At 43.1% G+C, this 72,089-nt stretch overlaps 1 protein-coding gene across 1 annotated transcript; it reads right to left on the bottom strand.

Moving 5' to 3' along the window:
* Positions 1-26,438: 26,438 nt before the first annotated feature.
* LOC123137574 (ACT domain-containing protein ACR3) lies at positions 26,439-29,451 on the bottom strand. The gene is made up of 8 exons (XM_044557392.1): positions 28,994-29,451; positions 28,791-28,891; positions 28,546-28,640; positions 28,383-28,428; positions 28,134-28,248; positions 27,952-28,019; positions 27,053-27,793; positions 26,439-26,965 (listed from the first exon to the last, which is right to left on the bottom strand). The coding sequence occupies exons 3-8, from the start codon at positions 28,602-28,604 to the stop codon at positions 26,639-26,641; spliced, it is 1,356 nt and encodes a 451-aa protein (XP_044413327.1). The 5' UTR covers positions 28,605-28,640; positions 28,791-28,891; positions 28,994-29,451; the 3' UTR covers positions 26,439-26,638.
* Between the last annotated feature and the right edge of the window lie 42,638 nt (positions 29,452-72,089).

Raw genomic sequence — 72,089 nt, 5'->3', positions numbered from 1 at the left:
TCAGGTGGAGCATATTGATCGCAGGAAGAATGAGGCAGTTGATGCTTTAAGCCAGCTAGGGTCTCAGCGTAAGCCGGTACCCCCTAACTTTTTCCTTGACGTGTTGCATAATCCTTCAGTCAGATTGCCGTCAGAACAGGATCTTGCTATTCCTAACCCCGAGGCAAAATTGGTGGAGGCTCTCTATGCAAGCCCTGATTGGACAGTTCCATATTTGGCTTATATGATCCAAGGTGAGTTGCCCGAGGACGAAACTCTGGCCAGGCAGATAACTCGACGGTCTTGTTGGGAAACATAGCATGCAATTTCAAAAAAAAAATCCTACGCTCATGCAAGATCTATCTAGGAGATGCATAGCAATGAGAGGGGGAGAGTGTGTCCACGTACCCTCGTAGACCGAAAGCAGAAGCGTTTGTTAACGCAGTTGATGTAGTCGAACTTCTTCACCGAACGTATGGCACCTACGAGTTCTACACACGTTCAGCTCGATGACATCCCTCGAACTCTTGATCCAGAAAAGTTTCGAGGGAGAGTTGCATCAACATGACGGCGTGGTGACGGTGATGGTGAAGTGGTCTACGCAGGGCTTCGCCTAAGCACTATGTGTATATGACAGGAGGCATAAACTATGGAGGGGGGCGCCGCACACGGCTAGGAATCAATGATGTATATTCTAGCGGTGCCCCCCCATATATATAGGTGGGAGAGGGAGAGGGGCAGCAAGGGGCGCCCCAAGTAGGAGTAATCCTACTTGGGCGCCTCCCACAAGTCGGTCTCCCCCCTTCCATATGTGTCGGAGGGGGAAGGAAAGAGAGAGGGGGGAGGGGGGAGAAGGGAAGGGGGAGGCCAAATCCTCCCCTTTCCTTCTCCCTTCCCTCCTTTCCTTTCCCCCCAATTCGGCCTACATGAGGGTTCACCAGCCCCTTAGGGGCTGGTCTGTCACCCTCTTGGCTCATTAGGCACATGTAGTTTGCCGGGGATTGCCCGGAACCCCTTCAGGTGACCCGATACGTACCCGGTACCACCGGAACACTTTCGGTGCCCGAATACTATCATCCTATATATGAATCTTTACCTCTCGACCATTTCGAGACTCCTCGTCATGTCCATGATCTCATCCGGGACTACGAACAACATTCGGTCACCAAATCACATAACTCATATAATACAAATCGTCATCGAACGTTAAGCGTGCGGACCCTACGGGTTCGAGAACTATGTAGACATGACGGATACACCTCTCCGGTCAATAACCAACAGTGGAACCTGAATGCTCATATTGGCTCCCATATATTCTACGAAGATCTTTATTGGTCGAACCATTATGACAACACACGTTATTCCCTTTATCATCAGTATGTTACTTGCCCGAGATTCGATCGTCGGTATCTTCATACCTAGTTCAATCTCGTTATTGGCAAGTCTCTTTACTCATTCCATAATGCATCATCCTGCAACTAACTCATTAGTCACATTGCTTGCAAGGCTTCTTATGATGTGCATTATCGAGAGGGCCCAGAGATACCTCTCTGATACTTAGAGTGACAAATCCTAATCTCGATCTATGCCAACCCAACAAACACCTTCGAAGATACCTGTAGAGCATCTTTATAATCACCCATTTACGTTGTGATGTTTGATAGCATGCAATGCATTCCTCCGGTATCCGGGAGTTTCATAATCTCATAGTCAGAGGAATATGTATTTGACATGAAGAAAACAATAACAATAAAAGTGAACAATCATTATGCTTAGCTAACGGATGGGTCTTGTCCATCACATCATTCTCCTAATGATGTGATCCCGTTCATCAAATGACAACACATGTCTATGGCTAGGAAACTTCACCATCTTTGATTGATAAGCTAGTCAAGTAGAGGCATACTAGGGACACGGTGTTTTGTCTATGTATGCACACATGTATCAAGTTTTCGGTTAATACAATTCTAGCATGAACAATAAACATTTATCATGAATAAGGAAATATAAAATAACAACTTTATTATTGCCTCTAGGGCATATTTCCTTCAAGTCTAAGTCCATGTCCATAGTCAATGGCGAGTTACACCGACGCAGAGTCACAGGTGTGTTCCAGCATTGCCCCTCTCCTGAAGAAGGCCGTGAGATTCTAAGGGAAATCCATGAAGGTGATTGTGGTCATCACGCCGGTTCTAAATCTCTAGTAGCTAAAGCTTTCCGTCATGATTTTATTTGTTGATGGCTCATGCTGATGCAGAGGACCTTGTTAGTAAGTGTGATGGCTGTCAGAAATTTTCTCAACTGGCTCATGTGCCGGCTCAAGAATTATGGATGATTCCAGTCACTTGGATGTTTGCAGTATGGGGACTTGATATGGTTGGACCTTTCAAAAGTTCTAAAGACAAGAAAACCCACCTCTTGGTGGCAGGTGACAAATTGACCAAGTGGGTTGAGGCAGAGCCGGTCAGCAAGTGTGATGCGGCAGCGATGGTTCAATTCATCAAGAAATTAATCTTCTGTTTGGCTTTTCTCATAGTATCATAACTGACAATGGTACCAATCTATCCAAAGGTGCTATGAGATAATTCTGTCAAAAGGAGCATATTCGTCTTGATGTCTCATCAGTAGCTCACCCACAGTCCAATGGTCAAGCTGAGAGGGCCAATCAGGAAATCTTGAGAGGTATAAAGCCCCAACTTATGGTTCCATTGCAAAGAACGTCGGGTTGTTGGGTTGAGGAGTTACCCTCAGTAATTTGGAGCATCAGTACTACTCCCAACAGGTCAATAGGCTATACGCCCTTCTTCATGGTCTATGGGGCAGAGGCGGTTCTTCCAAGCGATATCCATCATGACTCACCCCGTGTGTCGGCTTATGTTGAAGCTGTTAATGAAAAAGCACGTCAGGATGCACTTGATGTGTTGGATGAGGAGCATGACCTTGCGGTGGCTCGTTCAGCGATATACCAGCAAGATCTGAGACGCTATCATAGCCTCCGGGTTAAGACCCGGACCTTTCAAGAAGGCGATTTGGCACTCCGGTTGATCCAAGACCAAGCAGATATGCACAAGCTATCCCCACCTTGGGAAGGACCTTTTGTGGTCAGCAAAAAACCTGAACAACAGGTCATACTACATCATTGATATTTGAGAACACAAGGATTCACGCACCTCAGAGGAAGAGACCCGACGGCCTTGGAACATTGCTCATCTTCGGCCTTATTACACTTGATCCACTAGCTCTTGTGTTGTATATACTTCTATCACTGTATATATTGTGATCAATATAATAAAGCTAGCATCCTTGATAATTCAGGGCCTCTGTCGTTTAATTTATAAGCATCTAAGTCTTTATTATTTGTTCATAATGTTACTTGGGGGCTTCTAACCCTTCGGAACAACTAAGTTGCTACATTATGAATCATACTTGCTTGTCTGTGACTTGTTTCTTCGCCAATTGACATGCCAACCTCTTAACAAGTCAATCTTTTGAAGACCCTGAACTTTTTAAGGGTTTAAACGGCGGTTTTGTGTCACGTGAGAAGCTGACTTACAGTTAGCCATGGTGAATTATGAGGCTGACGCGGCCCGTGAAAGCGCATGGCTTTTTTAAGCCGTGGCTCATGCGGCCCATGAAAGCACATTATGAGGCTGACGCGGCCCGTGAAAGCGTACGTCTTTTTTAAGCCATGGCTCGTGCGGCCCATGAATCACATTATGAGGCTGACACGACCTGTGAAAGCGTACGACTTCTTTAAGCTGGAGGCTCATGCGGCCCATGAAAGCACTTGAATTTTAAAGGTTGTGCGGCCTATGAAAGCACTCGAATTTTTTATGAATTTCTTTTTTTTGGACATTTTGGATTTTGCAATCCTCGCAGAATTTTTTGCGTACTTTGTACAATTTCGGCCACATCACCTTGATTATATGACTCCTATTTGAGCACATTTGGGTCTGATAATCCGCCCTGATAAGTAGACTTTAAGTCGCCAGGATAATTTCCTTTGAGCAATCAAAGTCATGAGACTTCATACCTACGGGTCAATATTCATTCTGGATCATCTCGACATCAACATGATATCAATTGCCAGGTATGTATGAATATTTGGGACATATTAACCTGCCCTGGTTTTAGATTTAAATTGCTAGAGTATTCTGTCTTATATGGCCTAATAGTCCTTATGTCAAAAAATCTTTTAAGATCATCATATCAGGTTTTTTAAAGATATTTGTGACCCGCCCTAGCTTAAACCACCAAGGAACATGCTATTTGCTTGTGTGCAGGACATATGAAAAATCTTGAACTGTCCCACATAAAGGAGAATTTTATAAGCATCAGATCGACGGCTTAAACATTCAAAAGATGAACATGCATGATGGCATGACAGATCATTGTTTCCAAATCTAGCATATTACGAGGCCATAGCGGACCTACAAAATGGGTCTTGACTGTTTTTCAGCACATTGTGCTCATGCTATAATCTGAGAGCTGCCTGGTATCAATGGTCTTCGCCACGGCGGGTTGATGCCTCCGGGTTATCCTGCTTCGGCTCTTCTTCTTTGCCGGTCTGTGGGTTAGGAGATGTCCAGTCGATGCCGGTTAAGGCTTCGAACACAACTTCATTGTTCATAATTGGGGACAGATCAACATCAGGAGCAAAATAATGCTTACGTGTTGGAGGGGTGAGGTCCACGATCTCATAAGCCAACGCTCTCACCTTTGCATTCTCCATAGTGTAAGCCGCCTGGTACCTAGATAAGTCGGTTTCCTCGGCCAATTTGCACACCAAGGGACGTATCTCCTTCACGCACTTAGCAAAGTCTGTCTGGTCGAAAGGAGACCCATCTTCTTTACGGCTCAGACAACCAGTGACAATCTTTGCCGGGTCTAATTATGCTTGCCATGCCTTGGCCCAGGTCAGAGCTGTGATAGCACCAGCACGGGCGGTTGACTGCTTTATTTCTTCTAGTTTTTTGGGCATAACAGACAGTTTATCTAGCACCTCTCTAAGGATAGTAGGCGGCTGTTTGCCTTGGAGATAGCCACCAGAGTACATTGTGTGCTGGTGTATAACTGCTCCACCATAGTATAAACCACCTTAAACTTTAGTAGCATGTCTTGGCCAAGATTGGAGCTCCTGGGGCCTATTGAGTAATACATACAGGTGAGTCGCCGGGCAAGTTACAATTCAAAAGATTGAGAAAGGTCAAAATGTTAAGAATTATTTACCAAAGATAGCATATGTCATCTATGAGATATGGCGTTGTAAGCGGGTCAGCTCTATAGTGGTCTCTTTCAAGGAAGCTTCATAAGTTTCTGCCCTTTGCAATAAGGAGGCCTTTTCTTCCTCCGGACGGTTCTCTCCGTGAAAAATCTGGCTTTGAGCTTTTCATTCTCATCCTGGCTAAACTTAAACTTGGATTCAACTTTACATGTTTCAGCTCCTTGGTGCTCAAGCCTGTTCTTCAAATCCACCAATTGGGATTCAATCAAATTTAAGGCATCCTGCTGTTGGGGAACGTAGTAATTTCAAAAAATTTCCTACGCAGACACAAGATCATGGTGATGCATAGCAACAAGAGGGGGAGTGTGTCTTCATACCCTTGAAGATCGCTAAGCGGAAGCGTTTATCAACGCGGTTGATGTAGTCGTACATCTTCACGATCCGACCGATCCAAGTACCGAATGCACGGCACCTCCGAGTTCTGCACACGTTCAGCTTGATGACGTCCTTGCCTTCTTAATAAAGCAAGACGAGCGAAGTAGTAGATGAGTTCTGGCAGCACGACAGCGTGGTGACGGTGTTGGTGAAGAACAATCTCCGTAGGGCTTCACCTAAGCACTACGGAAACTATGACGGAGGATAAACTAGAGGGGACGGGGTTGTCGACACATGGCTTGGTGTTTCTTGATGTGTCTTTGGTGCTAGCCCTGCCCCTCTATTTATATGTTGAGCCCTGGGCTCGAAACTTGGAGTAAAAGCCTCCTCAAAGTCGGTTTTACCCGAAAGGCAAGAGTCCTACACGGACTCCAGGGCTAGACGCCAGGGTCCCAACGTCTACCCCCTAGACGCCAGGGTTCCTGGCGTCTAGCCTCTGGTCTCTGCAAAACTTCCTTTTGCACTTTCCAAAAGCCTCGTGGGCTTTCCCCTTTGGCCCAAATAATGTGTTCTCATACCCAAACATTTTGGGAAACATCCGGAACCCCTTCTGGTGAATTCTGGAACCCTTTCGGAGATCAAACACTATTATCCCATATATCAAACTTTATCTCCGGACCATTCCGGAGTTCTTCGTCATGTCCGTGATCTCATCCGGGACTCCGAACAACATTCGGTTACCAACATACATAACTCATATAATACTATATCGTCAACGAACGTTTAAGCGTGCGGACCCTACGGGTTCGAGAACTATGTAGACATGACCGAGACATCTCTCTGGTCAATAACCAATAGCGGAACCTGGATGCCCATATTGGCTCCTACATATTCTACGAAGATCTTTATCGGTCAAACCGCATAACAACATACGTTGTTCCCTTTGTCATCGGTATGTTACTTGCCCGAGATTCGATCATCGGTATCCCAATACCTAGTTCAATCTCATTACCGGCAAGTCTCTTTACTCGTTATGTAATGCATCATTCCGTAACTAACTCATTAGCTACATTGCTTGCAAGGCTTATAGTGATGTGCATTACCGAGAGGGCCCAGAGATACCTCTTCGACAATCGGAGTGACAAAACCTAATCTCAAAATACGCCAACTCAGCATGTACCTTTGGAGACACCTATAGAGCTCCTTTATAATCACCTAGTTATGTTGTGATGTTTGGTAGCGCACAAAGTGTTCCCCCAGTAAACGGGAGTTGCATAATCTCATAGTTGTAGGAACATGTATAAGTCATGAAGAAAGCAATAGCAACATACTAAACGATCAAGTGCTAAGCTAACGGAATGGGTCATGTCAATCACATCATTCTTCTAATGATGTGATCTCGTTAATCAAATGACAACTCATGTCTATGGCTAGGAAACACAACCATCTTTGATCAACAAGCTAATCTAGTAGAGGCATACTAGTGACACTATGTTTGTCTATGTATTCACACATGTATTATGTTTCCGGTTAATACAATTCTAGCATGAATAATAAACATTTATCATGAAATAAGGAAATAAATAATAACTTTATTATTGCCTCTAGGGCATATTTCCTTCAGTCTCCGACTTGCACTAGAGTCAATAATCTAGTTCACATCGCCATGTGATTTAACACCAATATTCATATCTGTATATGATTAACACCCATAGTTTACATCGTCATGTGACCAACACCCAAAGGGTTTACTAGAGTCAATAATCTAGTTCACATCGCTATGTGATTAACACCCAAAGAGTACTAAGGTGTGATCATGTTTTTCTCATGAGAGAAGCTTAGTCAATGGGTCTGTCACATTCAGAGACGTATGTATTTTGCAAATATTCTATGTCTACAATGCTCTGCACGGAGCTATTCTAGCTAATTGCTCCCACTTTCAATATGTATCCAGATTGAGACTTAGAGCCATCTGGATCGGTGTAAAAGCTTGCACCGATGTAACTCTTTACGGCGGGCTCTTTTATCACCTCCATAATTGAGAAATATTTCCTTAGTCCTCACTAAGGATATTCTTGACCAGTGTCCAGTGATCTACTCCTAGATCACTATTGTACTCCCTTGCCAAATTCAGAGCAAGGTATACAATAGGTCTGGTACATAGCATAGCATACTTTATAGAACCTATGACTGAGGCATAGGGAATGACTTTCATTCTCTTTTCTATTTTCTGCCGTGGTCTGGATTTGAGTATTACTCAATTTCACACCTTTGCAACACAGACAAGAATTCTTTCTTTGACTGTTCCATTTTGAATTACTTCAAAAACTTGACAAGGTATGTACTTATTGAAAAACTTATCAAGCGTCTTGATCTATCTCAATAGATCTTGATGCTCAATATGTAAGTAGCTTTACTGAGGTCTTTCTTTTAAAGAACTCCTTTCAAATACCCCTTTATGCTTTCCAGAAAAATTCTACATCATTTCTGATCAACAATATGTTACTCACATATATTTATCAGAAAGGTGGTAGTGCTCCCACTCACTTTATTGTAAATACAGGCTTCACCGCAAGTCTGTATAAAACTATATGCTTTGATCAACTTATCAAATCATATATTCCAACTCTGAGATGCTTGCACCAGTCCATAGATGGATCGCTGGAGCTTGCACATTTTGTTAGCACCTTTAGGATTGACAAAACCTTCTGGTTGCATCATATACAACTCTTCTTTAAGAAAACCATTAAGGAATGCAGTTTTGACATCCATTTGCCAGATTTCATAAAATGTGGCAATTGCTAACATGATTCGGACAGACTTAAGCATCGCTACAGTTGAGAAAATCTCATTGTAGTCAACACCTTGAACTTATCGAAAACCTTTTTGCGACAAGTCGAGCTTTGTAGATAGTAACACTACTATCAGCGTTTGTCTTCCTCTTGAAGATCCATTTATACAATATGGCTTGCCGATCATCGGGCAACTCCACCAAAGTCCACACTTTGTTCTCATACATGGATCCCATCTCAGATTTCATGGCCTCAAGCCATTTCGTGGAATCTGGGTTCATCATCACTTCCTCATAGTTCGTAGGTTCATCATGGTCTAGTAACATGACTTCCAGAACAGGATTACTGTACCACTCTGGTGCGGACTGTACTTTGGAAGACCTACGAGGTTTTTGTAGTAACTTAATCTGAAGTTTCATGATCATCATCATTATCTTCCTCACTAATTGGTGTAGGAATCACTGGAACTGATTTCTGTGATGAACTACTTTCCAATTTGGGAGAAGGTACAAATTACCTTATCAAGCTCTACTTTCCTCCCACTCACTTCTTTCGAGAGAAACTCCTTCTCTAGAAAGGATCAATTCTTAGCAACGTATATTTTGCCTTCGGATTTGTGATAGAAGGTGTACCCAACGGTTTCCTTTGGGTATTCTATGAATACGCACTTCTCCGATTTGGGTTCGAGCTTATCAAGTTGAAACTATTTCACATAAGCATCGTAGCCCCAAATTTTAAGAAACGACAACTTAGGTTTATTGCTAAACCGTAGTTCATACGGTGTCATCTCAACGGATTTAGATGGTGCCCTATTTTAGCGTGAATGCAGCTATCTCTAATGCATAACCTCAAAACGATATTGGTAAATCGCTAAGAGACATCATTGATCGCACCATATCAAATAAAGTGCGGTTATGATGTTCAGACACACCGTTACGCTATGGTGTTCCAGGTGGCATGAGTTTGTGAAACTATTCCATATTATTTTAACTGAAGGCCAAACTCGTAACTCAAATATTCATCTCCACGATCAGATCATAGAAACTTTATTTTCTTCTTACGATAATTTTCCACTTCACTCTGAAATTCTTTGAACCTTTCAACTGTTTCAGATTTATGCTTCATCAAGTAGATATACCCATATCCGCTCAAATCATCTGTGAAGGTCAGAAAATAATGATACCCGCCACGAGCCTTAATACTCATTGGTCTGCATACATCAGAATGTATTATTTCCAACAAGTCAGTAGATTGTTCCATTGATTCGGAGAATGGAGTTTTAGTCATCTTGCCCAAAAGGCATGGTTCGCAAGCATCAAATGATTCATAACCAAGTGATTCCGAAAATCCATCTTTATGGAGTTTCTTCATGCGCTTTACACCGATATGACCCAAATGGCAGTGCCACAAATAAGTTGCACTATCATTATTAACTTTGCATCTTTTGACATTAATATTATGAATATGTGTATCACTACGATCGAGATCCAACAAACTATTTTCATTCGGTGTATGACCATTGAAGGTTTTATTCATGTAAACAGAACAACAATATTCTCTTACTTTAAATGAATAACCGTATTGCAATAAACATGATCAAATCATATTCATGCTCAACGCAAACGCCCAATAACATTTATTTAGGTTTAACACTAATCCCGAAAGTATAGGGAGTGTGTGATGATGATCATATCAATCTTGGAACTACTTCCAACACTCATCGTCACTTCCCCTTCAACTAGTCTCTGTTTATTCTATAACTCCTGTTTCGAGTTACTAATCTTAGCAACCAAACAAGTATCAAATACTCAGGGGCTACTATAAACACGAGTAAGGCACACATCAATAACCTGTATATCAAATATACCCTTGTTCACTTTGCCATCCTTCTTATCCACCAAATGTACAGTGCATTTCCGCTTCTAGTGACCATTTCCTTTGCAATGTATGCACTCAGTTTCAGGCTTTGGTACAGCTTTGGGCCTCTTCGCGGGAGTGACAACTTGCTTGTCATTCTACTTGAAGATCCGTTTCTTTCCCTTTGCCCTTCTTTCGAAACTAGTGGTCTTGTCAATCATCAACACTTGATGCTCTTTCTTGATTTCTACCTTCATCGATTTCAACATCACGAAGAGCTCGGGAATCGTTTTTGTCATCCCTTGCATACTATAGTTCATCATGAAGTTCTAGTAACTTGGTGATGGTGACTAGAGAACTCTGTCAATCACTATCTTATCTGGAAGATTAACTCCCACTTGATTCAAGTGATTGTAGTACCCAGACAATCTGAGCACATGCTCACTAGTTGAGCGATTCTCCTCCATCTTTTAGCCAAAGAACTTATTGGAGACTTCATATCTCTCAACTCGGGTATTTGCTTGAAATATTACCTTCAATTCCTGGAATATCTCATATGGTCCATGACGTTCAAAACGTCTTTGAAGTCCCAATTCTAAGTCGTTAAGCATGGTGCACTAAACTATCAAGTAGTCATCATATTGAGCTAGCCAAGCGTTCATAACGTCTGCATCTGCTCCTGCAATAGGTCTGTCACCTAGCGGTGCATTAAGGAAATAATTCTTCTGTGCAGCAATGAGGATAAACCTCAGATCACGGATCCAATCCGCATAATTTATACTAACATCTTTCAACACAATTTTTCTCTAGGAACATATCAAAATAAACTTATGAAATCAACAACGCGAGCTATTGATCTACAACATAATATGAAAAATACTACCAGGACTAAGTTCATTATAAATTTAAGTTCAATTAATCATATTACATAAGAACTCCCACTTAGACAGACATCTCTCTAGTCATCTAAGTGATCACGTGATCCAAATCAACTAAACCATGTCCGATCATCACGTGAGATGGAGTAGTTTTCAATGGTGAACATCACTATGTTGATCATATCTACTATATGATTCACGCTCGACCTTTCGGTCTCCGTGTTCCGAGGCCATATCTGTATATGGTAGGCTCATCAAGTTTAACCTGGGTATTCCGCGTGTGCAATTGTTTCACACCCGTTGTATTTGAATGTATATCCTATCACACCCGATCATCACGTGGTGTCTCAGCACGAAGAACTTTCACAACGGTGCATACTCAGGGAGAACACTTCTTGATAATTAGTGAGAGATCATCTTATAATGCTACCGTCAATCAAAGCAAGATAAGATGCATAAAGGATAAACATCACATGCAATCAATAGAAGTGATATGATATGGCCATCATCATCTTGTGCTTGTGACCTCCATCTCCGAAGCACCGTCGTGATCACCATCGTCACCAGCGTGACACCTTGATCTCCATCGTAGCATCGTTGTCGTTTCGCCATCTATTGCTTCTATGACTATCGCTACCACTTAGTGATAAAGTAAAGCAATTACATGGCGCTTGCATTTCACACAATAAAGCGACAACCATATGGCTCCTGCCAGTTGCCGATAACTCAGTTACAAAACATGATCATCTCATACAATAAAATATAGCATCACGTCTTGACCATATCACATCACAACAAGCCCTGCAAAAACAAGTTAGACGTCCTCTACTTTGTTGTTGCAAATTTTACGTGGCTGCTACGGGCTGAGCAAGAACCGTTCTTATCTACGCATCAAAACCAGAACGATAGTTCATCAAGTTAGTGTTGTTTTAACCTTCGCAAGAACCGGGCGTAGCCACACTCGGTTCAACTAAAGTTGGAGAAACTGACACCCGCCAGCCACCTGTGTGCAAAAGCACATCGGTAGAACCAGTCTTGCCTAAGTGTACACGTAATGTCGGTCTGGGACGCTACATCCAACAATACCACCGAACCAAAGTATGACATGCTGGTAAGCAGTATCACTTGTATCGCCCACAACTCACTTGTGTTCTACTCGTGCATATAACATCTACGCATAAAACCTGGCTCGGATGCCACTGTTGGGGAATGTAGTAATTTCAAAAAAAATCCTACGCACACACAAGATCATGGTGATGCATAGCAACAAGAGGGGGAGTGTGTCTTCATACCCTTGAAGATCACTAAGCGAAAGCGTTTATCAATGCGGTTGATGTAGTCACACGTCTTCATGATCCGACCGATCCAAGTACCGAACACACAGCACATCCGAGTTCTGCACACGTTCAGCTCGATGACGTCCTTGCCTTCTTGATCCAGCAAGACGGGTGAAGTAGTAGATGAGTTCCGACAGCACGACAACGTGGTGACGTTGTTGGTGAAGAACAATCTCCGCAGGACCTCACCTAAGCACTACGAAAACTATGACGGAGGATAAACTAGAGGGGACGGGGTTGCCGGCACATGGCTTGGTGTTTCTTGATGTGTCTTTGGTTCTAGCCCTACCCCTCTATTTATATGTTGAGCCCTGGGATCAAAACTTGGAGTTAAAGCCTCCTCAAAGTCGGTTTTGCCCGAAAGGCAAGAGTCCTACACGGATTCCAGGGCTAAACGCCAGGGTTCCTGGCGTCTACCCCCTAGATGCCAGGGTTCCTGGCGTCTAGCCTCTGGTCTCCGCAAAACTTCCTTTTGCACTTTCCAAAAGCCTCGTGGGTTTTCCCCTTTGGCCCAAATAACGTGTTCTCGTACCCAAACATTTCGAGAAACATCCGGAACCCCTTCCGGTGAATTCTGGAACCCTTCCGGAGATCGAACACTATTATCCCATATATCAAACTTTATCTCCGGACCATTCCGGAGTTCTTCATCATGTCCGTGATCTCATTCGGGACTCCGAACAACATTCGGTTACCAACATACATAACTCATATAATACTATATCGTCAACGAATGTTTAAGCGTGCGGACCCTACGGGTTGGAGAACTATGTAGACATGACCGAGACATCTCTCTAGTCAATAACCAATAGCGGAACCTGGATGCCCATATTGGCTCCTACATATTCTACAAAGATCTTTATCGGTCAAACCGCATAACAACATACGTTGTTCCCTTTGTCATCGGTATGTTACTTGCCCGAGATTCGATCGTCGGTATCCCAATACCTAGTTCAATCTCGTTACCGGCAAGTCTCATTACTCGTTATGTAATGCATCATTCCGTAACTAACTTATTAGCTACATTGCTTGCAAGGCTTATAGTGATGTGCATTACTGAGAGGGCCCAGAGATACCTCTCTGACAATCGGAGTGACAAAACCTAATCTCGAAATACGCCAACTCAACATGTACCTTTGGAGACACCTATAGAGCTCCTTTATAATCACCTAGTTACGTTGTGACGTTTGGTATCACACAAAGTGTTCCTCCGGTAAACAGGAGTTGCATAATCTCATAGTTGTAGGAACATGTATAAGTCATGAAGAAAGCAATAGCAACATACTAAACGATCAAGTGCTAAGATAATGGAATGGGTCATGTCAATCACATCATACTTCTAATGATGTGATCTCGTTATTCAAATGACAACTCATGTCTATGGCTAGGAAACACAACCATCTTTGATCAACAAGCTAGTCAAGTAGAGGCATACTAGTGACACTATGGTTGTCTATGTATTCACACATGTATTATGTTTCCGGTTAATATAATTGTAGCATGAATAATAAACATTTATCATGAAATAAGAAAATAAATAATAACTTTATTATTGCCTCTAGGGCATATTTCCTTCACCTGCAAGTAAGAAGAAAAGGTTATAAGCATATTTGTCAAGCTATAATTTATATACAAGTCCCAAGCACATTGCAAGCAAAGAACTTGGCACTTGGGGGGTAATGTATGAGAAAGTTCTTTTTATATTGAGTTGCAGGAGATCCGATTCATCTTTCTCAAATAAGCCGGCCTCTGAGGGCTATGAGGTGAAGTTCTATTTTGAAGATAATAAAAATGATCCGACTTATCTTTATCAAGACAAGCCGGTTCATGAGGGCTATGACTCGAAATTTGCAATGACATATTGATTAAAGTCTTCACCATACTCAACAAATCTTTTCCTATGGCTAAGACTTGGGGGTTGGATGATTGTATAGACAGAGGAAGAAGATGTTCATACCTCATATTTCTGTCGCATTCTTTTGACTATGTCTGCTTCCAGATCACGACCGGTATCCAGGCAGCTTAGATAGCTGGAATATAGCTCACTAACATCCAAGTTTGAGTAGCTTGCAATTTCAAATTCGGATTCGCTCTTTTCAATTAATTCCTCCTTGGCAGAATGCTTAGCCAAAATAGTGGGATTCCCCGGCTCTACATAGCCAATGCCAGTAATCAAGACATCTTCAGTATCTGCCTCAGCAGGCTTAATGGGGCTTGGCGGCTTAGCACCTGATGGGTCAATGCTCATGGGGTCCACGGGGGTGTCATGAATTTCTAGTGGCAGGTCATTAGCAGTGTCTTCAGAGTTCTGAGTGGAAGCTTCAGATGCTAGCATTTGTTTCTCGGGTTCATGGACCTTAGGATCTTCGGCCGGCTTGCCCATTTTCAGTTTCTTGCTCGGATTGGCTATACCACTGAGAATAAGACATATGAGGATGTGGATATATTAGTTTTAAAATAGTTAAACCAAAGAAGTCAAAGTGTTCTTACCCAGGGGCAATCTTGAAGGGAGGCATCTGAGTCCCACTACAGTCGCCAGAGGATGAATGGGAAGTTTCCTGATAATTTGAGTCAGAAGGATTAAGTGGTTGACGAATAAGACCAGCCTTTGGGGAAAATGGGATTGAACTCTGAGGCACCTCTTTTCGACGTTTGCGAGGGACTAGCGTGTTGGGTAAGCCGGCAGAATGGTCTCCGCCTCCGCTGTTCTGGGTTGTATGACGGGCTTCATGCTGTTGTTTCTTCAAAATAAAGTTTGGATCCAAGTAAGCTAACGGGTGAGAAAACCTTACTTTTCGGGCCACTTGTCGAACTTTCTGTCTTGGCAAAGGCTCTGAGTCAGAGGAAATATTAGTTACCTCTTCAATGTCTGCTTGGCTGGTCTCCGCATCATCCTGAGAGGAGTCAGATAAAAAAGGAACCAAGAGAATAAAGTTCCACCTCCAACTCATTATCCAGGGCAAATATATCTGAGGTTTCTGGTTTCTTCTTGTTCTTCTTTGAGGCCTTGGTCTTTGCTCTGACCTTTTTGGCAGGTTTTTCCTGAATTTTTTTGCTCCAAAAAAAAGAGTCGGCCTGGAAAAAGTAAATGATGATAAGAAGTGTGCAGTTTACACGAATAATGAATAAAGTAAATGGGTTTGAGTACTTACATCTAGAGCCGGGTTAAGAGTGCAGACGGGATTCAACTCCGCCTTGCTGCAGCTTTCTAAGCTTTCCCCAAGCAGTGTTTTAGTCATCTCATTGATTGCTTTATCATCTAGACACACTTGACAGTGACACTGTGGATCTTTGATGTCACCAGTATATGTACACATCAAGCCGGGCCGACGGCTCAAAGGTACGATCCTCCAAGCGACCCAGCATCAGACCAGGTCGGCACCGGTTAATCCATTAGCCAGCAAGGCTCTTACCTTCGAAAAGTCAGGCATATACTTAGCCCGTTCGGTGGTGCTAATCCGGTCCGAAAGTGGATGTTTTGGGTTAAGCCGGCAGTCGCGGAAACCCGCAGAGGATTTTTGTCGGATGGAGATGTGTCTTGGCAGTAAAACCAGGCCTGATTCTAGTCTTTAGGGTAACTGGGAAGTACGGCTGAAGGGAAGATAGCATCTCTTCGTCTTTGGATTGAGATTCCACCAAGCTCTAAGCTGGGTCCGTCCGTGAATTCAGTCTGGCAGTTCAAATAATAATACTCTCTAAAAAGATCAACACTAGGCTCTTCTTGAAGGTATACTTCACAAAAGACTTGGAAGTTGCAGATGTCGGAACAGAGTTGGGTCCGATATCTTGAGGGTGAAATTGAAAGAAGTTCAGTATGTCGCGAAAGAATTTTGACCCGGGCGGTGAAAAGCCCCAATTTCTATGATCAACAAAGGCTATAACTTCGCCCTCCTTTGGTTGAGGTCTAACTTCTGGCCCTGGAACCCGCCAGTGGATGACATTTTTGGCTGCTAAGTCGCCCGTCTGAACATACCCATTAAGAGTTTGCTCCGTGACAGTTGAAGCAACCCAATTGCACGAGGTGAGAGTCTTAGTCATGTTTAGCCTAAGAAGGAAATATTGGGGGGTTAAATATGTGATGTTAAGCCGCCCAATGGTTAAAGAAAGCAAGTTCATTATACAGAATTGGTTATGGACAAAGATTGATTGCTAGGAATTAAAGGTATGGTTAAACCCACAAGGCATAGCCGGGTAATATCGACATTGGATAAACACTAGCAATTTAAAAGTTCATAAATGAGCCGGTTGGTATTTGGCGGGTTACAAAATATCATTTAAGCCGCCCATACAGTAGTGATAAAGCAGCTAGCTACAGATCTAGAGTTGAGTGAAATTTCACCAAGTGCTGGATAATAGGTTTTACACGTTCTGCTTATAATTTTGGATCTACAACAGTTCAGAAAATGGGAATAATTATTAAACCTAAAATACCGCAATGGAAGAACATGCGAGTTGAGATTGAATCTTGGACAGAGGGGGTGCATTTACGATTGGAAGAAGATGCTAAACTACTACCACACAACTTCACTACCGTTTTCAGATCGAACTAAGTGCTTAAGGAGGAGACTATGATGAACGGAGATGAACACCGACGAACGACAGAAACCCTAATGCAGATTTGACGCAAAGGGAGATGGGACCTACTGATGCTGATGAACAGCGGAGGGGCACCGCCAAGTTCTGGTCGAGGTTAGGTTGATGCAGCGGCCAGGTTGGTGCAGTCGACTAGGGCGGCGGAGCTCTGTTGGCATTGGTCGTCATGAGGAGGAAGAAGAAGAGGCAGAGGCAGGGGTAAAAGTGAAAAGGAGTGCCCCTATCCCTATTTATAAGGGGGTGAGAAGATGGAATGTGCGGAGATCAAAGATGTAAAATGATTATATTAACAATACGGCTGCCTTGATTCTTGGGAAGTCTATTAAAGATAAACATCCATTGAGATATCATCGGCTTTGTGCGGAATTAATGTGCATGACATAATGGAGGGTTACAATGACTTATTGGTATGACGTCATGGTGGGTTATAGCAGTTTGAATAAAGTTCGACACTAGAGCACAGTTCTGTTAAAGTTAAAACAGTGAAGATTGACGTGAACAAGTTCAAGTCAACCTGGGGCCTAATGCTGGGGATATAACTCCGAGGTATGACCCGCCCGGGAGGGGCCGGGTTACACCGTTGGCGGTTGAATATGAAAAGGTCCAAGGAGGCCCAGGGCGTGAACACGACGACTCATGGAGGTAGGCCTGGTGAAGGCCCAAGACCCGGGCTTGTGAACTGTCGTATGATAGCTTGCCTTGTAAGGCAATGACTAGTTAGAAACCGAGCCGGCCGGGACTCTGTAAGCCGCCGGGTGCCAACCTATGTATATAAAGGTGAGACCCGCCGGCGGGTTAACTCAAGAAACAAGCAATCGAGAACTAGGTCAAGCGTATCCGCTCCCTTGTAATCAAAACTCAAGTAATACAACTAGAAGCAGGACGTAGGCTTTTACCTCCATTGTGAGGGGCCAAACCTGGGTAAACTCTTTGTGTCCTTTGTCCCGTTCAACCCCTTCAAGCTAACCTAGTCGTGATGGCTCCACACCTAAGTCCTTTCACTAGGGCATCTGCCATGATAAAACAACCACAGTCAGTATAAACATTGAACTCTTTAGGTGGCAAATAGAATTCCAAAGTTTTTAAAGCCCCAAAAAGGGCATACATGCGGGTAGGTACTCCACTTCTGCCTAGCTTCACTTAACTTCTCATTCAGGAAAGTAATGGGCTTCCTTTTTATATATAGAATAGCATCAATGCCTACTCCACTTGGATCAGACTCCGACTCAGTAATCTTGTTGAAATCGGGTAGCACCAACATACGTGATTGTGATAATTTTTCTTGATCTCATTGAACAAGTTTCAACCGCTTCTGTCCATTGGGACCTTTCTTTCTTCAAACACTTGGGAATTGGTGTCATGATAGCGCTGAAATTCTTCACAAATCTCATGCAGAAAGTTGAAGGCCATGGAAACTTTTTACCTCAGAAATGGTCTTTGGAGTTGGCCATTCTTTGGTTGCTTCAACCTTAGGATCACCAACATGGACGCCCTCATTTGTTATGGCAAGTCCTAGAAAAAGAAGCTGCGTTTGCATGAAAACTCATTTCTTCGAGTTGATGTAGAGCTCATTGTCTGTAGAACTCCTAGCACCTTCGAATATGATCAAAGGGCTCGCCCTCATCTTTGCTATAGATCAAGATGTCATCAAAATAAACCACAATAAAGTGGCTAAGAAGGGCCGAAGAACTTGATTTATCAAGTGCATAAATGCGTTCAAGAGTCCAAATGGCTAACAACCCGTCGGTGATATTTGCTTTTTAAATCTAGCTTGGCGAACGCTCTTGGCCCACTAAACTGATTCAACATAACATCGAGATGGGGAATAGGAAATCTGTACCTTATGGTAATCTTGTTGATGGCTCTACTGTGCAAACAGAAGCACCAAAATCCATCTTTCTTTGGCATGCGCAGGGCTGGTACAACACATGGGCTAATATTTTTCTCAAATGTACCTTTTACAAAAAATCCTTCAGTTTCTCTTTCAATACATCATGCTCTTTTGTATTCATTCGTAGTGAGGAAGATTAGAAAACACTTGCTCATTAAGTTAAGTCAATTCTATGTTGAATTTCTTTCATCGGTGGCACACCTTGTGGCTCTCGAAGTATGTTCTGAAATTCTGCTAATAAGACACATGCATTTGCTGGAATTTTGACATTTGGGTGTGCTTCTCCTTTTACAATAAGCCCAATACACAAATTTACCTCCTCAAATCTTCCACAAACTCAAACAGATGTGGGAGATAGTTAACATATTTTTCCCTTCCTCCTTGGAGGTGCCATCAGTTTTGTTTGGTTGAATAATGATTTTTCTCTTGCACTTCTCTTGTTCCAAATGGAAGAGTAGAAATTTTTCTTGGCCTTGTGTGGTATCCCCATCAAATTGTCAAGGTCTTTTTTTAGGGTAAACGTTGCCGCATTTATTTAAACGAATGCGTTCATAATGTCATCCGAGATTACATCAAGCACACAATCTGGAGTGACCCCCAACCAAATCTTGCAAAGTTCATCACCTACACCTAATTTTGCTAACCTATGAGCGGAAACATTTGCAGTACGACGAATCCAAGAGACTTTAGAGCTAGCAAACGAAGAAAGCATCGTCTTCACCTCCTGAATCAACAGGCCAGCACTTGACATCTCCTTCTGCTTATTATTGAGCATCTTAACCACCCTCCGCGAGTCCAGTTCAACATGTAGTTTCTCTGCGTTTAATTCTTGTGCCAGTTCAAGTCCTCGCTTGCTGGCAAGAATCTCAAGCATCTCTGGGTCGCTAATGCCTCGGAAAATATGGCACAAGCCACCTCTAAAGGCACCATGCTCATCCCTAAGCACCGCACCAGTTCCCCCCTGCCACCTGATTTGGCAACCGCCCCATCTGAGTTAATTTTTAGCCACCCCTCCGTAGGAGGTTGCCATTTTTGCTTTAGCTGCTGCTCCCGCGGGGGCTTGTTGTCAGCATGAACTGCTCTCCACTCAGTCATATGGGACACCACCGCTTCTATGATTTCATGTGGCTGGGCTATTCTCTTTCCTTCTCTAGCTTCGTTCCTTGCTAACCAAAGCTCGTATGTCGCTTGAATCATTGCTCCCTTCTCCTCATCAGACGCCTCGGCAAACCACCCTAGGAGCCAGCGAGCTAACGTGCTCTGGGAGTCGATCGGACTTGGTGGTTTGGCCACCATAACTCCCTTCTCCGAGCACAAAAGCTGCCAGAACAAGTTGGAATGCTGGCACGACCAGAACCGGTGCAACACCGTTTCTTCCCGTCTGCACGCCACACAAAAAAAATCCCTGGTTTGATTCTCCGCCGGTGCAGCTCAGCCCCCACCGCTAGTCCATTTCGAATCAGCCTCCACACGTGAATTTTGGCCTTTGGTGGCCCATAATGCCATGTATCCTCTATGCTTAGCAACTGAACTCGAGGCTTCCGGCTGTCCGTTCCTCGCATTATCCAGTGCTTTCCACAAATGATATCCAAATTTTACAGAGAAAACGCCATCATGCGTGAAGTTCCAAGCAAGATAGTCCTCGCAGCTCGGGCCTCCAATCGCTATTTGCTGGATATCCTTTGCGTCATCCTCAGAGAACATCATATTTACTTTATCCATATCCCAGCTGCTCCCATCAATTGTTATCAGGTGAGCTACCTTGGTTATACCTGTAACAAAAATTTGTCCAAGAGGTTTCATACTACCTGCTTGTGGAATCCACATATTCACATCGTGTAAGACAATAGGCTTTGGGGGCAACCGGCACAACCCTCTAGGGGTGGCCTATCACATATATATATAATGAGGTGGTATACAACGTTACAATATACACATGTAAATACAGTCTAACACCCTCCCTCAATCTTAGCCACTTTCTAATGAATCTAGAAGGGTAAGATTGCGCCTGCAAGTCTCAAACTGTGGCAAAGGCAATGGCTTGGTGAAGATGTCAGCAAGTTGATCCTTGGAAGAAATAAACTTGATCTGTAGTTGCTTCTGAGAGACACGTTCATGCACAAAGTGATAGTCAACTTCAATGTGTTTCGTTCGGGCATGGAATACCGGATTTGCAGAAAGGTATGTAGCACCGATGTTATCACACCAAATAACAGGAGGCTGTGATTGGGGTATACTTAACTCCTGAAGCAAGGACTGTACCCAGATAATCTCTGATGTGGCATTGGCCACAGCCTTATACTCAGCCTCAGTACTGCTATGCGAGACAGTAGCCTGTTTCCGAGCACTCCAGGCAATCAGGTTAGAGCCAAAGAAGACAGCATAACCCCCCGTGGATCGCTTGTCATCCGGATTGCCAGCCCAGTCTGCATCAGAATATGCTGAAAGAAAACCAGAGTCAGACGGCCGAATATGCAAACCATGAGCCACCGTGAAACGAATATAGCGCAAAATCCGCTTAACAGCAGACCAATGAGTGTCACGGGGTGACTGCAGATACTGGCAGACTCGGGTAACAGCATAGGAAATGTCTGGTCGCGTGATCGTCAAGTACTGGAGCCCACCAACAATACTCCGGTACTCGGTCGCATCAGAAGAAGAAAGAAGCACACCATCAACAGCATTGAGCTTATCAGTGGTAGACATGGGTGTAGTCGTCGGTTTGCACTTAAGCATCCCAGCTCGCTGTAACAAATCCAGAGAGTACTTCTTCTGCGTCATAACAAGGCCAGCAGCACGAGAAGTAACCTCCACACCAAGAAAGTAATGAAGCTTCCCAAGGTCCTTGACCGCAAAATCAGCACCAAGTGAGCGAACAAGCGCAGTAGCAGTTGACTGAGAGGAGCTAACCAAAATGATATCATCTACATAGACCAACAAGTACATAGTAACCTCAGGCCTTTGAAGAAGAAACAATGAGGAGTCAGCAGTTGATGATGCAAAACCATGAGCACGAAGAGCCATTGCAAGACGAGCATGCCAAGCACGAGGAGCCTACTTCAGACCATAAATTGCCTTGGACAGACGACAGAGATGATCAGGGCGATCCGGATCAGAGAAACCCGGAGGCTGGCGCATGTAAACCTCCTCCGCCAAGACACCATGAAGAAAAGCATTTTGAACATCAAGCTGACGAAGAAACCAACCTCGAGTAACAGCCAAAGAGAGAAGAAGTCTGATGGTAGTAGGCTTGACCACTGGACTGAAGGTGTCTTCATAGTCAAGTCCAAAACGCTCTCGAAAACCACGAGCAACCAGACGAGCCTTATAGCGCTCAATGGACCCATCAGAATGCCTCTTCACTTTGAAAACCCATTTGGAATCAATGACATTTACCCGTGATTGTGGAGGAACAAGAGTCCATGTCTGATTGCGAAGAAGCGCTTGATACTCCTGCTCCATGGCCTCTCTCCAATGAGGAATGCGCATAGCAGCTTGATACGTGCGTGGCTCAGAGGATGGATCTGCAAGAGCAGCAGACATGCATGCCGCTAACCAAGCAACTGTGCCATCGTGACGTTGCTTAGGCTGAAAAATGCCACTCCGACTGCGCGTATGTGGACGTAGAGCAGCAGCAGGAGCCGGCGGAGGCGAAGGTGACGGAGACGTGACGGTCGCCGGAGATGCAGGAATCACCTCAGGCGAGCTCGGGACAGACGACTCCGGGCTGCATGGCGAAGACTGGCCCGACGACAGGGGCTCAGAGGCCATGGGCGAACCGAGGGTGGGCGAGGCCAGCTCCGGTGACACCGGCCCAGACGGCCTTGGCGAGGCGAGAGCAGGCGAGGCCGACCCTGGTGAGAAGGGCCCAGACACCCTGGGCGAGGCAGGGGCGGGCGAGGCCAGACCTGGTGATGACTGCCCCGACGCCCTGGGCGAGACGGGGACCGAGGAGGCCGGCCCAGTCGGCGGGGTTGCAGGGCGCGACGATGGCGAAGGCAACCCAGAAGCCAGAGGCGATCGGGCCAGGACGTCGATCGGCCGTGCATGAGCACGGAAACCGAGGCCGTGCAGGGGCGCCATGTGCTCCTCATGCACAACAGAAGGTGCCGAGGATGAAGGCGATGGCGACGAAGAGGAAGATGGCACTTCCAGAATCTCCAAACGAGCCCCACGACCAGTGCCTGCACCATGGTTAGGCAACAATAGAGGAGAATATGCAACATCATCAAATTGGTCAGAAGCAACAGAGGATGAATGCATGACAGGTGGCTCGGTAGTGGACACAGGGAGTTTGGCAAAGGGAAAAACATGCTCATCAAACACAACATCCCGAGAGATGTAGACACGATTAGTGGGAACATGAAGACATTTGTATCCTTTATGAAGAGAGCTATAACCAAGAAAAACACACTTCTTGGAACGAAACTCGAGCTTACGCTTGTTATATGGACGGAGATGGGGCCAGCAAGCACACCCAAACACCTTGAGAAAGGTGTAGTCCGGTTGTTCATTAAGGAGAACTTCAATGGGAGTCTTCATATTCAAAACACGAGTGGGAGTACGATTGATGAGAAAACATGCAGTGGTGAAAGCATCACTCCAAAAACGAAACGGAACAGATGCATGGGCCAAAAGAGTCAGACCAGCTTCAACAATGTGACGATGCTTACGTTCTACTGAACCATTCTGCTAATGTGTATGTGGACATGCTAAACGGTGAGTGATCCCAAGCGACTGAAAGAAGGAGTTGAGGTTGCGATACTCGCCACCCCAGTCCGACTGAACATGAACAATTTTGTGCTTGAGAAGGCGTTCAACATGTTTTTGGAACTGAACAAAAATGTCAAACACATCAGATTTACGTTTGATAAGATAAAGCCAGGTAAAGCGGCTGTAAGCATCAACAAAACTGATATAATAATTATGACCACTAACAGAAGTCTGAGCAGGACCCCATACATCTGAAAACACAAGTTCTAAAGGATGTTTCACCTCACGACTGGACTCCGAAAAAGGAAGTTGATGACTCTTCCCCTGCTGACAAGCATCACACACTGCTACATCTTTATTACTAGACACACTAGGAAGCTCATGACGACGCAAAACATGCCGGACAATAGGTGTGGCCGGGTGACCAAGACGAGCATGCCACTATGACGGAGATACCCGAACTCCACTGAAGACGCGAGCGACGCCAGGATGCTCCAGACGATAGAGACCTTGGCAGAGCCGCCCACTAAGAAGAATGTCCCTCGTGCCCCGATCCTTAATAAAAAGATCAAAAGGATGAAATTCACAAAGCACATTATTATCACGAGTGAGTTTAGGAACTGAAAGAAGATTACGTGTCACAGATGGAACTCGAAGAACATTGCGAAGTTGAAGACTCCTATTGGCATGTCTAGTGAGAAGTGATGCTTGACCAATATGAGAGATGTGCATACCTGCTCCATTGGCGGTGTGGATCTTGTCGGAGCCATGGTAGGGTTCACGAGTGTGAAGCTTCCCCATCTCACTGGTCAGGTGCTCTGTCGCCCCAGAGTCCATGTACCAGTGGGGATCAATGGAGTAGGACTGAGTGTGTCCCTGTGGCTTCTGCGGCGGCGGACGATCAGCCATGGCGACCTGACGAGAAAAGTTGCATGTATCCTTCCCGTCATTGCCAAGACCAAGAAAACCCCGCTGGAAGCGCTTGTGACACTTCGAGGCCCAGTGCCCATCGCGACCACAAAGCTGGCACACACGTGGACCGCCAGCCCCTGGTAGCGTCGCAGTAGGAGGAGGGGCCGAGGCGGGTGGTGGTGACTGCCCCGAAGGAGCCCTGGATGAAGCAGAGGAGCGACCACCCTTGGTGGCGGCGTTTGCCGAGAGGGCGCCGTTGCCCCTGGATCGGCGCGTCTCGACTCGTTGCTCAGTAAGCAGGAGGCGTGAAAAGACCTCGTGTGCTGGCATGGGCGTGGAGTTGCCCCTCTCATTGATGATCTCGACTAGGGCGTCATACTCCTCATCAAGACCATTGACGATAAACGAGTTGAACTCGGAGTCGGTGAGGGGCTGTCCAATGGAGGCCAGCGTGTCGGCGAGACTCTTGACTTTGTTGTAGAACTCAGTGGCGGTGGAGTCAAGCTTCTGACACTCCCCAAGTTGGCGACGGAGCCCAGATACACGAGCCTGCGACTGTGCCGCAAACGAGCACTCAAGAATAGTCCATGCCTCGTGGGACGTCTTGGCGAAGACAACAAGCCCAGCAACGGCCGGAGAGAGCGACCCCTGGATGGAGGAGAGGTTCGCCTGATCCTGCCCTGTCCAGACACGGTGAGCCGGATTATAGACCGGACCATGCACGCTGTCAACCAGCGCAGGAGGGCAAGGGAGAGAGCCGTCGACATAGCCAAGCAGGTAGTGACTCCCAAGAAGCGGAAGAACCTGCGCGCGCCAGAAGATGTAATTGTCCGACGACAACTTGATGGTGATGAGATGGCCGAAGTGAAACGGCGGCGGCGGCTGCGATCCCATCGAGGAGACTGGCTGAGGTGAGAACACCGTGGAGACAGTCGGAGGGGCAGCCGGCGCGGTGACAGAGGGCGCGATGGCCGCGGTTGACGCCGCGAAGCCTGCCAGCGCGACGTCCTCCGCCACCAGCGGCGCAGTGGCCGAGGGCGCGACAGCCGTGGTTGACGGGGCGGCGGCGGTGTGGGCCACAAGCGCCTGCCCGGGCGAAGTAGCAGCCGGCGGGAGCGCGAAGAAGGAGCCGACGCTCCGTGTCCCGATTGGCGCCTGAAGGGAGGCGGCATCCAGCGGCCCCGAGAGAAGTGCCGCGAGGGAGGCCGGCAGAAAACCGGTGGCGGTGGAGCCGGACGCAGCGGCGGACGTCATAGCAGTCGGGCGGCGGCGGCGGCGGCGGCGGTTTAGGGTTTTTAGGCGGAAGCGGACGTAACCTAGCGTGATACCATGTAAGACAATAGGCTTTGGGGGGAACCGGCACAACCCTCTAGGGGTGGCCTATCACATATATATATAATGAGGTGGTATACAACGTTACAATATACACATGTAAATACAGTCTAACACATCGCATCCATTACGAATCCGCCAAACGAGGCCCTCCCGAAGCAGGTCCCTTCCCCAAAGAATGCTTCTAAAAGTGTACGAGGCCGACGCCGGTGCTGTAGCTGTCGTTATCGAGTCTGCGCTGAAGTAACGTGCCTTGAGCACACGGGCACACAGGGAGTTAGGTTGCTGAAGGATTCTTCATGCTTGCTTTGCTAGCAACGCTTGATTGAAGGCCTCCGGATCACGGAAACCCATTCCTCCATCCCTCTTCGAAGCACACATTTTCTGCCATGAAATCCAATGTACCTTGCGTTCACCACGCGTTGCAGCCCACCAGAATTTAGAAGAAATTGATGTCAGGTTCCGGTATATTTTCTTCGTGAGCTGGAAACAACTCATGGTGTACTATGTAGGTACAGCTTGAAGCCCCGATTTGATCAACAAAAATACGCGAGGTTGAGAAAAATATAGGCATCATCATCGCACCTCTTTTCTCCCTCTTGGACAAAGATTCCTTTATCTTTCTCTTCGAAAGATCATCGGGTGCTCGAAAAAATCGAGGAAAATGGGGAAAGTTGTTGGAAAAAGGTACACCAAGAGCTTCCATACTGACTACTCTAGTTGGGGCCATTTTACAACAATTTGCACGACGGAGATTATGCTCCGAGTTTGGCGAAGAGGCCGCCGAAGGAGAAGAAGCTGGTCTTGGCCATGCTGCCACCAGTCCGCTCCGGCGCCTTGTCAGCGGGCACCTTCTTGACGTTGAGCATGACGGTCTGGCCGACCTGTCCCCGAAGGCCCTCGATGGCCTTCATGTCCACCGGCTGCCCCGACGCGTCACGCACGTAGAAGACGTTCACGGCCTGCTCCCCCACCGTCGTCACGTCGGCCCTCGTCACCGTCAGGCCGTGCTCCCGGAGCACCCTCGTCACGTCCGACAGCAGCCCCACCCTGTCCCTCCCGCAGAGCTCAAGCGTGAATCCCTGCAATGTACCCCGCGCCGGCGTTAGTCAGAAACAGCACGCCGTCGACCAGAGAACTGAACCGAATTCTGTTGCTGCACCACCCACCTCGGACACTCTTCTGGAGATCGCCGCTTCGAGGCACTTGGTCACCTTCTCTGCCTCGTCCTTCAGCAGCGTGCGCCCGTCCTTGCGACGAATGTACAGCTCCTGGACGCCGTAGATGCCTTCGGACGTGACAGCGGCGTGGAAGACGACGTACTGCATGTCCGTCAGCGTGCAGACGATGTCGAACAGCAGCTTGGGCCGGTCCCTGCACCTCACGTTCACCACCGAGTAATCCTTCTCCTCGCAGTGCTCCACGGTCACCGCCGTGCCGTCGTCGTCCGCGGGACGGCCCTGCGGCGTACCGTCGCCGCCCAGGTCCATGTCCGCGTGCATCAGCTGGTGCAGCCGGCGGTCCACGTGGGTGGAGCCGGCGGAGAAGTTGGTGTGCGCTCCCCGGCCGTCGCCGTCGTCATCGTCTCCGCCGCCGTGCCCGCGGAGCACGTGCCGCAGCCGCTCCTCGATCCCGGCCAGACGGCACGCGTCCTCGATGGCCTGCCCCGAGGACACGTCGTTGACGTACACCACACAGGCCACCCTCGTCCTGTGCGTCCACACCTCGGCAGCCATCACGTTGCACTGGAGCTCCGCCAGGACGGCAAAGATCTCGGAGAGAAGGCCGGTTCTGTCGGGGCCCTTGAGCTCGATGGCGGTGTGGTCGCCGATCGAGTGCATCCCGACTGATCTCCCAGGCGAATTGCTGCCCTTCGTCGCGCCCGGTATGTTGCTGCCCGGACCTAAGGCCTGTCAACAAACAATAATAATTCAGCTATTCAGCTCCCACTCAGTTTCAGAGTAATAATCGCAGCTTCTTCATGGAAAACTAATTAACAGATTCCGAAATCAATCGAATGTCTCAAAATTTTAAGAGTTTAAACGGATGGTGATTGGAATTTGCAAACCTTCTCGATGTGCTGAATGGTCTTGTCATCGGTCACCTTCTGCCCTTGCTTATCCAGCACATGGAACACTGCATCGTTTAGTCGCAATATACAGCTCAAATGGCAAGGCTGTGTAACATTTTAAGTTGGAGTAATGATGCTCTATGGAAATGAATACTATTGCATAGCACAGGGCGTCTTACCGTCCATGAACCATCCGCCATCCGAGGTGATGTACGCTTTCATGATGGTGAGGTCAAGATCGCTCAGGACCTGCACCACCTCCAGCAGAATGCCATTCTTGTTCATACTGTCCACCTAAAACCATCACAAGGCAGAGAAGCTCATTAACTGATCATACGGCACATAAAATTGCGTACACAAATTTGGAGTTTGAAACGATTCCCGACTGTTTCTTGCCTCTGAACAGGATGAATTCAGATGGTTCTTACCTTCACTAGGGTGCAGTCGCGGCATGTGTTGTTGTCGATGCAGACCCTGCAAAGTTTTTACCGGGTTAAGAGCAGATATTAGCAGAATTTCCAGCAAGTGATGGCATATAAACCGGATGATGAACGAAATCGATCAAATTCTGAAGCTTAATTAGGGACCAACCGAGGAGGGTTGATGCGCTGATTGAAGTTCTCATACTCAGGATCGAAGTAAGGCCGCATCTTTCCCCGGCAGTGGATCCTTCCTTCACCCTGCCGCTGAAAGAATCAATTGCGAGCCAACGTTATCGGTGTGATCCATGTATGTATGGTGATCTCCAATCATGGGAGCAGGACTTGGATCCAAATTAACAAAGGAGAAGAGCATAAAGCAGACGTAATCACTTTGGGGAAATGGAGTAGACCAACCTTTCAGTCGATTCTTCCGCCAGGGTAGCTTCAAAGTTCCTGCTTTCGCTGAATTTTCTTTTATATCTTGGATCGAAAGCGAAGCTGGTACCTGCGGTATCCTGAAAAGTCATCGGACATTTCGAATCAATTTCAGAAACAAGGATACTTGCTTAGAAATCTCATGAATTCAGAGACCGAGGCGAGGATAAAGAAAGAAATACTTGGAATCGCAGAGCTGGTTCTTTCCTTTTCCCGGGAACAATGGTGTATGAAATCAACAACCATGGACGGGCAATATTTCCTTGAGACCATCATAGGGGCGTAGACTAAAGCACACAAGCAAGATACTATTTCGCCTCATGGTGGCCTGAACAATTCAGCAGAACGGCGAGTGGCTGTGGAAAATGGATACTTTATGTGCTCGTCATGGCTTGATGCAGAATCAGCAACCACAAGCGAGCCATAGCCAAATTATTGCTGGAATCTGACTAGCTAGAGCTACACCGCTGCTCGCATTAGAATAAACAGTGAGGAATCAAGAACACGTCAGGTTGACAGGATAGGGACCACGCCTTTCTTTCCCCACTCGCCAGGCAATTGGACAAAGCCTTCTTCGTCTGCCGCTGTGGTGGCCACTGACGGAGGGAATCTCGGTGCCTCCGCTCCAACTAGAAGATATGTTACGGTTTTAGCCGTGGTGCTCATATGGACGGTGATGCTTCTTCTTTGATTTGCTCTTTCAAGCTTTGATATTTTTTATTGACTTTTTTTTATCGACGCCTGTGTCGCCCCCCGCAGGCGACCCGGGCGAAACCCTAGCCGCCGGGCCGCCACCCCTCCCCTACCCCCTCCCCCCTCGCCGCCGTCGGCAGGTGCCGCCGGGCAAAGCCCACGCGGCGTCCGCGGCGGCGGGGCACTTCCCTCTCGTGAGGCCATGGTTGCGCGGGGCTGCCTGGCCAAGGAGAGGCGTGGGGGCTGCGCTGCGAGCTGACGCTGACCGGCGCAACGGATTTGGCGCTGCGGTGAGCGCGCTGGTGCTTGCGGATGGACGAGGGAAGGTGGGGGGCGATGGGCGCGACGGCGCGAGGAGGGCGGCTCGTCGGGGGCGATGCGTCTGCGTGGCGCCCTGGCGCTGCTCCCGGCGCGGTTCGGCATTGCGCGGGGCACGGGATAAGCGCGGTTGGCGCCCCCTGCACGGATCTGTTGGGTGGCGGCGCCGGTGCGCGAGGAGTTTGGGCGACACGGCGGTGAGGGGCTCCAAACCCGATCTGATTTTGGGCGGTCCTGCGCCCAAATCTCGATGGCCGGTGGCGCCTGGATCGGAGAGGCGGGAGCGGTGGTGCCGGTGGATGCTGGTGGTTTCCTCCTTGCAAGCGTGTGCACGTCCAGCTCCTGGAGCAGGGGCGCCGTCCAGCCTGTTGGTGCTAGAGGAAGCTCGGGCAGACCAGATCCAACACGGAGGTCCGGTCCTTGCGCGCGGCGGTGCGAGCACGTTAAGTTTTGGCCTGGTTTTTGCTCTGTTCGGCGCGCTGCGGTGCGGGCCGGTCAGCGATGGTTCTACTTCAGTCCCTCTTGGTGCGCTGCGGTGCGAAGTCTCGCCCAGGTCTGCGCACGGAGCTGGAGGACGGCCGGAGTCGATTGGGTTCACCCAGGTCCTGCGAGCGGCGGTGCGGACCGGCCAGGTTGACGTGTGCTCGCCTAGGTTCTGCGTGCGGCGGCGACTATCCCGTGTCTGGTAGTGTGTGCTTGGCCTTGTTCTGCCCGGTGGTGCTGGTTTGGTCTCGGATCCTGGATGATTTGCGGAAGGCTTAGCTCCGGATGAAAATCCTGCATCGACTTCGTCGGTGCCGACGGTAACGGCATCTATGGATGTCGTCTTCTTCCTTGGAGGTGCCGCCGTGGAGCTCATTGCTCTTCCTGCCTAATGGTTGAGGTCTCCGGGTGAAAACCTAAGATCTGGCGGAGCTAGATCGGATGACGGCGGTGTTCTCGATACCACTTCCTTCTTGGAGGCGTCATCTTGGAGGCCTCGACGATGGATTCCGATGGTGTGCACGGTTGCTGGTGGATCTTGGGTTTGTGTTGGTGCCGTCGGGTTTCTGTTTTCTTTCTTTTCTTTCTGCACTAGCCCTTTTGCGGTGCTTTCCTCCTTTGGAGGTGTTCTTGTTACTCCTCTTCTGATCAATGAATTTGGAACGTTCAAAAAAAAGCTTTGATATTTTTTAATTTGTTTTTAGGACAGCTTAAAATGAGTTACTTGCAACTTCAACCGGGCAACCCATTTCGTCCGTCCACATCCGTTTGAATGGCCGCGAACCAAAACATCGGCCCAACGCACGGACCTAAACCCAAAACACGTCCGCTTTATGTCCGCGCCGACCCATTTTAGGCTTAAATTTGGCCTGAAATGCGTCGGCGCGGACATGAAGCGGACGCTCCGCGCGCTCTCTCGGTGTCTGGCGCGGTCCCACATGGCGGCCGACCAACGACCGAATGCGGCATATTAATAACGGCCACCGACACCGGGCCTACATGTCAGCCAGTGGAAGCTCGGGAGGCCATCATTTTTTTAATCCACGCGTGTGGGGGCGGTCTAATCCACTTTCACTGCCGTCTGCGTCTGCCCCCTCCCCCCTCCGCGTGCTTCCTTTCCGGCGACAACCAAACCCTAGCCATGGGTGTTGGGGAACGTTGCATGGAAAACAAAAAAATTCTACGCACACGCAAGATCTATCCATGGAGATGCATAGCTACGAGAGGGGAAAACATCTACATACCCTTGTAGATCACTAAGCGGAAGTGTTTATCAATGTGGTTGATGTAGTCGTACAACTTCATGATCCGTTTTCGATCAAGCACCGAACGCACGATACCTCCGCGTTCAGCACACGTTCAGCTCAGTGATGTCATCGCCTTCTCGATCCAGCAAGAGGGGCGAAGTAGTAGATGAGTTCTGGCAGCACGACAGTGTGGTGATGGTGGTGGTGATACTATTTCCGCATGGCTTCGCCAAGTACAACGGATTAGAGCGGAGGATGAACTAGAGGGAAAGGAAGAGCCGGCACACGGCTTGGTGAATCATGGTGTGTTCTAGGGGCTAGCCATGTTCCTCTATTATGTTGAGCCCTGGGGTCGTTACTTGGAGAGATGGCCTTGATAACCCACAAGTATAGGGGATCGCAACAATTTTCGAGGGTAAGTATTTAACCCAAATTTATAGATTCGACATAAGGAGAGCCAAAGAATATTCCAAGGTATTAGCAGTTGAGTAGCCAATTCAACCACACCTGGGGATTGATTATTTGCAGCAAAGTGATTAGTAGCACAGTAGTATGATAGTTTTGATGATAGCAGCAATAGTAACGGTAACAGTAACAGTGGTAGAAGTGATATTGTAGCAGTAACGATAGCAGTAGCAATAGTAGTAACTTAGGAAGAACAATATATGATAAATTCATAGGCATTGGATCGGTGACTTGTTGGATGATATTCATCATGTGGCAGTTATAACCTAGGGCGATACGGCACTAGCTCCAGTTCATCGATATAATATAGGCATGTATTCCGTAAATAGTCATACGTGCTTTATTAAAAGAACTTTCATGACAATCTTTTGTCCTACCCTCGCGTGGCAGCGGTGTCCATATTGGAAACTAAGGGATATTAAGGCCTCCTTTTAATAGAGAACCGGAACAAAGCATTAACACATAGTGAATACATGAACTCCTCAAACTACGGTCATCACCGAGAGTGGGCTCGGTTGTTGTCACTCCGGGGTTGTCGGATCATAACCATAGTATGTGACTATAACTTGCAAGATCGGATCTAAAATATGGATATAATAATGAATTCATAAACGGTTCAGATCCGAGTTCATGGCACCCAGGCCCAAAGTGACAAGCATTAAGCATAGCAAAGTTATAGCAACATCAACATAAGAACATAGTGGATACTAGGGATCAGGCCCTAACAAAACTAACTTGACCACATGGTGAATCTCATCCAACTCCTCACCGACCAGCGAGCCTACAAAGGAATTACTCACTCCCGGTGGGGAGCATCATGGAATTGGCGATGGAGATGGGTTAGTGATGACGAAGAACGAAGATCCCCCTCTTTGGAGCCCCAAACGAACTCCAGATCTGCCCTTCCGAGGAAGAACAGGGCTTGGCGGCAGCTCCGTCTCGTGGATCGTGATAATTCTTTCTCCCTGAATTTTTTCTAAAAATATGTGATTTTATAGTATCAGGGGGTCGTCTGCGGGGCCACCAGGTGGGTACAACCCACCTGGACGCGCCAGGAGAGGGGGCGCGCCCTGGTGGGTTGTGCCCACCCAGGTGCCCCTCTCCAGCAGGTCTTGGCTCTAGAAATTCTTATTATTGATATAAAAAAATCCTCGCAAAGTTTCGTTCCATTCCGAGAACTTTTATTTCTGCACAGAAACAACACCATGGTAGTTCTACTGAAAACAGCGTCAGTCCGGGGTTAGTTTCATTCAAATCATGCAAATTAGAGTCCAAAACAAAAGGAACAGCGTGAGAAAAAGTCGATACGTTGGAGACGTATCAACTCCCCCAAGCTTAAACATTTGCTTGTCCTCAAACAATTCAGTTGATAAACTGAAAGTGAGAAAGAAAAACTTTTACGAACTCTTTTGCTCTTGTTTGCATAAATAAGCTTAAACAACACCCAGGTTTTCAGCCAACATTATAACTAACCATGTAAATAATAACATTTAAAGATTATAATGACTCATATCAATGACATAATCAGCTAGCGAGCAATAATAAAATATCTCAAACAGCAACACGTTGTCAAAACGACCATGATATAATATGACAATAGTGGTATCTCGCTTGCCCTTTCTGAGACCGCAAAATATAAATGCAGAGCACCTCCAAAGTTCAAGCAGCGACTAAACATTGTAATTCATGGTAGAAAAGATCCAGTCATGATGCACCCAACATTAGCTACACATAATGCATAAATCATGACAGTTGTGCTCTACTCAGTTTCTGGGGCTTGTTTTAGAAGGTGGTGACACAACATAAAAGTAAATAGATAGTCCCTTCGCAGAGGGAAGCAGTGATTTGTAGAGGTACCAGAGCTCAATTTTTAAAACAGAGATAAATGATATTTTGAGACATGCACCCTTCTTATTCACTTCACGACCATCAGTTATCAACATCTTCCATGCTAAGCACGCTAGTGGCGGTTCCCAAGCGGAAATGTAAAGGTTTTGACTCCATTGGGAGTTTTTGTTTGATTATTTCAGAGATGAACTCCTCTTCATGTTCGCAGTTTGGGACTAGGCATCCCTATTACCGCCCATTTTCTCGTGCGATGGCGAGTGAATAAACACTCGACCTGAGAATAACCCGCTTAGCATGGAAGATACCGACCACCTCCTATCGTTCCACGAACGACCCAGGCACACAAAAAGGATAATTTTTAGAAGTTTTTAGAGGTGGCACATGCAAATTTACTTTGTATAGCAGGATAATACCGTATATAGGTAGGTATGGTGGACTCATCTATAATAACTTTGGGTTCAAGGTTTTTGATGTACAAGCAGAATTCCCACTTAGTATAGGCGAAGGCTAGCAATTAAGATTGAGAAGCGGCCAGCTAGAGAGCAACAACAATCATAACCATGCATTATGCATAAGTAACATTGGACACTAGCATGAGTAGGATATGAACACCATGAACATAAATATCATAGAGGCTATGTTGGTTTTGATTCAACTACATGCATAAACATGTGCCAAGTCAAGCCACTCGAACATTCAGAGGAGGATACCATATCGTCATACTACATCACAATCATTTTAACGCTATGTTGATATCCAAGATAAATCATTATCAACTCCCAGCTACTTATGCATGGCATGAGAAGCTATAATCTCTAATTGTCATTGCAAACATGTTTAATCATAATGGGCTGAATCATGGATACTAGGTTAAACATATTTACAAAAACAGAACAAATCGAGTTCATACCAGTTTCTCCCTGCCACGGCCAGTTCATTGGATGTCGTCATTATTGTCTTTCACTTGCACGATCGAATGATATGAAAATAATAATAGTGCAAGAGTGCTGTGGACTAAGCTGGAATCTGCAAGACATTTATTCAACAGGAGAAGACAGGGTAAAATGTGCTCTTATTAGTTCAACAATTATTCATATGAGAGCCATTCAACATTTTCATCATGGTCTTCTCTTTGGTAAGACTCGAATAAAAAGAAAAGAAGTTCAGAGAAACACACTGAAATATTTTTGGAGTTTTTGGTTTTCTAGAATGAACAAATAAAAGGGAAAAGTAAAAACAAGGAAAACTATTTACACGGGAAAGCTCCCAACAAGCAAAAGAAGAACAAGGAAATCTTTTTGGATTTTGTTTTTAATATTACTACTAAGCATGCATAGAAAGTAAACTAGCTACAACTATTTATTTTGGTTTTTCTAAAGTTTTTCAAACACACAAGAAGAAAGCAAGAAAATAAATCTAAGCATGGATGATACAATGAAAAAGTGTGAACACCGACAAATGAAGTATGTGGACATGAATATAATGTCGGTGGGAACACGTACTCCCCCAAGCTTAGGCTTTGGTCTAACTTGGTAGACGATGAGTAGCCTGGAGGGTAGTAGGGGGGCTGAGGAGCGGGCATCCACTCATCCCACTGTTGAGGCTCCTCCTATGATGCCTCCACAACAGCCTGAGCATTCCGGTAGGCGATGATGTCTGTGAGCATAATCCTATATCCGCCCCTGGCAACAGGATCAAACAAAGCAGGAGCAGGCAACGGAATAATACCATGAGTCTTTACACTAAAAACCAGGTTATATAGAATAGGGATGTTAGGAGATCTGTCATCAGTAAAATGGTGGTGATCCATGGCTGCACGGTCGAGGTAGATTGTGGTCAGGGGGTAATCATGAGGGCGTATCTCAACCTCGAAGTGAGCCGCCAAATGAGTAGAATAAATCCCAGCATGTATTTTGCCCTGAGATTTATTAAGATGGAGGCGACGAGCCACAATAGCTCCCAAGCTATAAGTGTTGCCTCCCTCTAATGCACGACGTAAAACAGCAAGGTCTGGTGAACTAAGTGCACCCACCTTCTCCCTAGCCAGCAAGCATTTTGCAATGAAAAGTGCAAAGTAACGAATAGCAGGAAAATGTAAGCCAACAGAAGTGATGGCTAACACTCCTCTCTCATCCCCCACCGTCAAAGTGCGATAAAAGGCCTCAAACTCGGCCGACCTAGGCTCAGCCAAGCTCCCATCAGAAGGGGTCATGCATATGTTACAAAATTCAGTAAGTGGTATCTGATGGTTTTCAGCATATGAATCAAAGCTCACTTCAGGAGGATTATTCCTAGGCAGGAAAGTAAAACTTTGACAAAGATGTTTGTGAGGATTTGGTGCTGATCACACTCATCTGTAATGAAGTCGGCGAGGCCGGCATTAGCAATATATTGCATGAACTCCTCAAAAATTCCAGCCTCTTGTAGGAATGGGGTGTGCGGCCATTCGCATGGCTGTACTTCTGCCAACCTCCAAGGGTGGAGATCACTGTCACAAGACTCCCCAATAACACCCTTGGAGTTCTTCCTCGAGCCAAACTTCTTGAAGATATTCATGTCCGCGTACAATTTTATGAAAATAAAAATTTTGAACAAAAATTTGTCAACAAAACTTCACAAAATTGCTAGCAACTACTCCTAGGGATACATAGAGGCCATAGCAAGCATTCAAACTACTTAGAACGCTAAGAATTCAACATGCAAGCTCATCTATAGCAGCACCAAGAGTAGCTAATTATTCAAAGTATAAACCACTAAAACAAAAACTAATTGGAGAAATGATGCAGTCACGTACCAAGCAACAATCCCCCAAAACAGTTTCGGAAACAGAGCTTCGAGCTAAGAGATCGAAATCCGCTGGTTTGAACTCAAGAACACGGGAGATAGAGGAGTGGGGATTTTTTTTCTAAAGGTAAGTGATGATGTGGGCTAAAGAGATAAGTGAGGGGGCCCACGTGGGGACCACAACCCACCAGGGCGCGCCTAGGGGCCCTCGCGCGCCCAAGTGGGTTGTGCCCACCTGGTGCACCTCCCTCTGGTATTATTTGCACCAAAAATTCATAAATATTCAAAAAAAATTGTATCAGGTTTTTAGAGCATTCTGAGAACTTTTATTTTTGGGTCATTTTTTTATTGCACATGAAATTCAGAAAACAGACAAAACATGTCATTTTATTTTATTTAACTAATAAAAACAAGAAACAAAAAGTAGGCACAGAAGGTAGTGCTTACTAAATTCATCAACTTCATACAGCTAAAAAATGATTCATTAATAAGGTTAATCAGGTCTTATTAACAACCACTTTCGATTAGCATGAAACCGAAGAACTTTCATAAATCACTAAGTTACCTCAATGGGGATATGCATTTCCCCAACAATAAGCATTTCATATTTCTTTTTGACAGTAGGTAGAGGTATTTGAAAACTTCCAATATTGATTGTCGGAGATTTTTCAATAACATTAATACCATTCACTTGGAATTGTTTCTTCGAAAAGTGCACTGTATGCTCACCACTAATATGAAAAGTGACCTTGCTTTTATTGCAATCAATAATAGCCCCTACAGTAATCAAGAAGGGTCTACCAAGGATAATTGACATGTTGTCGTCCTCGGGCATCTCAAGTATAACAAAGTCAGTCAAAATAGTAACGTTAGCAACAACAATGGTCACATCCTCAAAGATACTAATAGGTATGGCAGTTGATTTGTCGGTCATTTGCAAAGATATTTCAGTAGGTGTGAGTTTATTCAAGTCAAGTCTTTTATATAAAGAGAAAGGCATAACACTAACACCAACTCCTAAATCACACAAAGCAGTTTTCACATAATTCCTTTTGATAGAGCAAGGTATAGTTGGTATACCCGGATCTCCAAGTTTTTTAGGTACTCCATCTTTAAAAGTATAGTTAGCAAGCATAGTGGAGATTTCAGCTTCTGGTATTTTCTCTTATTTGTGATGATATCTTTCATATACTTTGCATAAGGAGGCATTTTTAAGATGTCAGTCAAGCGAGTACGCAAAAAGACTGGCCTCAGCATTTCAGCAAAGCGTTCAAATTCTTCATCATCTTTCTTTTTAGTTGACTTGGGTGGAAAAGGCATAGGTTTTTTAACCCACGGTTCTCTTTCCTTACCGTGTTTTCTAGCAACAAAGTCTCTTTTATCATATCTTTTATTCTTAGGTTGTGGGTTATCAAGATCAACAGGTGGTTCTATCTCAACATCATTATCTGGTTCTTTATCATTATTTGTTTGAGTGTCTTCATGAACCTCATAATTGTATTTTTCATTATCACTAGGTGGATGTTCATTACCAGATTGAGTTTCAACATCAAAGATAGAAGTTTCATTTTCATTATTAGCAGGTTTGTCTATTTCAGGTTCACTAGAAGCATGCAAAGTCCTATCAATTTTCTTTTTCCTTTTCTTTTTAGAAGGACTAGGTGCACTAGTGTTATTTCTTTGCGAATCTTGTTCAATTCTTTTTGGATGTCCCTCAGGATAAAGTGGTTCCTGAGTCATTTTACCTCCTCTAGTTGCAACTCTAACAGCAAAGTCATGTATATTATGATTCGTTTCATCAAGTAGTTCTCTTTGTGATTTAGCAACTTGTTCTAACTAGGTTTGAGCCATAGAAGCATGTTTTCCAACACCTCTTACATCATTTGAGATTCTAAATAACAAGTCACTCAAGCGAGCAATCATATCAGAATTATATTTCAATTGTTTCATAACATTTGCATTGAACTCATCTTGCTTTCTAATGTAACTGTCAAACTCATAAAGGCATTGAATAGGATGTTTATTATGAGGATTATCACTATCATTGAATTTCATTAAAGATTTTACCTCTACCACCTTGGGTGGTGGTGGTGCTTCAAGCCCATGTATTTCTTCAATAGGTGGTAACATTTTAACATCCTCGGCTTAACACCTTTTTCCTTCATAGATTTCTTTGCCTCTTGCATATCTTCAGGACTGAGATATTATATACCCATCTTCTTCGGAGTGGGTTTAGGCGGTGGTTCATAAATAGTCCAATCATCATAAATTTTCAATACGTTATTCAATAATTCTTCAGCTTGAGCAATAGTTTGTTCCGTGAAAACACAACCAGCACAACTATCTAGGAAGTCCCTAGAAGCATCGGTTAGTCCATTATAGAAGATATCAAGTATTTCATTTTTCTTAAGAGGATGATCAGGCAAAGCATTAAGTAACTGGCAAAGCCTCCCCCAAGCTTGTGGGAGACTCTCTTCTTTAGTTTGAACAAAGTTAAATATTTCCTGTAAGGCAGCTTGTTTCTTATGAGCAGAAAAATATTTTTCAGAGAAGTAGTAAATCATATCCTGGGGACTACGCACACAACCAGGAGCAAGAGTATCATACCAAGCTTTAGCATCACCCTTTAATGAGAAAGGAAATAATTTGAGAATAAAGTAGTATCGAGTTTTCTCATCATGAGTAAAAAGGGTAGCTATATCATTCAACTTAGTAAGATGTGCCACAACAGTTTCAGTTTCATAACCATGGAAAGGATCAGATTCAACCAAAGTAATTAATTCTGGGTTGACAAAGAATTCATAATCCTTATCAGCAATAATAATAGGTAAAGTAGCAAACTCAGGATCACATTTCATTCTAGCATTCAGAGTTTTTCTTTATACTTGTGTAATAATTTCTCTAGATCATCTTTATCCTTACAAGCAAGAATATATCTAGTTGCATCTTCAGTCATAACATAGCCTTCCGGTACCTTAGGCAATTCATATCTAGGAGGGCTAGCTCTAGCAAGTGTTTCAGGAGTTTCGGTTTCAAGCTGTGACGCCCCTGATTTGACCGTACACTAATCATACACGCAAACGTGTACGATCAAGATCAGGGACTCACGGGAAGATATCACAACACAACTCTAAAATAAAATAAGTCATACAAGCATCATAATACAAGCCAGGGGCCTCAAGGGCTCGAATACAAGTGCTCGATCATAGACAAGTCAGCGGAAGCAACAATATCTAAGTATAGACATAAGTTAAACAAGTTGCCATAAGATGGCTAGCACAAACTGGGATACAGATCGAAAGAGGCGCAGGCCTCCTGTCTGGGATCCTCCTAAACTACTCCTGGTCGTCGTCAGTAGCCTGCACGTAGTAGTAGGCACCTCCAGTGTAGTAGGAGTCATCGTCGACGGTGGCGTTTGGCTCCTGGGCTCCATCGACTGGTTGCGGCAACCAGGTAGAAGGGAAAGGGGGAAAAGGGGAGAAAAGCAACCGTGAGTACTCATCCAAAGTACTCGCAAGCAAGGAGCTACACTACATATGCATGCGTATATGTGTAAAGGGCCATATCGGTGGACTAAACTGCAGAATGCCAGAAAAAGAGGGGGATAGCTAATCATGTCGAAGACTACGCTTCTGGCAGCCTCCATCTTGCAGCATGTAGAAGAGAGTAGATTGAAGTCCTCCAAGTATTATCGCATAGCATAATCCTACCCGGCGATCCTCTCCTCGTCGCCCTGTTAGAGAGCGATCACCGGGTTGTATCTGGCACTTGGAAGGGTGTGTTTTATTAAGTATCCGGTTCTAGTTGTCATAAGGTCAAGGTACAACTCCAAGTCGTCTTGTTACCGAAGATCACGGCTATTTGAATAGATTAACTTCCCTGCAGGGGTGCACCACATAACCCAACACGCTCGATCCCATTTGGCCGGACACACTTTCCTGGGTCATGCCTGGCCTCGGAAGATCAACACGTCGCAGCCCCACCTAGGCACAACACAGAGGTCAACACATCGGTCTAAATCCTATGCGTGCAGGGGTCTGGGCCCATCGCCCATTGCACACCTGCACGTTGCGAGGGCGGCCGGAAGCAGACCTAGCCTCCCTTATACAAGAGTAGGCGTTCCAGTCCAATCCGGCGTGCACCGCTCCGTCGCTGATGTCAAGAAGGCTTCGGCTGATACCACGACGTCGAGTGCCCATAAGTGTTCCCGCGTAGTTGGTTAGTGCGTATAGGCCAGTAGCCAGACTCAGATCAAATACCAAGATCTCGTTAAGCATGTTAAGTATCCGCGAACGCCGAACAGGGCCAGGCCCACCTGTCTCCTAGGTGGTCTCAACCTGCCCTGTCGCTCCATCACAAAGTAACAGTCGGGGGCCATCGGGAACCCAGGCCCACCTCTACCGGGATGGAGCCACCTGTCCTTTCAGCCCCCTCATCAGAATCACTTGCGGGTACTCATCGAGCTGACCCGACTTTAGTCACCATCTGTATAGTATGTATGTATGTATAGTATATACCCTTGATCACCTCCCGAGTGATCACGGCCCAATAGTATAGCAAGGCAGACTGACAAGAATGTAGGGCCAATGATGATAAACTAGCATCCTATACTAAGTATTTAGGATTGCAGGTAAGGTATCAACAGATGTAGCAACAATGTCAGGCTATGCATCAACGGCCAGGAGATTTCTACGGACGCGTGCGAGCACAACGGCCACGAGCCCGGGACCAAATGGTCACCGGATGGCTACCGGCGACGAGCGCGTGCGGCGATGCGCTCGGGCAAGTTGGGGGCGGCGCGTCCAACTAGCGAACGGCGTCGAGAGAGAGAGAGGGGAGGGAGCGGGGGCTCACCGAGCGGCAACACGGTGGCCCTTGGCGGCTTAGTAGCTGCAGAGGGTGTCGCCGGAGTTGGGGAGGAGCGGCGGCGAGGCGGAGGAAGAAGACGACCTCGTCCATGACGCTGCTACGTCGCGGAGCTCGAATCAACGGTCGGGGACGACAGGGCGGGCGACAAGGGAGACCGGCGACACATTGGCGCGGTGTGGGGAGGACGACGGCCGTGGTTAGCACGGCGGCGCAGCCATGGGCGCGCTCGGGCGCCGCAGATCTGGAAGGGGGGAAGAGAGTGAGTGGGAGAGCGAGGGGCAAGTGGGGAGGGGAGCCCGAGGGGGCGCAGCATCGGCGGCCTTATCCTCTCCGGGGCCTGTAGCGGCGCGGGGCGGCGAGCTGGTCCGTCGGCGACAGCGGGCGCAGTCGGACGAACAGTGGGGGGGCGTGGGGAGAAGGTGACAACGATGGGGAGGTGGCAGCTGGGCCACCTGGGTCGGCCGGGTGCGATGGAATGAGCCGAAGCCCAGGGAAAGCCAGGGGGTCTTTCTCTTCTTCTTCTTTTTTCTGCTTGCTTTTCCCTTTTGTATTTTCTTTCTTTTATTTATTTTCTTTCTGTTTTATTTCATTTTAGGGCATTTAGGTATTTTGTAAAATTGTGCCTACTACACCATAATTACTTATGCAATATTTGGCAACCCCCGAACATTTTTGTTTTGACCTTTGAAAACTTTTGTCGTTTGACTTGTTTAGAATTTTAAATTTGAAACGGTTCGAACTAACGCGAAACTAACAACAGTAATTGTGGTGACGTGGCATCCTTAGTAGATGGTTACTGTAGCTTAATTATCCGGGCATCACACAAGCTCATCATCAGATTCCACAACATCATGTTGTATTACTCTAGCAATTTGTTCATCAAGAAATTCACCAAGTGGCACATCATCATTATCAAGCATGGTACTAGCATCATCATAAGCATCATTCATAGTAGAAGTAGCATCATCAATAACTTGCGACATATCAGAATTAATAGCATGTGGTGGTGTTGCAAGTTTACTCATAACAGAAGGTGATTCTAAAGCAGAACTGGATGGCAGTTCCTTACCTCCCCTCGTCTTTGAGGGAAATATCTTAGTCTTAGCATCCTTCAGATTCTTCATAGTGATAAATAGATAATCCCAAGTGACTCAACAAATATAGCTATTCTCCCCCGGCAACGGCACCAGAAAAAGGTCTTGATAACCCACAAGTATAGGGGGTCGCAATAGTTTTCAAGGGTAAGTATTTAACCCAAATTTATAGATTCGACACAAGGGGAGACAAAGAATATTTGAAGGTATTAGCAGCTGAGTTGTCAATTCAACCACACCTGGAGATTAATTATCTACAGCAAAGTGAATAGTAGCACATTAGTATGATAGTTTTGATGATAGCAGCAGTAGTAACGGTAACAATAACAGTGGTAGCAGTGATAATGTAGCAGTAACGATAGCAGTAGCAATAGAAGTAACTTAGCAAGAACAATATATTATAAATTCATAGGCATTAGATCGGTGACTTGTTGGATGATATTCATCATGTGACAGTTATAACCGAGGGCGATACAGCACTAGCTCCAGTTCATCGATATAATGTAGGCATGTATTCCATAAATAGTCATACATGCTTTATTAAAAGAACTTGCATGATATCTTTTGTCCTACCCTCCCGTGGCAGCGGGGTTCATATTGGAAACTAAGGGATATTAAGGCCTCCTTTTAATAGAGAACTGGAACAAAGCATTAACACATAGTGAATACATGAACTCCTCAAACTACGGTCATCACCGAGAGTGGGCCCGGTTGTTGTCACTCCGGGGTTGTCGGATCATAACCATAGTAGGTGACTATAACTTGCAAGATTGGATCTAAAACATGGATATAATGATGAATTCATATACGGTTCAGATATGAGTACATGGCAGCTGGGCCCAAAGTGACAAGCATTAAGCATAACAAAGTTATACCAACATCAATCTAAGAATATAGTGGATACTAGGGATCAGGCCCTAACAAAACTAACTCGATTAAATGATGAATCTCATCCAACTCCTCACCGACCAGCGAACCTACGAAGGAATTACTCACACCCGATGGGGAGCATCATGGAATTGACGCTGGAGATGGGTTGGTGATGATGAAGAACGAAGATCCCCCTCTCCGGAGCCCCAAATGGACTCCAGATCTGCCCTCCCAAGGAAGAATAGGGCTTGGCGGCGGCTCCGTCTCATGGATCACGATAATTCTTTCTCCCTTATTTTTTCTGGAAATATGTGATTTTATAGTATCAGGGGGGTCGTTTGCGGGGCCACCAGGTCAACCCACCTGGGCGTGCCAGGAGAGCGAGGCGCGCCCTGGTGGGTTGTGCCCACCCAGGTGCCCCTCTCCTGCAGGTCTTGGCTCCAGAAATTCTTATTATTGATATAAAAAATCCTCACAAAGTTCGTTCCATTCTGAGAACTTTTATTTCTACACGAAAACAACACCATGGTAGTTCTGCTGAAAAAGACGTCAGTCCGGGGTTAGTTTCATTCAAATCATCCAAATTAGAGGTCCAAAACATGAGGAAAAGCGTGAGAAAAAGCCAATACGTTGGAGATGTATCAGGCCTCCCCAAAATCGGGTTGGAATGCAAGGAATAGTCCTTCTAGGACTCCACGGCTAAACGCCACGGTTCTCAGTGTTTACATAGATGCCACTGACTCCGGCATCTAACCCAGGGATAGACGCCATGACCCCTGCCGTCTAGCCCCTGCCTTCCATACAACTTCTTTGTGCACCGACTTAAAGCCCCGTGGGCTTTATCCCTTGGCCCAACCAAAGTGTCCCCGCACCACAACATTTCCGAAAACATCTTAAACCCTTTCGGTGAATTCCGGAACCCTTTTGGAGACCAAACACTATCATCCTATATATTAATCTTTACCTTCGGACCATTCCAGCGCTCCTCGTCATGTTCATGATCTCATCCGGGACTCCGAACAACATTCAGTCACTAACATACATAACTCATATAGTACTATATCATCAACAAACGTTAAGCGTGTGGACCCTGCGGGTTCGAGAATGATGTAGACATGACCGAGACGCTTCTCCGTTCAATAACCAATAGCCGGACCTGGATGCCCATATTGGTTCCTACATATTCTATGAAGATATTTATCGGTCGAACCATTATGACAATGCACGTAGTTCCTTTTGTCCGTCGTTATGTTACTTTCCCGAGGTTCGATTGTCGGTATCTCCATACCTAGTTCAATCTCGTTACCGGCAAGTCTCTTTACTCGTTCCGTAATACATCATCTTGTAACTAACTCCTTAGTCACTTTGCTTGCAAGCTTCTTGTGATGTTGTATTACAGAGAGGACCCAGAGATACCTCCGTCATACGGAGTGAAAAATCCCAATATCGATTCACGCCAACTCAACAGACACCTTCGGAGATACCTGTAGAGCACCTTTATGATCACCCAGTTACGAGGTGATCTTTTATAGCGCGCAAGGTATTCCTCCGGTATCCGGGAGTTGCATGATCTCATGGTCGAAGGAACATGTATTTGACATTAAGAAAGCAGTAGCAAAAACTGAACGATCATATGCTATGCTAACAAATGGATCTTGTACATCACATCATTCTCCTAATGACGTGATCCCGTTATCAAGTGACAACACATGTCTATGGTTAGGAAACCTTAACCATCTGTTGAACAATTAGCTAGTCTAGTAGAGGCTTACTAGGGCCTTAGTATTTGTTTATGTATTCACACATGTATTTAAGTTCCGGTCAATACAATTCTAGCATGAATAATAAACATTTATCATGAATAAGGAAATATGATAATAACCAATTTATTATTGCCTCTAGGGCATATTTCCAACGGTCTCCCCACTTGCACTAGAGTCAATAATCTAGTTGACATTGCTATGTGATTAACACCCAATGAGTTCTAAGGTGTGATCATGTTCTGCTTGTGAGAGAGGTTTTAGTCAATGGGCCTGCAACATTTAGATTCGTGTGTACTTTGCAAATATCTATGTCTACAAATGCTCTGCATGAAGCTACTCTAGCTAATTGCTCCCATGTTCAATACGTATCCAGATTGAGACTTAGAGTCATCTGGATTAGTGTCAAAGCTTGCATCAATGTAACCCTTGGCGACAAACTCTTTATCACCTCCATAACTGAGAAACATTTCATTAGTTTTAGGTACCTAAGGATATTTTTTACCGTTGTCCAATGATCCACTCCTGGATCACTATTGTACCCTCTTGCTAGACTCATGGCAAGGCACACATCAGGTCTGATACATAGCATGGCATAAATATAGAGCCTATGGTTGAGGCATAGGGAATGCCTTTCATCCTTTCTCTTTCTTCTGTCGTGGTCGGGCTTTGAGTCTTACTCAACTTCACACCTTGCAATAGAGGCAAGAACCCTTTCTTTGACTGATCCATTTTGAACTTCTTCAAAACTTTGTCAAGGTATGTGCTTTCTGAAAGTCCTATTAAGCGTCTTCATCTATCTCTATAGATTTTGATGCCCAATATGTAAGCAGCTTCACCGAGGTATTTCATTGAAAAATCCTTATTCAAAAATCCTTTTATTCTATCTAGAAATTCTATATCATTTTCAATCAGCAATATGTCATCCACATATAATATTAGAAATGCTATAGAGCTCCCACTCACTTTCTTGTAAATACAGGCTTCACCGTAAGTCTATATAAAACCAAATTCTTTGATCACCTCATCAAAGCGTATATTCCAACTCCAAGATGATTGCACCAGTCCATAGATGGATCGCTGGAGCTTGCACGGTTTGTTAGCATCCTTAGGATCGACAAAACCTTTTGGTTGCATCATATACAACTCTTGTTTAAGAAACCCATTAAGGAATGCAATTTTGACATCCATTTGCCAGATTTCATAATCATAAAATGCGGCAATTAAACATGATTCTGACAGCTTAAGCATCGCTATGGGTGAGAAAGTCTCATCATAGTCAACCCCTTGAACATGTCAAAAATCTTTTGCGACAAGTCAAGCTTTGTAGACAGTGATATTACCATCAGGGTCCGTCTTCATCTTGAAGATCCATTCATTCTCAATGGCTTGCCGATCATTGGGCAAGTCCACCAAAGTCCACACTTTGTTCTCATACATGGATCCTATCTCAGATTTCATGGCCTCAAGCCATTTGTCAGAATCTGGGCTCATCACAGCTTCTTCATAGTTTGTAGGTTCGCTGTTGTCTACAACATGACTTCCAGGACAGGATTACTGTACCACTCTAGTGTGGTACCTGTTCTGGTCGACCTATGAGGTTCAGTAGTAACCTGATCTGAAGTTTCATGATCATCATCATTAGCTTCTTCTCTAGTTGGTGTAGCCATCACGGGAACGGTTTTCTCTGATGTGCTACTTTCCAATTCGAGAGAAGGTACAATTACCTCATCAAGTTCTATTTTCCTCCCATTCACTTCTTTCGAGAGAAACTCCTTCTCTAGAAATGACCCATTTTTAGCAACAAAGATCTTGCCTTTGGATCTATGGTAGAAGGTATACCAATAGTTTCTTTAGGGTATCCTATGAAGACGCACTTCTCCGCTTTGGGTTCGAGCTTATCTGGCTGAAGCCTTTTGACATAAGCGTCACATCCCCATACTTTAAGAAACGACAACTTAGGTTTCTTGCCAAACTATAGTTCATATAGTGTTGTCTCAACGGATTTAGACGGTGCCCTATTTAGCGTGAATGTGGTTGTCTCTAATGCATAACCCCAAAATGATAAAGGCAAATCTATAAGAGACATCATAGAACGCACCGTATCTAACAAAGTACGGTTACGAGGTTTGGACACACCATTACGCTATGGTGTTCCAGGTGGTGTGAGTTCTGAAACAATTCCACATTGTCTTAAATGAAGGCCAAACTCGTAACTCAAATATTCACCTCTGCGATCATATCGTAGAAACTTTATTTTCTTGTTACGATGATTCTCCACTTCACTCTAAATTTCTTTGAACTTTTCAAATGTTTCAGACTTGTGTTTCATTAAGTACATATACCCATATCTACATAAATCATTTGTGAAGATTAGAAAATAATGTTACCCTCCGCGTGCTTCAACACTCATCGGACCGTGATAACCCACAAGTATAGGGGATCGCAATAGTTTTCGAGGATAGAGTATTCAACCCAAATTTATTGATTCGACACGAGGGGAGCCAAAGAATATTCATGAGTATTAGCAGTTGAGTTGTCAATTCAACCACACCTGAAAGACTTAATATCTGCAACAAAGTTTTTTGTAGCGAAATAGTCTGGAAGTAACGGTAACAGTGGCAAAAGTAATAGTAGCAATTTTGTAGTGATGGTAACAGCAGTAGCAACGAAAGTAGCTTAGCAAAGATCAATATGTGAAAAGCTCGTAGGCAATGGATCAGCGATGGATAATTATGCCGGATGGCATTCATCATGCAACATTTATAACCTAGGGTGACACAGAACTAGCTCCAATTCATCAATATAATGTAAGCATGTATTCCGTATGTAATCATACATGCTTATGGAAAAGAAATTGCATGACATCTTTTGTCCTACCCTCCCGTGGCAGCGGGGTCATAATGGAAACTAAGGGATATTAAGGCCTCCTTTTAATAGAGAACTGGAACAAAGCATTAGCACTTAATGAATACATGAACTCCTCAAACTATGACAATCACCGGAAAGAATCCCAATTATTGTCACCTTGGGGTATGCGGATCAAAACTCGTAATAGGTGTCTACAACTTGCAAGATCGGATCAAGAACGCATATATATTCATGGAAATGTAAAGGGTTCAGATCTGAATTCATGGCACTTGTGCCCGATGATGTCTACTACACAACCTTCTTCTTGTAGATGTTGTTGGGCCTGCAAGTGCACAGGTTTGTAGGACAGTAGCAATTTTCTCTCAAGTGGATGACCTAAGGTTTATCAATCCATGGGAGGCATAGGATGAAGATGGTCTCTCTCAAGCAACCCTGCAACCAAATAATAAAGAGTCTCTTGTGTCCCTAACACACCCAATACAATGGTAAATTGTATAGGTGCACTAGTTTGGTGAAGAGATGGTGATACAAGTGCAATATGGATGGTAGATATAGGTTTTTGTAATCTAAAAATATAAAAACAGCAAGGTAACTAATGATAAAAGTGAGCGTAAACGGTATTGCAATGGTAGGAAACAAGGCCTAGGGTTCATACTTTCACTAGTGCATGTTCTCTCAACAATAATAACATAATCGGATCATATAACTATCCCCCAACATGCAACAAAGAGTCACTCCAAAGCCACTAATAGCGGAGAACAACCGAAGAGATTATGGTAGGGTACGAAACCACCTCAAATTTATTCTTTCGGATCGATCTATTCAAGAGTTTGTACTAGAATAACACCTTAAGACACAAATCAACCAAAACCCTATTGTCACCTAGATACTCCATTGTCACCTCAAGTATCCGTGGGCATGATTAAACGATATGCATCACACAATCTCAGATTCATCTATTCAACCAACACAAAGTACTTCAAAGAGTGCCCCAAAGTTTCTACCGGAGAGTCAAGACGAAAATGTGTGCCAACCCTTATGCATAGGTTCATGGGCGGAACCCGCAAGTTGATCACCAAAACATGCATCAAGTGGATCACGTGAATATCCCATTGTCACCACAGATAAACACGGCAAGACATACATCAAGTGTTCTCAAATCATTAAAGACTCAATCCAACAAGATAACTTCAAAGGGGAAAACTCAATTCAGCACAAGAGAGTAGAGGGGGGAGAAACATCATAAGATCCAACTATAATAGCAAAGCTCACGATACATCAACATCGTGCCATAGAGAGAACACGAGATAGAGAGATCAAACACATAGCTATTGGTACATACCCTCAGCCCCGAGGGTGAACTACTCCCTCCTTATCATGGAGAGCGTCGGCATGATGAAGATGGCCACCGGTGAGGGATCCCCCCTCCGGCAGGGTGCCGGAACAGGCTCCCGAGAGGTTTTTGGTGGCTACAGAGGCTTGCGGTGGCGGAACTCCCGATCTATCTTCGTTATCGATGTTTTTAGGGTACGTGGACTTATATAGGCGAAAGAAGTTGGTCGGGGGGTGCTCGAGGGGCCCAGGCGACAGGGAGCGCACCCAGTGGGGGGTGCCCTCCTATCTCCTGGCCTCCTTGAGGCTCTTCTGACGTGAACTCCAAGTCTCCCCGGATCATATTCTTCCCAAAAATCACGCTCCCGAAGGTTTCATTCCGTTTGGACTCCGTTTGATATTCCTTTTCTTCAAAATACTGAAACAGGCAATAAAAGGGCAATATGGGATGGGCCTCCGGTTAATAGGTTAGTCCCAAAAGTAATATAAAAGTGTATAATAAAGCCCGTAATCATTCAAAACAGATAATAAAATAGCATGAATGCTTCATAAATTATAGATACGTTGGAGACGTGTCAGCATCCCCAAGCTTAATTCCTACTCATCCTCGAGTAGGTGAATGATAAAAGAAAGAATTTATGAAGTGTGAATGCTAGTAGGTGCACAAGTTTGATCAATGATAATTTCAATCACCTTTTCTAGCATGATTATATGTCATAACAGTAGTTCATCACATAAAACTTCTCAAGATCAAGTAACAAGCTATTCACATGTTAAAGCATAGACCATAAACTTTCTTGAAAACTAACAAACTTCATTCTTAGTCATCAAACAATTGCAATTCATCTTATTTTCAGGAAGGGTCTATGTCAGAGCTTTGATTTAGCAAACTTCACACACTCAACTATCATATAATCTTCTACAATTGCTAACACTCACGCAATACTAATGGTTATGGAGTTCTAATCGAACACTGAGAAAGATAGGGGCTTATAGTGTTGCCTCCCAACGTATTCACCTTTGGATGATGTCAACAATAATAGTTCATGCTAACTTACATTCAATTGGATATATATATCAGGATCACCCCAACACAAAGTGCTTGCCATAGGATAAAATAGAAAAAGGGAAAGGTGAAGATCACCTTGACTCTTGCATAAAGTAAAAGACATAAAGTAAAATATAGGCCCTTCGCAGAGGGAAGCAGGGATTTGCAGAGGTGCTAGAGCTCAATTTTGAAATAGAGATAAATAATTTTGAGAGGTATGATCTCATTGTCAACATAACAACCAAGAGTTCCCAATATCTTCCATACTACATACATTATAGGCGGTTCCCAAACAGAATGGTAAAAGTTTTTACTCCCCCTCCACCAACAATCATCAATCCATGGCTTGCCCAAAACAACGGGTGCCTCCAACTAACATCAAACCTGGGGGAGTTTTGTTTGCAATTATTTTTTATTTGATTTTGATCTTTTGATCATGGGACTAGGCATCCCGGTTACCAGCCATTTTTCTCATGCATGATGAGCGGAGTCCACTCATCTTGAGAATAACCCACCTAGCATGGAAGATACTGACAGCCCCTAGTCCCTACATGAGCGATTCGGGCATACAAAACAGATTATTGTTTGAAGGTTTAGAGTTTGGCACATGCAAATTTACTTGGAATGGCAGGTAAATACCGCATATAGGTAGGTATGGTGGACACTCGTGGCAAAAACTAGGTTTAAGGATATTTGGAAGCACAAGTAGTATCTCTACTTGGTGCAAGGAATTTTGGCTAGCGTGAGGGGGAAAGGCAAGCTCAACATGTTTGAATGATCCATGACAATACACTTTAACTGTGATGTGAGAAAACATAACCCATTACGTTGTCTTCCTTGTCCAACATCCACTCTTTAGCATGTCATACTTAATGAGTGCTCACAATTATAAAATATGTCCAAGATAGTATATTTATATGTGAAATCTCTCTTCCTTCAATATTCTTTCATGAATTGTTCAAATGACCAATACAATGCTTGCTAACCTTCAATAAATTTACAACCTCTACTTCTTAGATGTGAAGTCATTACTCCCCATGGGATAAGCAAATGAGACATATATAATTTCAGATTTGTGACATTCAACTCATTCAACAATTTACTCATAGGATATAAGTGAAGCACACGAGTAAATGACAAACTACTCCAAAAAGATATAAGTGAAGATCAATGAGTAGCTAAATTATGTAACTATGTGAAAACTCTGTCTCATTTAAGAATTTCAGATCTTGGTATTGTATTCAAATATCAAGCAAGACAAAATAAAATGACATTGCAAGGATAGCACAACTCATCTGAAGAAGCAAAAACTTAGGCTCAACCGATACTAACCGATAGTTGTTGAAGAAGAAAGGTGGGATGCCTACCGGGGCATCCCCAAGCTTAGATGCTTGAGACTTCTTGAAATATTATCTTGGGGTGCCTTGGGCATCCCCAAGCTTGAACTTTTGTGTCTCCTTAATTCGTCTCATATCATGGTTTCTCTTTTTATCAAAAGCTTCATCCACACCAAACTCAACAATAACTCATGAGATAGGTTAGTACAAACCAATGCAAAAACCTTATCATTTTCTACTGTAAAAAATCACTAAAATTATTATTCAACATTGCATACTAAATGCCTCTGCATATTTAATACTCCTATCCTCAAATAGAATCATTAAACAAGCAAACATATGCAAACAATGTAAACATAACAGCAATCTGCCAAAACAGTACAATCTGTAAAGAATGCAAGAGTATCAATACTTCCCTAACTACAAAAATTATAATAGAAATACTACGCTTTAGAAGATTTATCAGAGCTCAATATGCAAAAAGTTTCAACATTACATCATTCTCTGACTTTTCTAGGGAATTTTTACAACAGCGGTAAACTTTCTATTTTCAAACAGCAACATGTATACTAGCAAAATAAGCATGGTAAAGGCTATCCTTGACATTTTATTGAAAAGATAGATGAAAAACATTATTATAAATAACAGAAATAAAATACTAATAAAATAAAATGATTTTCCAAGCAAAACACATATCATGTGGCGAATAAAAATATAGCTCCAAGTAAAGTTACCGATGAACGAAGACGAAAGAGGGGATGCCATCCGGGGCATCCCCAAGCTTAGTTTCTTGGTTGTCCTTGAATATTACCTTGGGGTGCCTTGGTCATCCCCAAGCTTAGGCTCTTTCCACCCCTTATTCCATAGTCCATCGAATCTTTACCCAAAACTTGAAAACATCAACCACACAAAACTCAACACAAAACTCGTAAGCTCTGTTAGTATAAGATAATAAAACCACCACTTAGGTACTGTAATAAACTCATTCTAAATTCATATTGGTGAAATATCTACTGTATTCTAACTGCTCTATGGTTCATACCCTCCGATACTACTCATAGATTCATCAAAATAAGCAAACAACACATAGAAAACAGAATCTGTCAAAAACAGAACAGTCTGTAGTAATCTGTATCAAACGTATACTTTTGGAACCCAAAAATTCTGAAATAAATTTGTGGACCTGAGGAATTTGTCTATAATCATCTTCAAAAATAATCAACCTAAAATCACTCTCCAGTAAAAAATGGCAGCTAATCTCGTGAGCGCTAAAGTTTCTGTTTTTTACAGCAAGATCATAAAGACTTCACCCAAGTCTTCCCAAAGGTTCTACTTGGCACAAACACTAATTAAAACATAAAACCACATCTAACCAGAGGCTAGATGAATTATTTATTACTAAACAGGAATAAAAAGTAAGAAACAAAAATAAAGTTGGGTTGCCTCCCAACAAGCGCTATCATTTAACGTCCCTAGCTAGGCATGATGAAATGATGCTCACATAAAAGATAAGAATTGAAACATAAAGAGAGCATCATGAAGAATATGACTAGCACATTTAAGTCTAACCCACTTCCTATGCATAGGGATTTTTTGAGCAAACAACTTATGGGAACAATAATCAACTAGCATAGGAAGGTAAAACAAGCATAACTTCAAAATTTTAAGCACATAGAGAGGAAACTTGATATTATTGCAATTCCTACAAGCATATGTTCCTTCCTCATAATAATTTTCAGTAGCATCATGAATGAATTCAACAATATAACCAGTACCTAAAGCATTCTTTTCATGATCTACAAGCATAGAAAATTTTCTACTCTCCACATAAGCAAATTTATTCTCATCAATAGTAGTGGGAGCAAACTTAACAAAATAACTATCATGTGAAGCATAATCCAATTGAAAACTAAAATCATGATGACAATTTTCATGGTTATCATTATTCCTAATAGCATACAAGTCATCACAATAATCATCATAGATAACAACTTTGTTCTCATAATCAATTGGAACCTCTTCCGAAATAGTGGAATCGTCACTAAATAAAGTTGACACTCTTCCAAATCCACTTTCATGTTCATCACAATAAGATTCAACATCCTACAAAATAGTGGGATCACTACTTCCTAAAGTTGACACTCTTCCAAACCCACTTTCATCAATATAACCATCATAAATAGGAGGCATGCTATCATCATAATAAATTTGCTCATCAAAACTTGGGGGACAAAAATATCATCTTCATCAAACATAGCTTCCCCAAGCTTATGGCTTTGCATATCATTAGCATCATGGATATTCAAGGAATTCATACTAACAACATTGCAATCATGCTCATCATTCAAATATTTTATGCCAAACATTTTACAGACTTCTTCTTCTAGCACTTGAGCACAATTTTCCTTACCATCATTCTTACGAAAGATATTAAAAAGATGAAGCGTATGAGACAAACTCAATTCCATTTTTTTTGTAGTTTTATTTTATAAACTAAACTAGTGATAAAACAATAAACAAAAAGATTTGATTGCAGGATCTAAAGATATACCTTCAAGCACTCACCTCCTCGGCAACGGCGCCAGAAAAGAGCTTAGTTGACGGGGTGTAAGTGCCACTTACCTAGCCTCCCCAGCAACGGCGCCAGAAAAGAGCTTGATGTCTACTACACAACCTTCTTCTTGTAGACATTGTTGGGCCTGCAAGTGCACAGGTTTGTAGGACAGTAACAAATTTCCCTCAAGTGGATGACCTAAGGTTTATCAATCCATGGGAGGCGTAGGATGAAGATGGTCTCTCTCAAGCAACCCTGCAACCAAATAATAAAGAGTCTCTTGTGTCCCCAACACACCCAATACAATGGTAAATTGTATAGGTGCACTAGTTTGGCAAAAAGATGGTGATACAAGTGCAATATGGATGGTAGATATAGGTTTTTGTAATCTGAAAATATAAAAACAGCAAGGTAACTAACGATAAAAGTGAGCGTAAACGGTATTGCAATGGTAGGAAACAAGGCCTAGGGTTCATACTTTCACTAGTGCATGTTCTCTCAACAATAATAACATAATCGGATCATATAACTATCCCCCAACATGCAACAAAGAGTCACTCCAAAGCCACTAATAGCGGAGAACAACCGAAGAGATTATGGTAGGGTACGAAACCACCTCAAATTTATTCTTTCGGATCGATCTATTCAAGAGTTTGTACTAGAATAACACCTTAAGACACAAATCAACCAAAACCCTATTGTCACCTAGATACTCCATTGTCACCTCAAGTATCCATGGGCATGATTATACGATATGCATCACACCATCTCAGATTCATCTATTCAACCAACACAAAGTACTTCAAAGAGTGCCCCAAAGTTTCTACCGGAGAGTCAAGACGAAAATGTGTGCCAACCCTTATGCATAGGTTCATGGGCGGAACCCGCAAGTTGATCACCAAAACATGCATCAAGTGGATCACGTGAATATCCCATTGTCACCACAGATAAACACGGCAAGACATACATCAAGTGTTCTCAAATCATTAAAGACTCAATCCAACAAGATAACTTCAAAGGGGAAAACTCAATTCAGCACAAGAGAGTAGAGGGGGGAGAAACATCATAAGATCCAACTATAATAGCAAAGCTCACGATACATCAAGATCGTGCCATAGAGAGAACACGAGATAGAGAGATCAAACACATAGCTACTGGTACATACCCTCAGCCCCGAGGGTGAACTACTCCCTCCTTATCATGGAGAGCGTCGGCATGATGAAGATGGCCACCGGTGAGGGATCCCCCCTCCGGCAGGGTGCCGGAACAGGCTCCCAAGAGGTTTTTGGTGGCTACAGAGGCTTGCGGTGGCGGAACTCCCGATCTATCTTTGTTATCGATGTTTTTAGGGTACGTGGACTTATATAGGTGAAAGAAGTTGGTCGGGGGGTGCTCGAGGGGCCCAGGCGACAGGGAGCGCACCCAGTGGGGGGTGCCCTCCTATCTCCTGGCCTCCTTGAGGCTCTTCTGACGTGAACTCCAAGTCTCCCCGGATCATATTCTTCCCAAAAATCACGCTCCCGAAGGTTTCATTCCGTTTGGACTCCGTTTGATATTCCTTTTCTTCAAAATACTGAAACAGGCAATAAAAGGGCAATATGGGATGGGCCTCCGGTTAATAGGTTAGTCCCAAAAGTAATATAAAAGTGTATAATAAAGCCCGTAATCATTCAAAACAGATAATAAAATAGCATGAATGCTTCATAAATTATAGATACGTTGGAGACGTGTCAGCATCCCCAAGCTTAATTCCTACTCATCCTCGAGTAGGTGAATGATAAAAGAAAGAATTTATGAAGTGTGAATGCTAGTAGGTGCACAAGTTTGATCAATGATAATTTCAATCACCTTTTCTAGCATGATTATATGTCATAACAGTAGTTCATCACATAAAACTTCTCAAGATCAAGTAACAAGCTATTCACATGTTAAAGCATAGACCATAAACTTTCTTGAAAACTAACAAACTTCATTCTTAGTCATCAAACAATTGCAATTCATCTTATTTTCAGGAAGGGTCTATGTCAGAGCTTTGATTTAGCAAACTTCACACACTCAACTATCATATAATCTTCTACAATTGCTAACACTCACGCAATACTAATGGTTATGGAGTTCTAATCGAACACTGAGAAAGATAGGGGCTTATAGTGTTGCCTCCCAACGTATTCACCTTTGGATGATGTCAACAATAATAGTTCATGCTAACTTACATTCAATTGGATATATATATCAGGATCACCCCAACACAAAGTGCTTGCCATAGGATAAAATAGAAAAAGGGAAAGGTGAAGATCACCTTGACTCTTGCATAAAGTAAAAGACATAAAGTAAAATATAGGCCCTTCGCAGAGGGAAGCAGGGATTTGCAGAGGTGCTAGAGCTCAATTTTGAAATAGAGATAAATAATTTTGAGAGGTATGATCTCATTGTCAACATAACAACCAAGAGTTCCCAATATCTTCCATACTACATACATTATAGGCGGTTCCCAAACAGAATGGTAAAAGTTTTTACTCCCCCTCCACCAACAATCATCAATCCATGGCTTGCCCAAAACAACGGGTGCCTCCAACTAACATCAAACCTGGGGGAGTTTTGTTTGCAATTATTTTTTATTTGATTTTGATCTTTTGATCATGGGACTAGGCATCCCGGTTACCAGCCATTTTTCTCATGCATGATGAGCGGAGTCCACTCATCTTGAGAATAACCCACCTAGCATGGAAGATACTGACAGCCCCTAGTCCCTACATGAGCGATTCGGGCATACAAAACAGATTATTGTTTGAAGGTTTAGAGTTTGGCACATGCAAATTTACTTGGAATGGCAGGTAAATACCGCATATAGGTAGGTATGGTGGACACTCGTGGCAAAAACTAGGTTTAAGGATATTTGGAAGCACAAGTAGTATCTCTACTTGGTGCAAGGAATTTTGGCTAGCGTGAGGGGGAAAGGCAAGCTCAACATGTTTGAATGATCCATGACAATACACTTTAACTGTGATGTGAGAAAACATAACCCATTACGTTGTCTTCCTTGTCCAACATCCACTCTTTAGCATGTCATACTTAATGAGTGCTCACAATTATAAAATATGTCCAAGATAGTATATTTATATGTGAAATCTCTCTTCCTTCAATATTCTTTCATGAATTGTTCAAATGACCAATACAATGCTTGCTAACCTTCAATAAATTTACAACCTCTACTTCTTAGATGTGAAGTCATTACTCCCCATGGGATAAGCAAATGAGACATATATAATTTCAGATTTGTGACATTCAACTCATTCAACAATTTACTCATAGGATATAAGTGAAGCACACAAGTAAATGACAAACTACTCCAAAAAGATATAAGTGAAGATCAATGAGTAGCTAAATTATGTAACTATGTGAAAACTCTGTCTCATTTAAGAATTTCAGATCTTGGTATTGTATTCAAATATCAAGCAAGACAAAATAAAATGACATTGCAAGGATAGCACAACTCATCTGAAGAAGCAAAAACTTAGGCTCAACCGATACTAACCGATAGTTGTTGAAGAAGAAAGGTGGGATGCCTACCGGGGCATCCCCAAGCTTAGATGCTTGAGACTTCTTGAAATATTATCTTGGGGTGCCTTGGGCATCCCCAAGCTTGAACTTTTGTGTCTCCTTAATTCGTCTCATATCATGGTTTCTCTTTTTATCAAAAGCTTCATCCACACCAAACTCAACAATAACTCATGAGATAGGTTAGTACAAACCAATGCAAAAACCTTATCATTTTCTACTGTAAAAAATCACTAAAATTATTATTCAACATTGCATACTAAATGCCTCTGCATATTTAATACTCCTATCCTCAAATAGAATCATTAAACAAGCAAACATATGCAAACAATGTAAACATAACAGCAATCTGCCAAAACAGTACAATCTATAAAGAATGCAAGAGTATCAATACTTCCCTAACTACAAAAATTATAATAGAAATACTACGCTTTAGAAGATTTATCAGAGCTCAATATGCAAAAAGTTTCAACATTACATCATTCTCTGACTTTTCTAGGAAATTTTTGCAACAGCGGTAAACTTTCTATTTTCAAACAGCAACATGTATACTAGCAAAATAAGCATGGTAAAGGCTATCCTTGACATTTTATTGAAAAGATAGATGAAAACACTATTATAAATAACAAAATAAAATACTAATAAAATAAAATGATTTTCCAAGCAAAACACATATCATGTGGCGAATAAAAATATAGCTCCAAGTAAAGTTACCGATGAACGAAGACGAAAGAGGGGATGCCATCCGGGGCATCCCCAAGCTTAGTTGCTTGGTTGTCCTTGAATATTACCTTGGGGTGCCTTGGTCATCCCCAAGCTTAGGCTCTTTCCACCCCTTATTCCATAGTCCATCGAATCTTTACCCAAAACTTGAAAACTTCAACCACACAAAACTCAACACAAAACTCGTAAGCTCCGTTAGTATAAGATAATAAAACCACCACTTAGGTACTGTAATAAACTCATTCTAAATTCATATTGGTGAAATATCTACTGTATTCTAACTTTTCTATGGTTCATACCCTCCGATACTACTCATAGATTCATCAAAATAAGCAAACAACACATAGAAAACAGAATCTGTCAAAAACAGAACAGTCTGTAGTAATCTGTTTCAAACGTATACTTTTGGAACCCAAAAATTCTGAAATAAATTTGTGGACCTGAGGAACTTGTCTATAATCATCTTCAAAAATAATCAACCTAAAATCACTCTCCAGTAAAAAATGGCAGCTAATCTCGTGAGCGCTAAAGTTTCTGTTTTTTACAGCAAGATCATAAAGACTTCACCCAAGTCTTCCCAAAGGTTCTACTTGGCACAAACACTAATTAAAACATAAAACCACATCTAACCAGAGGCTAGATGAATTATTTATTACTAAACAGGAATAAAAAGTAAGAAACAAAAATAAAGTTGGGTTGCCTCCCAACAAGCGCTATCATTTAACGCCCCTAGCTAGGCATGATGAAATGATGCTCACATAAAAGATAAGAATTGAAACATAAAGAGAGCATCATGAAGAATATGACTAGCACATTTAAGTCTAACCCACTTCCTATGCATAGGGATTTTTTGAGCAAACAACTTATGGGAACAATAATCAACTAGCATAGGAAGGTAAAACAAGCATAACTTCAAAATTTTAAGCACATAGAGAGGAAACTTGATATTATTGCAATTCCTACAAGCATATGTTCCTTCCTCATAATAATTTTCAGTAGCATCATGAATGAATTCAACAATATAACCAGTACCTAAAGCATTCTTTTCATGATCTACAAGCATAGAAAATTTTCTACTCTCCACATAAGCAAATTTATTCTCATCAATAGTAGTGGGAGCAAACTCAACAAAATAACTATCATGTGAAGCATAATCCAATTGAAAACTAAAATCATGATGACAATTTTCATGGTTATCATTATTCCTAATAGCATACAAGTCATCACAATAATCATCATAGATAGCAACTTTGTTCTCATAATCAATTGGAACCTCTTCCGAAATAGTGGAATCGTCACTAAATAAAGTTGACACTCTTCCAAATCCACTTTCATGTTCATCACAATAAGATTCAACATCCTACAAAATAGTGGGATCACTACTTCCTAAAGTTGACACTCTTCCAAACCCACTTTCATCAATATAACCATCATAAATAGGAGGCATGCTATCATCATAATAAATTTGCTCATCAAAACTTGGGGGACAAAAATATCATCTTCATCAAACATAGCTTCCCCAAGCTTATGGCTTTGCATATCATTAGCATCATGGATATTCAAGGAATTCATACTAACAACATTGCAATCATGCTCATCATTCAAATATTTTATGCCAAACATTTTACAGACTTCTTCTTCTAGCACTTGAGCACAATTTTCCTTACCATCATTCTTACGAAAGATATTAAAAAGATGAAGCGTATGAGACAAACTCAATTCCATTTTTTTGTAGTTTTATTTTATAAACTAAACTAGTGATAAAACAATAAACAAAAAGATTTGATTACAGGATCTAAAGATATACCTTCAAGAACTCACCTCCTCGGCAACGGCGCCAGAAAAGAGCTTAGTTGACGGGGTGTAAGTGCCACTTACCTAGCCTCCCCAGCAACGGCGCCAGAAAAGAGCTTGATGTCTACTACACAACCTTCTTCTTGTAGACATTGTTGGGCCTGCAAGTGCACAGGTTTGTAGGACAGTAACAAATTTCCCTCAAGTGGATGACCTAAGGTTTATCAATCCATGGGAGGCGTAGGATGAAGATGGTCTCTCTCAAGCAACCCTGCAACCAAATAATAAAGAGTCTCTTGTGTCCCCAACACACCCAATACAATGGTAAATTGTATAGGTGCACTAGTTTGGCAAAGAGATGGTGATACAAGTGCAATATGGATGGTAGATATAGGTTTTTGTAATCTGAAAATATAAAAACAGCAAGGTAACTAATGATAAAAGTGAGTGTAAACGGTATTGCAATGGTAGGAAAAAAGGCCTAGGGTTCATACTTTCACTAGTGTAGGTTCTCTCAGCAATAATACCATAATCGGATCATATAACTATCCCTCAACATGCAACAAATAGTCACTCCAAAGCCACTACGAGCGGAGAACAACCGAAGAGATTATGGTAGGGTACGAAACCACCTCAAAGTTATTCTTTCGGATCGATATATTCAAGAGTTCGTACTAGAATAACACCTTAAGACACAAATCAACAAAACCCTAATGTCACCTAGATACTCCATTGTCACCTCAAGTATCCGTGGGCATGATTATACGATATGCATCACACAATCTCAGATTCATCTATTCAACCAACACAAAGTACTTCAAAGAGTGCCCCAAAGTTTCTACCGGAGAGTCAAGACGAAAATGTGCGCCAACCCTTATCCTTAGGTTCATGGGCGGAACCCGCAAGTTGATCACCAAAACATACATCAAGTGGATCACGTGAATATCCCATTGTCAGCACAGATAAACACGTCAAGACATACATCAAGTGTTCTCAAATCATTAAAGACTCAATCCGACAAGATAACTTCAAAGGGGAAAACTCAATTCATCACAAGAGAGTAGAGGGGGGGAGAAACGTCATAAGATCCAACTATAATAGCAAAGCTCGCGATACATCAAGATCGTGCCATAGAGAGAACACGAGAGAGAGAGAGAGAGAGAGATCAAACACATAGCTATTGGTACATACCCTCAGCCCCGAGGGTGAACTACTCCCTCCTTATCATGGAGAGCGCCGGGATGATGAAGATGGCCACCGGTGAGGGATCCCCCCTCCGGTAGGGTGCCGGAATGGGCTCCCGAGAGGTTTTTGTTGGCTACAGAGGCTTGCGACGGCGGAACTCCCGATCTATCTTCGTTATCGATGTTTTTAGGGTACATGGACTTACATAGGTGAAATAAGTCGGTCGGGGGGTGCTCGAGGGGCCCAGGAGACAAGGGGCGCGCCTAGTAGGGGGGGCACTCCTATCTCCTGGCCTCCTCGAGGCTCTTCTGACGTGAACTCCAAGTCTCCCGGATCATATTCTTCCCAAAAATCACGCTCCTGAAGGTTTCATTCCATTTGGACTCCGTTTGATATTCCTTTTCTTCAAAATACTGAAACAGGCAATAAAACAACAATATGGGATGGGCCTCCGGTCAATAGGTTAGTCCCAAAAGTAATATAAAAGTGTATAATAAAGCTCGTAATCATTCAAAACAGATAATAAAATAGCATGAATGCTTCATAAATTATAGATACGTTGGAGACGTATAACATGACAAGCATTAAGCATAGCAAAGTCATAGCAATATCAATCTTATAACATAGTGGATACTATGGATCAAACCCTAACAAAACTAACTCGCTTACATGATAAATCTCATCCAACCCATCACCTACCAGCGAGCCTGATGACCCACAAGTATATGGGATCAATTGTAGCTTTTTCAATAAGTAAGAGCGTCGAAACCAACGAGGAGCGGAAGGAAATGACAAGTGGTTTTCAGCAAGATAATGTCTGTCAGTGCTTAAATTGTAAGTAACAAAGTAGTTTGATAGCAAGATTATTTGTAACGAGCAAATAACAGTAGTAGTAACAAAATTGCAGCAAGGTAGCCCAATCCTTTTGAGGCAAGGGACAAGCCAAAACGGTCTCTTATGATAAGCAAAGTATTCTTGAGGGTACATGGGAATTTTATCTAGTCACTTTCATCATGTTGGTTCGATTTGTGTTTGCTACTTTGATAATTTGGTATGTGGGTGGACCGGTGCTTAGGTGTTGTTCTTACTTGAACAAACCTCCTACTTATGATTAACCCCTCGCAAGCATCCGCAACTACGAGAAAAGTATTAAGAATAAATTCTAACCATGGCATTAAACTTTTGGATCCAATCGGTCCCTTAGGAATAGCGCATAAACTAGGGTTTAAGATTCTGTCACTCTCGCAACCCATCATCTAATAACTACTCCACAATACATTCCCTTAGGCCCAAATATGGTGAAGTGTCATGTAGTCGACGTTCCCATGACACCACTATGGGAACCACAACATACATATCATCAAAATATCGAACACATATCAAGTTCACATGATTACTTGCAACACGATTTCTCCCGCGACCTCAAGGACAAAAGTAACTACTCACAAATGATAATCATGCTCAAGACCAGAGGGGTATTAAATAGCATAATGGATCTGAACATATAATCTTTCACCAAATAAACCATATAGTAATCAACTACAAGATGTAATCAGCACTACTGGTCACCCACAAGCACCAATCTATAGTTTTGGTACAAAGATTGAACACAAGAGATGAACTAGGCTTTGAGAGGAGATGGTGATGTTCAAGATGTTGATGGAGATAGCCCTCCCCAAGATGGGAGAGTTGTTGGTGATGATGATCATGATGATTTCCCCCTCCAGGAGGGAAGTTCCCCCGGCGGAATCGCTCTGCCAGAGGACAAAAGTGCTCCTCCCCAAGTTCTGCCTCGAGACAGCGACGCTTCATCCCAAAAGTCCTCCCCTTATTTTTTTCTAGGTCAAAATGACTTATGTACCATAAGAGGGGCACCAGAGGTGGGCCAAGGTGAGCATAACCCACCAGGGCGCGCTTGGGCTCCCTAGCGCGCCCAGGTGGGTTGTGCCCACCTGGTGGGCCCCCTCTGGTACATATTGGCTCCAAAAATCCTCATTTATTCCATAAAAATTCCTCATAAAGTTTCAGCTCATTTGGAGTTGTGCAGAATAGGTAGCCTGAAGTAGCTTTTTCAGGTCCAGATTTCCAGCTACCAGAATTCTCCCCCTTTGTGCGTACCTTGCAAATTATAAGGGAAAAAGCATTAGAATTACTCCAAAAACATTATTATGCAATAAAACAACATAAATAACACTAGGTAAGGATGATGCAAAATGGATGTATCAACTCCCCCAAGCTTAGACCTCGCTTGTCCTCAAGCAAAACCAAAATCGAAAGACATGTCCACATGCTTAGAGAGAGAGGTGTCGATAAAAACAAAATACGGACATATAAGCATCATGTAACTTATTATAACAACAACAAACTTTAACACAAAACTTTTATCACAGAACTTTTATCATAGACTTTTCATGAACAAGTAACAATTCATCACAACATCAAAGTATAAAGTATAAACTCTATTGGAAACCAACAAACTATGTTCTCAGTCAACTTTGCAACTACAATTCATCATCTTTTCAGGAAGGTTCACGTATCGGAGCCTTTAGGCAAGTCCACATACTCAACCATCATATAGTCTTCTATGATTTCTAACACTCACCGCGTACACATGAGCAAAACGTTTCAACCGGACACATAGAAAGATAAGGGATTATAGTTTCGCCTCCCAACGTATTCACCTCAAGGGTGATGTCAACAATAATAACTCATGCTACCCATATTCAACTGGATATATGTGCCTAGATCTTTCCTCACCACATGATGCTTGCCAAAGGAGAAAATATAAATGAATAGAGAGAAGAACTTTGACACTTGCATGAAAGTAAATACATAAAAGTAAAAGATAGGCCCTTCGCAGAGGGAAGCAGAGGTTGCCATGCGCTTTTTGTTTGTATGCTCAACCCCTTAGTGCAAGAGAACATCACATTATATTGCCCCTTATGATGGCAACATTTATTATGTAGCCTGACACTTTTATTCTTCGCCATCACAGGTTCATACAATGCTCAATTTTCTCTTACACTAAATGATCTAACACTTTTAGAAGCAACTTTTATTGCCTTGTTGCACCGATGACAACTTACTTGAAGGATCTTACTCAATCCATAGGTAGGTATGGTGGACTCTCAAAATAAGATTTGGGTTTAAGGGTTTTTGGATGCACAAGTAGTATCTCTACTTGGTGAGGAATTTTTGGCTAGCAAAGATATGGGGCAAACACCACATGTTGAAGGATCTATGACAATATAGCTTCTATGTGAATATGAACAAACATAAATCATTACATTGTCTTCCTTGTCCAACATCAACAATTTTTGCATATAATATTTTGATGGGTGCTCACAATCACACAAGATTTCCAGGATAGTGTATTTGAATGTGAATCTTATCTTCCCTTATTAATAATTTCATTAGTTGCATCATTGACCAATGCTATGTTTGTCAAAATATAATAAAATTGTCTACTTATACTTTTACTTATGTGATGTCATCACTTACCATAAGATTAGCATATGGTCTTTTTCATTTATTTCCTTCCTTTTATTGAAACATGAAAGTAAAAGAAGCAAAACTCAAACTAAACTTTATTATATATCTCACACACGATTACAAAGATAGATCACTAAGCAAACTCTTGAAAAGGAATGATCGAACTAAACTTTTATCCATCTAAAGCAAAAGATAACTATGGATCAAACCAAGAAAAGTAAAGGCAAAACATAGTGGAGGTGATATGATACTGGGGCACCTCCCCCAAGCTTGGCAAAAGCCAAGGGGAGTGCCCATACCCAATACTCAATTTTCTTTTGGTGATGAAGAAGGAGGTGGTGGTGATGAAGTGGTAGCGATCTTGTCCGATATATCTTTGAGTGCCTCTCTTAAACTGTGAATCTCCCGAAGATCTTGGTGAAGCAACTCAGTGTTCTTCTCTACTTCAGCCATGATATGCTTATTTTCTGGACCCCGAGAGTTTGTCCCTGCATCACTTTCTCTTGGACGAGATATGTCTGATATGTCTCCAACGTATCTATAATTTTTGATTGTTCCATGCTATAACCTGTTTTGGATGTTTATGGGCTTTACTTTACACTTTTGTATCATTTTTGGGACTAACCTACTAACTAGAGGCCCAACCCATATTGTTGTTTTCTTGCCTGTTTCAGTGTTTCAAAGAAAAGGAATATCAAACGGAGTCCAAATGGAATGAAACCTTCGGAAAAGTTATTTTTGGAACAGAAGCAATCTTGGAGACTTGGAGTACAAGCCAGTGAAGTTTCGAGGAGGCCAGGAGATAGGAGGGCGCGCCCACCCCCCTGGGCGCCCCCCCTGTCTCGTGGGCCCCCCAACGCTCCCCCGACTGACTTCTTTCGCCTATATATTCCCATATACCCTAAAACCATAGAATATGAAGATAGATCGGGAGTTCCGCCACCGCAAGCCTCTGTAGCCACCAAAAACCTCTCAGGAGCCTGTTCCGGCACCCTGCCGGAGGGGGAATCCCTCACCGGTGGCCATCTTCATCATCCCGGCGCTCTCCATGATGATGAGGGAGTAGTTCACCCTCGGGGCTGAGGGTATGTACCAGTAGCTATGTGTTTGATCTCTCTCTCTCTTGTGTTCTCCCTATGGCACGATCTTGATGTATCGCGAGCTTTGCTATTATAGTTGGATCTTATGATGTTTCTCCCCCTCTACTCTCTTGTGATGAATTGAGTTTTCCTCTTGAAGTTATCTTATCGGATTGAGTCTTTAAGGATTTGAGAACACTTGATGTATGTCTTGCCGTGCTTATCTGTGGTGACAATGGGATATCACGTGATCCACTTGATGTATGTTTTGGTGATCAACTTGCGGGTTCCGCCCATGAAGCTATGCATAGGGGTTAGCTCACGTTTTCATCTTGACTCTCCGATAGAAACTTTGGGGCACTCTTTGAAGTACTTTGTGTTGGTTGAATAGATTAATTTGAGATTGTGTGATGCATATCATATAATCATGCCCATGGATACTTGAGGTGAAAATGGAGTATTTAGGTGACATTAGGGTTTTGGTTGATTTGTGTCTTAAGGTGTTATTCTAGTATGAACTCTATGATAGATTGAACAGAAAGAATAGCTTCATGTTATTTTTCTATGGACTCTTGAATAGATAGAACAGAAAGGATAACTTTGAGGTGGTTTCGTACCCTATCATAATCTCTTCGTTTGTTCTTCGCTATTAGAGGCTTTGGAGTGACTCTTTGTTGCATGTTGAGGGATTGTTATATGATCTATCTATGTTATTATTGTTGAGAGAACTTGCACTAGTGAAAGTATGAACCCTATGCCTTGTTTCCTACCATTGCAATACCGTTTACGCTCACTTTTATCATTAGTCACCTTGCTGTTTTTATATTTTCAGATTACAAAAACCTATATCTACCATCCATATTGCACTTGTATCACTATCTCTTCGCCGAACTAGTGCACCTATACAATTTACCATTGTATTGGGTGTGTTGGGGACACAAGAGACTCTTTGTTATTTGGTTGCAGGGTTGCTTGAGAGAGACCATCTTCATCCTATGCCTCCCACGGATTGATAAACCTTAGGTCATCCACTTGAGGGAAATTTGATGTCCTACAAACCTCTGCACTTGGAGGCCCAACAACGTCTACAAGAAGAAGGTTGTGTAGTAGACATCAAGCTCTTTTCTGGCACCGTTGCCAAGGAGGTGAGTGCTTGAAGGTATATCTTTAGATCTTGCAATCAAATCTTTTTGTTTCTTGTTTTATCACTAGTTTAGTTTATAAAAGAAAACTACAAAAAAAATGGAGTTAAGTTTGTCTCATACGCTTCATCTTTTTAATATCTTTCGTGAGTATGATGAAAATGAAAATTGTGCTCAAGTGCTAGAAGAAGAAGTCATTAAAATGTTTGGTACTAGATCCTTGTGTGATGAGCATGATTGCAATTTTGTTAGTATGAATTCCTTGAATATCCATGATGATAATGTTATGCAAAGCCACAAGCTTGGGGAAGCTATGTTTGATTAATATGATATTTTTAGTCCCCCAAGTTTTGATAAGAATATTTATTATGATGAAAGCATGCCTCCTATTTATGATGATTATATTGATTAAAGTGGGTTTGGAAGAGTGTCAACTTTAGGAAGTAGTGATCCCACTATTTTGGAGGATGTTGAATCTTATTGTGATGAACATGAAAGTGGATTGGGAAGAGTGTCAACTTTATTTAGTGATGATTCCACTATTTTGGAAGAGGTTCCAATTGATTATGAGAACAAAGTTGCTATCTATGATGATTATTGTGATGACTTGTACGCTATTGAGGGTAATGATAACCATGAAACTTGTCATCATGATTTTAGTTTTCAATTGGATTATGCCTCACATGATAATTATTTTGTTGAGTTTGCTCCCACTACTATTGATGAGAATAAATTTGCTTATGTGGAGAGTAGTAAGAATTTTATGCAAGTAGATCATGAAAAGAAAGCTTTATGTGTTGGTTATATTGTTGAATTCATTCATGATGCTACTGAAAATTATTATGAGGGAGGAATATATGCTTGTAAGAATTGCAATAATATCAAGTTTCCTCTCCATGTGCTTAAAATCTTGAAGCTATGCTTGTTTTGCCTTCCTATGCTAGTTGATTATTGTTCCCATAAGTTGTTTGATCACAAAATCCCTATGCATAGGAAGAGGGTTAGACTTAAATATGCTAGTCATATGCTTCATGATGCTCCCGTTATGTTTCAATTCTTATCTTTTATGTGAGCATCATTGTCATCATCATGCCTAGCTAGAAAGGCATTAAAGAAAAGCGCTTGTTGGGAGACAACCCAATATTTACCCTTACTGTTTTTGTGTGTTCACATGATTATGCTACTTTAGTAATCATGTTTTATAGCTTTTGTTTCAATAAAGTTCCAATTAAGACCTTTAGGATAGCTTACGGTGATAGTTGTGTTGATCCTGCTGAGAATCAGAAACTTTTGTACCCAGTAAATTAGTTTTGTTAATTTACAGAAACGTTCTTTTGATCTTATTCTTCTTGCTCTGGATTTGTACACAAATTTATTAGGACTTCCTAATTTTGTAGTATTTGTGGAGTACCATAAGTATACGTTTGATACAGATTACTACAGACTGTTCTGTTTTTGACAGATTCTGTTTTTCTATGTGTTGTTTGCTTATTTTGATGAATCTATGAGTAGTATCGGAAAGTATGAACCATAGATAAGTTGGAGTACAGTAGATATTACACCAAGAATTTAGAATGAGTTCATAACAGTACCTAAGTTGTGGTTTTATTTTCTCATACTAACGGAGCTTACGAGTTTTCTGTTGAGTTTTCTGGTGTGAAGTTTTCAAGTTTTGGGTAAAGATTCGATGGACTATGGAACAAGGAGTGGCAAGAGCCTAAGCTTGGAGATGCCCAAGTCACCCCAAGGTAACATTCAAGGATAACCAAGAGCCTAATCTTGGGGATGCCCCAGATGGCATCCCCTCTTTCGTCTTCGTTCATCGGTAACTTTACTTGGAGCTATATTTTTATTCACCACATGATATGTGTTATCCTTGCAATGTCATTTTATTTTCTTTTGCTTGTTGTTTGAATACAATACCAAGATCTGAAATTCTTTAATGAGAGAGATAGTCTTCACATAGTTACATAATTATTTAGCTACTCATTGATCTTCACTTATATCTTTCGGAGTAGTTTGTCTTTTGCTCTAGTGCTTCACTTATATCTTTTAGAGCACAGCGGTGGCTTAATTTTGAAGAAATTGTTGATATATCATGCTTCACTTATATTATTTTTAGAGTCTTATAGAACAGCATGGTATTTGCTATGCGTATAAAATTGGTCCTAGAATGATGGCCATCCAAGTTGGGTATAATAAAAACTATCATAGAAAGTGAATTGGATGCTATGATCAATTTGATACTTGATAATTGTTTTGAGATATGGAGGTAGTGATATTAAAGTCATGCTAGTTTGGTGATCATGAATTTAAGGAATGCTTGTGTTCAAGTTAGCAAGTCCCGTAGCATGCATGTATGGTTAAAGTTGTGTAACAAGTTTGAAACATGAAGTGTCCTTGGATTGTGCATCCTTATGAGTGGCGGTCGGGGACGAGCGATGGTCTTTTCCTACCAATCTATCCCTCTAGGAGCATGCACGTAGTGCTTGATTTTTGATGACTTCTAAATTTTTGCAATAAGTATATGAGTTCTTTTGACTAATGTTGAGTCCATGGATTATACGCACTTTTACCTTTCCATCATTGCTAGCCTCTTCGGTACCGTGCATTGCCCTTTCTCACCTTGAGAGTTGGTGCAAACTTCGTCGGTGCATCCAATCCTCGTGATATGATACGCTCTATCACACATAAACCTCCTTATATCTTCCTCAAAACAGCCACCATACCTACCTATTATGGCATTTCCATAGCCATTCCAAGATACATTGCCATGCAACTTTCCACCGTTCCGTTTATCATCATGACACGCATTACTTTTGTCATATTGCCATTGCATGATCATGTAGTTGACATCGTATTTGTGGCAAAGCCACCATGTATAATTTTCATACACGTCACTCTTGATTCATTACACCATCCCGGTACACCGCCGGAGGCATTCATATAGAGTCATATCTTGTTCTAGTTTCGAGTTGTAATTCATGTGTTGTAAATCAATAAAAGTGTGATGATCATCATTATTAGAGCATTGTCCCCAAAGAAAAAAAAGAAAGGCCAAAAGAAAAAAAGGAAAAGGCCAAAGAAAAAAAGAAGAAAAAAAGAAGAAAAAAATTTAAAAAAAAGGGGGCAATGTTACTATTTCTTTTTCCACACTTGTGCTTCAAAGTAGCACCATGTCCTTCATATAGCAAGTCTCATATATTGTGCTTCAAAGTAGCACCATGTTTTTATATAGAGAGTCTCATATGTTGTCACTTTCATATACTGGTGGGAATTTTTCATTATAGAATTTGGCTTGTATATTCCTACAATGGGCTTCCTCAAATGCCCTAGGTCTTCGTGAGCAAGCAAGTTGGATGCACACCCACTTAGTTTCTTTTGTTGAGCTTTCATTCATTTATAGCTCTAGTGCATCCGTTGCATGGCAATCCCTACTCCTCATGTTGACATCAATTGATGGGCATCTCCATAGCCCGTTGATTATCCTCGTCAATGTGAGACTTTCTCCTTTTTTGTCTTCTCCACACAATCCCCATCATCATATTCTATTCCACCCATAGTGCTATATCCATGGCTCACGCTCATGTATTGCGTGAAAGTTGAAAAAGTTTGAGATTATTTTAGTACGAAACAATTGCTTGGCTTGTCATCGGGGGTGTAGAATTTGGGAACATTTTTGTGTGACGAAAATGAAGCATAGCCTAACTATATGATTTTGTAGGGATGAACTTTCTTTAGCCATGTTATTTTGAGAATACATGATTGCTTTTATTAGAATGCTTGAAGTGTTACTATTTCTTATGTCAATATGAACTTTTATTTTGAATCATTTGGATCTGAACATTCATGCCACAATAAAGAAAATTGAGAATTATGCTAGGTAGCATTCCACATCAAAAATTCTGTTTTTATCATTTACCTACTCGAGGACGAGCAGGAATTAAGCTTGGGGATGCTTGATACGTCTCTAGCGTATCTATAATTTTTGATTGTTCCATGCTATTATATTACCCGTTTTGGATGTTTATGGGCTTTACTTTACACTTTTATATCATTTTTGGGACTAACCTACTAACCGGAGGCCCAGCCCAAATTGTTGTTTTCTTGCCTATTTCAGTGTTTCGAAGAAAAGGAATATCAAACGGAGTCCAAACGGAATGAAACCTTTGGAAAAGTTATTTTTGGAACAGAAGCAATCTCGGAGACTTGGAGTACAAGCCAGGGAAGTTTCCAGGAGGCCAGGAGATAGGAGGGCGCGCCCACCCCCCTAGGCGCGCCCCCCTATCTCGTGGGCCCCTCGAGGCTCCCCCGACCGACTTCTTTCACCTGTATATTCCCATATACCCTAAAACCATTGAATACGAAGATAGATTGGGAATTCCGCCGCCGCAAGCCTCTGTAGCCACCAAAAACCTCTCGGGAGCCCGTTCCGGCACCCTGCCGGAGGGGGAATCCCTCATCGGTGGCCATCTTCATCATCCCGGCGCTCTCCATGACGAGGAGGGAGTAGTTCACCCTCGGGGCTGAGGGTATGTACTAGTAGCTATGTGTTTGATCTCTCTCTCTCTCTCTCTCTCTCTCTCTCGTGTTCTCTCTATGGCACGATCTTGATGTATCGCGAGCTTTGCTATTATAGTTGGATCTTATGATATTTCTCCCCCTCTACTCTCTTGTGATGAATTGAGTTTTCCTCTTGAAGTTATCTTATCGGATTGAGTCTTTAAGGATT

This window comes from Triticum aestivum, chromosome 6B, assembly GCF_018294505.1.
Source record: "Triticum aestivum cultivar Chinese Spring chromosome 6B, IWGSC CS RefSeq v2.1, whole genome shotgun sequence".
NCBI classification, from domain to species: domain Eukaryota; kingdom Viridiplantae; phylum Streptophyta; class Magnoliopsida; order Poales; family Poaceae; genus Triticum; species Triticum aestivum.
The sequence above is the reverse complement of the archived record's forward strand: the minus strand, read 5'-3'. Positions and strand labels throughout refer to the sequence as shown.

Coding starts and splice junctions, on each gene's coding strand:
- LOC123137574 (XM_044557392.1), bottom strand. CDS start 28,604: ATGCGGCCTTACTTCGATCCTGAGTATGAGAACTTCAATCAGCGCATC. Junction 28,249..28,382: donor GCGACTGCACCCTAGTGAAG/GTAAGAACCATC, acceptor TGATGGTTTTAG/GTGGACAGTATGAACAAGAA. Junction 27,794..27,951: donor CCATTCAGCACATCGAGAAG/GTTTGCAAATTC, acceptor GTTTGTTGACAG/GCCTTAGGTCCGGGCAGCAA.